The following is a 58,329-nucleotide window of genomic DNA, read 5'->3' as shown; positions in this document are numbered from 1 at the left end:
AGAAGTTGAAATAAATAAAAAAATTTCTCCTCTAGCTTTCTCTACTATCTTTGGTGTTTATTTGCTTTCTCTACTTAATCTCTCTCTATTCTTTCTATTATATACTTGCAACTCAATATTTTACAACAATTTTTTTTATTTTTCATAAAAAAAAATTACTTTTAAATATTTTTTTTTAAAAAAATTTTCATTTTATTTTCTCCGGCGAGCAATGGCAGCGAGAACAAAGTGAGAACCTTCTCACTTTGTTGGTCTTGTTTCTCAACAGTGATTTAGGAACAATGTTATGCATATACATGATGACTGTTCTCAAAAGTGATTTTGGAACAATAAGCTCTATATTTCTATTCATGATTGACATGGCAATAATGACTTTTCTATATTTCTATATTTCTATATTATTGCATTTACCTAGATTCACCCATACCAGAATGTTTACAAGATACTCCTTTATATATGTTTGCTACATGACGCTTGAGCAACCTCTTTAAAAGCTCATCAATAGATTCCTAGAAACATGAACAATCACGTTGTATATACATAACATCGGTATATGAACAAACTCTTGATAAACTCACTTAATTATGACTCTACAATAATGACTCTTAAAAGCATTTCTCGACAAGAAACCTAGAAGAGACCATGACGAGGCGACAACGCCGATGAGGAGGGAAATGATGGGGCCAAAGGTCCGGTAGAGGGTGAGGAGGGTCTGGTGGACGGGCCTCTTGAGGTGGTGGAGGTGGCCGATGATGGGGAGAGTGGGTGGGCTTGGAGGGAGGTTTCTGTTGGGCTTTCTTGTGATTAATGTTTGAGTGAAGAGGATGATTACAAGGGCTGTTAAGAACAAAAGTAGTACGTTTTGCTCCTCCATGTGCGCTTGATTCTGTCTAACATGAGTTGATTTATGAGGATGTGGGATCACAATGCGAAGAAAAAGGGCCTTCTCGACTAACATGAAAGACCTCCGGCTATGGAGGAGGGGCTGTTGAGTAATCAGAATTCGGATGATTAAGATATGACGTTGTTTACCCTTTTTTTTTTTTTAGGAACCAACTATGATGTTTGACTTTAGGGTTAATACCACGGAAAACCCCAAACTGGTACACTTGTGACAAATTTACCCCAAATTATTTTTTTGACCACATAAAACTATAAACTGGTATACATGTGACAAATTTATCCTAAACTGGTACACATGTGACAAATTTACCAGCCGTTAATTTTCGTTAAATTTAACTGTCAAACTGTTGATTTGGTGACACGTGACGGTTGACAGGTATACCGGTATTGAGTTTTGTCCATCTGCTTGTCACAGATTTATCAATTTGAGATTTTTTTTGATATTAAATCAATTTAATCGGGGTAAATTTGTCACGGGTATACCAGTTTAGGATATTTCGTGGTCAAAAGAATTAGTTTATGGTAAATTTGTCACGGATATACCAGTTTAGGATTTTTGGTAGTCAAAAAAATAGTTTGGGGTAAATTTGTCACATGTATACCAGTTTGGGGTTTTTCGTGGTCAAAAAAATAATTTAGGGTAAATTTGTCACGTATGTTCCAGTTTATGGTTTTTCATGGTATTAACCCTTGACTTTATTATGAATGTGAAACGTCAAGAATATTAAACAATTCCCACGCCAAGTGACAGTCCATTCTGATCTACGATTACGATATCAAATAAAATAAGAGATGAGCATCTCAAGACAAGGCACAGATTTCTACGAAACACTTCCATGTTATTCCGAAAATGAGTGAAAGTTAGTAAGTAACGAAATGGTATCTCTACAAAGAGAAAACAAGGATAACAATCAAGGGAAACGCATAAAATGTTCCAACCCCAAAATCAAGGGAAATTAAAAACCAATAACATACCTCCATTTCTATATAAAACTAGAACAATTGAAAAAAAATAATCAAAACTTTAGTTAAATAATTAGTTTAAAAAATACAGATTCTTAAGTTCGTAAAAGTTTAACAATTGAAAATTAAATATGTAAAAGGACCAAATATCCTAGAGCACCATGATAAAAGATATCTTGATAGAACCTATCAAGGAAATGTAATACATGTCTCCGTTCGAGAGACTATTGGCTTATGACCATGAAAACAGATATCTTGAGCTCCAAAGGGTCACAATATGCACTTAACTCAGACTAAGGGTATAAATGATAATCATTTTGTTTCTCTATTTCTCTGCCAAACTATTTCTGGAACATATTTAGAACAAAAACCCGTTTTGTAGCGCATTTTTATTTTTCTATTTCTGAAATAAATTTTTAGTCCTAAATAAGTTTGGAACAAAAATGAGAAGTTTTATTTCTCTAGTTATTTTTGTCTAGAAATTATTGCAGAACATACATGATGCCGAATGCCACCAACAACCGCAACCACCCCACCCACCCACCCACGCACCCCCAAAAAACCAAAATAATAATAATAATAATAATCAACAAAGAAACAGCCTGAATAGGAAGAGAGGCCATGGATCCATCTGGAGGTTCTCCTGAAAAGTAGTTGAAAGAGATGATCGGAGAGCAATAATAAAGAAACAGCTTATCTTCTTGAGATCTGAGTAATTGGAAAAAAAAAAAAGCTAATATTCTGAGTAATCAAAATTTCAACAGCTACTCCCGTCTTAAACATACTTGCCGAAAATAGAAAGAGAAAGAGCACTCGACACTCCGCGAGGGAAAATTATTTGAAACGTATTAAATTTATTTCACTTTTATTAATTCAATTCTAAATATTTCAATTTTGTCAATTAAGTTTTAAAAATTTTCACATTTTGTCAATTGAATTCGGACTCCAAAAACCTATGTTAATCATTTAATGGTGAAGTTGTAAATATTTTTTGTACTAGCAGTGAATGTGTGTGTTTTTAACAATAAATTGTAAAGTCTTTTCCTATCGATGAATCATCAAACTTATTGTAGGAAATTTAGATTTTAAATTTTAAAGGCAATCATCACCACAAATCTACTGCATATATTACTATCTAGTGCATAGACAATTATGTTACATATTTCAAAACCTTATTTATTCTTAATAAAAATCTTGTTATAGTTAAAGATTTCTGACTTAGGATCTTATAAAAGTCCTTTTAAAAGTTATCTTTAAGATTATATTTTTGAAACAGGGCACACTATAAACATTTATCTTTTCTTTAAAAAATTTTGTAATGATTGTTCTCACTTAAGAATTTATCTTATAACTAGTTTTAATATCTATAAAAAATTATTGTTTCAAATTATAATTTTAGATATGTGCAATCAGATAATATCTTGGGTGTCCCCCGGACATTTTGGATCCCACAAATGAATAGAAAGTTGGATATGCATTAGATCTCACTTGAATTACCCCATATTTTCTCCCGAGGAGAGGTTTTGTTTCAAACCCCGTTGAATTTCTTGTAATTATAAAAAATTCTCAGTTGAGAACTTCTTTTAGTCCTTAGCTCGCTCAACAACTATAAGGGATGTGATCCGATTAATTTAGTTTGACATGTGATGACTAATTGTATTAGGGAGCTGCTATTCTAACAGTCTGACAGTATTATCATTATTTCTGACCCCACGATTTTTCAATTAATGAGTGTTTTATGCAAAACACGGGGTGATAGTGTGTAGATTTAAGGTAAAACATAACTAATAGTATTTTCAGACTATCATGAAAGCATTTCCTATTGTATTAATATAGAGGGAGAGAAAGAGAGACTCATTTTGTTGCGATGAAGGCTAGGGTTGTGACGAGAGGCACAGCTACAGTTGCAGCGACAGAAGTTCAATAATGGTGGGGAGGCTCCCTGCAGCAACGGAACTCCACCAAAAACTGGGAAGCTGTATTGTAATATCATCTTGTAAACTGTTCTTCTCAAAAGCTTGCTGTCAAGAAACGGTTCACAACACACATAAAGGGAACAGTGCTCGCACAGTACTATCATATTCAGAACAAAGTTATCCCTGTGCACCGTCATCCCTTCACTCTCTCCCATGTCAACTTCCTCTTCGTCGATCCTCTTCCGCTCGAAGCACTGAATTAGTGAACCCAAAGTCAAGCGCATCATTTTATTAGCCAACATTGCATCAGGGCATGCTTTCCTCCCCAACCCAAAGGGCAATGTCAACCTGTTCATTTTATCATCACCACTTTCAAATCTTTCAGGCTTGAAGCTGGTCGGATCGGATCATTGCTCGGGGTCTCTTTGAATAGCCTATGCATTGATCAGTAAATTTGCTCCATGTTTCACGCTGAAGCTCCTATTATGCAATCATCTAATGAGTAATGAGGTAGGAGAAGTTGGACTGATGGATGTAATCAAAGTGTGTCGGGGATAATATTCTGAATGTAAGGCAGTCTCGAAAGATCTAATTCATCAATTAAACCCCAATTTGAGAATCAATATCTGCTTTTGCTTTTGACAGGATGCTAGGATGGCTGAGCAAATTGGCGAGTGCCCACTTGATCGTGGATGACGATGTGTTAGTTCTAGCAAGCAACTTAGCCTGCTCACTTAAAAGTATTATAGGTTAACGTCATGATATAAGCCTCACATATCAAGGCTGGTTAAAGGATTTATCAAGAACATGAATATGATAAAACTAGAGCGTAGATGTATCTGTTAACACTGGCCACCTTCTAAAATTCCCAACTTGGTGTGTCTGTTAAATTACTGGAATGTTGGTAAATTCATTATAGTGGTGGGTATACAATAAAACTCGATAATATTGACAAGCCAACTTAACTATCAATGTTTCTTACCAACAGTATTGACAACCAACATAGAAGTTTTCCAATTTTAGGCCTAAGGACGCTAGAATTTTGCCTGTTGTGCTTGTGGGGATTTGAAAAGGGGTTAGAACTTTCACTTTCAATTCGATTAATTTGTTTTGCCATGGGAATGTAGTCAGGGATAGATAAACATCTGTAATACATTACTCTTGCTTCTTTTATTTAGGAGATGAAGATTTCTCTGTGCGAAAAGAAAATGTAATTACGGAATACATTGTAACTGCAGCTTCAGGTCTTATGAGATGCAACCGTAGCTCACAGAGCTTTCATCCATTGAACAAAGTTGCTGAAGTTTTTGCGAGATTCACCGCCTTCATCGATGCCCTTTGCAAGTTTTTCCATAATGTCCGAAGCTCTTTTACCGAAGTTGGCATCATCAAGCAATTGATCCACCTTTCGCTTGATTTCTTCTCTCCTTATGATCCCGCTCTCATCTCGATTGAATCCCAAGCCGACCCTCCACAAGTCACATATGTAGTTCTCATTAAGGAACTGATCAGAAAAGTACGGCCAGCACAAGAAAGGGATGCCGTTGCTTGCTCCTTCCATGGTGGAGTTCCAACCGCAATGGCTCACGAAACAAGCGATGGCAGGATGAGCCAGGACCTTCTGCTGCGGAGCCCAACCAACCAATTTCCCTCGACCCGAAATCCTCTCTTTGAACCCTTTTGGGTATGCATCATCTCTCTCTTCGGTGGTGTCGGGACGAACGACCCATAGGAATGGCCTTTGGGAGAGTTCAAGCCCCAAGGCTAGTTCCTGGAATTGGGTTTGGTCAAAAACTGTGAAACTGCCAAAAGCAACATAAATGACGGACTTAGGGGCTTGTTGGTCCAGCCATATCAAACAATCCGAGTCTTCAGGCCAGAAATATCCAGCCGAGCTATCGAGGCGGTGGTTCGCCAGGAGTGGGCCGACGGGCAGGACCCTACGAGCAAAGGCGAGCGCTGCAGGCTCTAGGTCACGGGACGTGTTGCCTATAAACCAGTCGGCCAGTTCCGTGCCTTTGTTGATTCTGACCATGTGATTGAAAATGATTTTCTGTGTAGCTACGTCGCCAATGCAGGCCCAAGTAAGGTTCGCCGGGCTCATGTCAGGCATGCCGGGTGCCAATTGAAACTTCTGCTGTTTAATCACTATTCCTGAGAGCAGACAGAATGAAGAGCACCAAATTAAAAAAAAGTCAAGCTGACGAAGGATATAAGGATGGTGAAAATTCATGTCAATGTACTACCCTCTCAGTAAATTGCCAAAATATCCTTCGTACGAAGAAACTTTTGAATGACTAAAGCTTTAGATTCGATATCAAAGTTCAGCAGTACGGTATCCAATTTCCTTTTTGTTTTGTGTATCAGCTCCTAGAAGTGAGATAGTATTAAGCAAGTAAGCTCATTGACTTAATCACGCTATATGATTTCTCTAGCTATGCATTGCCCTGCAATGCATAGCAGAAATTTTTTCCTACCTTCATCATCGATGATTCCGTCACTGATCATCTTCGGAATGCCCAATCCCGATGCTAAGAGCGCAACGGATGCTGGCCAGAATGCAGCTTTAGGAATGTTCATCTTATGCGCAACTTCCAGAACCCACTCCATCAGCCCATCAGCAAGGACGCAGGTGATTTTCTCTCCTTCTTTTTCCTCGGTCTCTCGTATGAGCTCCGCTAGCTTCCCGGGCATGACCTGCAACATTGCTTCCACTAGTAGTCCTAGATCATTCCTATCTTCGCCGGGTCCCAACCCGTCAGGAATGGAAACCAAATGGATGTTATCTCCAAGAACATCCTTGTCCGGGAGTGCATCGATGACCCTTTTGTGAGTGAAATCCGTGTTCACAAACGTAACTCGAATCCCGCATTCGACAAGGAGTTTCGAGACCTCCAAAAGAGGAATCACATGACCTTGTGCGGGAAAAGGTATGGCCAGAACATGTGGGATGCTCATTGTTGTACTATCTTTCGATCTTTTACAATGCTCCAATTCCAGAATTGATGTTCATGTCCATTTATAACGTGCTCCAAAGTGGCCGACCTATGGGGGTCAGTGGTCCAATTTTCTTTTACATATTTAGGTGATATGGTGTTAAAGTGAAAGGTTTGTCCGCCCCCACTAACCTTGAACTCTCACTCCGCCGTCGGCTCCCAAGTAATGTTGTGGAGACCCAAAGCACTCGAGAATTATTTGTTTTGCTCTTGATGGGGGTACCTCAGATTTTTCCTCTTGTTCCTTCCCTTGAACCTTTTCATTATGTTTGTCCTTTTATTCTGGATTGCTTCTTCGCTTCCAATTGGATTTTGTCCTTTCATCTATGTCTAACAAGGGAAGCTTCAATTGCATCGGCCGCAGATGTATATTTGAATAAATGTGAAATGAATGCAACTGACATATTACTTTACCAGTTAAGTTTACAAGATGATGAGTTTATTTAACAATAATAATCATTGTCCGTTGTCTTGCCATGCTAGGAACTAATCATTTGTCGTGCCATAGTGGGAAATAATAATTTGTCTCTTCACAGGAAGTGGCCAGATAAGACAAGCACGGGGAAATTACCAGACAAAAAAAAATCACACACCTATTGCATTGTGTCATTCAATCGTAAATCTTTCAATTATACCAATTTAGTTCTAAATTTTTTCATGTGTTTTAAATTGAGGACATCGGCCAACTTTGGCTAGAAATCGCTAACGTGGATATTTTATGACATTTTAATAGCTTTTTTATTTTTTATAATTATTTTGATTTTTCTCTCTTTTTTATAGGTTGCCGATGATGCCGGGGCTAGCGAGGGTCGTCAGCCCTCAATCCAAAGAAAAAGTAAAGAAAATTAAGCAAAAAAATATAAAATATTATTCAAATATTATTAACAAATGTCCATGCCGGCGCCAATCCCGCCATATAAGACAGTAGGCATCCATGTTAGCAAGTTCAGTCAAAATTGGCAAGATAGACTCAATCGACAAAAAATAAAAAGGTTTAGGACTAAATTAATATAATAAAAATGTTTAAAATTGAATTGGCATTGATACATTAGATTTAAGACTTTTTTGGCAATTATCTCGACAAGCTTGTAATGAGATATTACTTGTGACTCCACTGCATTGACAATTTTAGAGTTGCACAATGCATAATGATCCGAACACTTTGTCGCATCTCTTCAGTATGGATACGATAACGATCGGTTCGCTAGTTCAGGCTCCACTCTTCGCTTTACGTTAGCGGACCTAAAGGTCGGGTCAGGACCCTACAAGCGAGCCTAGTGTTTTTACAAGAAATCTCTAGCTAGCCAAGGCCCACTGTCGGCAATGGAAGGAGGAAGCAGCAGCGAGAGGAGGAAGGAGGAGGAAGAAGGAGAAGAGAAAAAAAGAAAGGAAAAGAAAACATAAAATAGAAAATAAAATAAAATAAAGAAAAATAAAATATAAAATTTTTGAATTTATAAAAATAAATAATAAATGAAAAGAATGTAAAAATAATAATTATAAATAAAAGAAATGTGAAAGAGAGGAGGAAGAAGAGATGAGAAAAATGTTTTCCTTCTCAAAAAGAGGAAAATATTTTCCTCACTTTTGAACGGATTTTTTTATGGGTGGAAAATGTTTTCCAAAATAAAGTTATTTTCCGTGAACCTAACCCCAGAAAATCTAAAAAACATTTTCCTAAAAGTTGCTTTCCGCAAAACAAATGCATCAAGGTTTTTCCTATCTCTTCAAGTACTTTATTTCTCGCTTTGATTATTGAGTGTTAAATTACAGTCTACACAACTGCATGATCATCCATTGTATGTTAGTGGTTTAGAACTACAATCGACCAAGATTTCTAGTAATTTTGACAGAAAGAAAAAATAAGGGCTTTAGATCTATTTAGCGCAACCAAGTCCCTGTATCCCTGAAATCTCTATTTTCTATTATCGACCCGTAATATATTAGTGGTGACTCCAAAATAAATTGAATTGCATCTTTACATAAATAAATTCAAACTCCAAAAATTGCAATTTGTATGGGCTTGTGAAAGTCCGTGCTAAGCGTTAGCTGAGTAGTCCCTTGGCTTTATCTTGGTGGCTCATCTCTAGAAAGGTTGCAACAGAAACTGGTGCGTGAAGTTAAACACTAATAAATCTTAATCGAGATGAACAGAAATCAGAATCAAGACGCCTTGGATACGGTGTTTGACTTCTTATTGTCTAGGCTCATTTGTAGCGTGGCTGGATTTTTTTTAATCTTTTATTCTATTTTTCTTTGGTTGGTGATTGTGGGTGTTGATTAATTGGATTCAAGATGACTACTATAACGTTTTCCTTTGTATCATCTTCCAGCAATCTTGATCGCCGTGACTTTATGTACAGCACGCATATCACTGGCCATGTGACAATCCCTTCTGATCAGCTGTCAATTGTAAGATTAAATAAAATGAGGGATGAGCATCTCAAGACAAAATAAATCCATGTCAAATGTTTTTTTTTTAATTCCGAAGATGTAGGAAAATTAGTGACAATAAACTGCTATGTCTGAAAAAAAAAAAAAAAAAAAAACAAAGAATGACAACGATGAAGGAAAAGCATAAAATGTTTCATCCCAAGATCCAAGGAACTTGAAAAACCATAAACACAGCTCCTTCCTCTCTATATAAAAAACAATGCATGATGCCCATGATCTCCCCACAAAATACTCCCTGTTTGACGGAGAAAATTAAATTGACGGTGTATGAAGTGCATACTATGGGTGTCTTGGATTAGGAAAAAATTATGCAAAGAGTTCTAAATTTATTGTAATTATGTCAATTCAGTTCCAATTTTTTTTTACCAATTCAATCCTAAATCTTTTGTAATTGTGCCAATTCAGTCCATTTGGCCGGCCGGTGCTAACATGAAATTTTTTTCGATAATATTTTAGCATTTTTTGAAATATCTGTGTTAGCATCGAGCGTGCCACATAGGACGGTCAATGTCCACATCAGTAATTTCCAACCTAAATTGGCTAGATGGACTCAATTGGTACCAATATGTAAAGGTTTTGGACAAAATTGATCCACATAAAAGATTTAGGATTAAATTATTATTAATACAATAGGCAATAGATTTATGATTTTTTTGTTAATTTTCCCTAGGTAATTTATAGCGGATAGACAGCGCCGAAGAAGGCAAGAAATCCACTGAGAATAATGAAATTAATAAAGGAAATCAGAAAGCAATGCGACATACGGAAACATAGTTTTGATATTGGTTTTTAGTATGCTTAGTTTAGTTTGGTTTAAGTGGGCAAGCTTATTAATAACCTAAGCAGTCATTCAAGCATGGTTTTACTTTTGAAGTGAAGCATGGTTTCACTTCAAAACTTCCGGTTCCATACTCGAGAGTCGAGATCCTACAGGCAGACGATAATGGAATATTATGTAACAATACTTAACTAATATTTTGACATGTATAGTTTGGATTGGCTTTGCCATTTTGCTTTGAAGTTTTGTTATATTCGACAATTTTCTTAAATTCAGAATCAATGAGAGATAAAAATAAATTAGAGAAACAAAATCTACACATTATATTTTAAGAAAAATTTACAAAAAAAAAATCTTAAATCTATTGCAGTCGAGCTAATTTAGTCCTAAACTTCTTTGTTTTTCTTGCCAATTGAGTTCTAAACATTTTATTTTTGTGTCAATTCAATCCATCCGGTCAATTTTAGTCGGATGATGTTGACGTAGCGTCCCGGATGCTAACGTGATAATTATTAATAGTGTTTTAATACTCCTTTCTAATTATTTATTTATTTATCTCTTTATTTATTCCTTTTTTTCATTTTCTTTTTTCTTCTCTTTATTTCTCAAGCTAATCGCCTGGCGACGGGCTAGAGGTTGGGGTCAACCAGGATGACCTTACTGGCCACTAGCAAGGCTGAGCTTGCCCAGGGACAACAAGTCGATTCCCGATTCAGTTCAATCCCACATTGGAACCAAGAACTGGATCGCAATGAATTGGGAACCAGATCGGTCAGGTCGGGCTCCCGAGCGATCCAATCATTGGACTAGTCCCATTTTTTGTGATTTATTGTTAAATTTTTCTCGATAACAACATACTCACGAACTCCTCCTATTAATTATATTGCGTTGTCACTAAAAATGGAACTCATACTAAGCATCGTAGGTTTAGGTTTACGTTTGCATTTGCATTTAGGAATTTGTTAAAAAATATTATTCAATCCAATCCGAGCTATCTGGTTGGTCCAGTTCCCCCGAGGGCTTCGATTTGATTCCCGATTTCATAAAATTGAAACTGTTTATGATTGGTCCGGTTCCCCCTTGAATTGGGAACTAGACCGAACATAAACAGTTTCAATTTTATGAAACCGGGAATTGGATCGAAGACCCCAGGAGCCAGGCCAAACTGGCCGGTTAGATTCGGTCCGGGCAGCTCCTGGCTCAATCAATCGATTATGCTCAGCCCTATCTGTGATGGCAAGGTCGGCCTCACCCAGATTTGGCGGGGCGGATATCGCGCAGCAAGAGGAAGAAGGAGAAGGAAAAAAATAAAATAAAAATGAAATATTATAAATATTTGCCACGTTTGCATCGATCGGTCAAAGCTAGCCAGGTGAATTGAATTGACACAAATACAAAAGGTTTCGGACTGAATTTGTAAAAAAAAAAAATTAGGATTGAATTGACATAATTGCAATAGATTTAAGAATTTTTGAGTAATTGCCCCTACTAGGTGTTCATACGGTTTGAACTTGTTACGTGAATTTTAACTTATGTCCTTCGCTAAGAACTCTATGAGACGTACCTTTTTGGATACGCTTGAAGTGATTGCAATGAATGTGATTAAGACATTGCACAATCATTCAAACACTTTGTCGCATCTCTTCAATACGGATACAGTAGCGATCGGTTTGCCGGTTCGGGCTCAACTCCTCGCTTTACATTAGCGAACCTAGAGGTTGGGTCAAGACCCTACTAGCGGGGCTAGTGCTTTTACAAGAAATCTCTAGCCGGTCGTGGCCCACCATCGGCTGAGGAAGGAGGAAGCAGCAGCGGAAGGAGGAAGGAAGAGGAAGAAGGAGAAAAGAAAAGAAAAACAAAAAAGAAAAGAAAAGAAGAAAAGAAAAACACAAAAAAAATTAGAAACAAAATTTGTGAATTTATAAAAAAAATAAATGACAAATGAAAAGAATGTAAAAAAAATAATTATAAATAAAGAAAAAGTGAAAGAGAGGAGGAACGAAAGATGAGGAAAATGTTTTCCTCTTCAAAAAGAGGCAAACATTTTCTTCACTATTGAATGGATTTTTTTCATGGGTGTAAAATATTTTCTTAGAAAAATTTATTTACTATGAACCAATCATCGGAAAATCCGAAAAAAAATTTCCCGAAAGTTGTTTCCCACAAAACAAGTGCAACAAGGTTTTTCCAATCTCTTCAAGTACTTTATTTCTTGCTTTGATTATTGAGTGTTAAATTACTATCTGCACACATGCATGATCATCCATCGTATGTGAGTGGTTTAGAACTATAATCGACCAAGATTTCTAGCTAAGTAATTTTGACCGAAAGAAAATATGTACCAAAAGAGCATTGGATCTATTTAGCGTAACCGAGTCCCCGTATTCATGAAATCTCTGGTTTCCACTATCGACCTGTAATATATTAGTGGTGTCTCCAAAATAATTGAATTGCATCTTTATTCAACTAAATTCAAACCTGTGAAAGTCCGTGCTAAGTGTTTACTCAATAATCCGTTAGCTTTCTCTTGATGGTTCACCTATGGAAGGTTACAATAAAAACCGCAGTAGGATGTGAAAGACTGATAGTGGTTTGATGAACCTCAATCGAGATGAACAAAAATCAGAATCAAGACGCCTTGGATATGATGTTTGACTTCTTATTGTCGATATAATGATACAGGCTCATCTGTAGCGTAGCCGGATTTTTTTTTTATCTTTTATTCTATTTTTCATTGGTTGGTGGTTGTGGGTGTTGAACAATTGGGATCAAGATGAATACTATGACGTTTTACTTTGTATCATCTTCCGGCAATCTTGATGCTCGCGACTTTAAGAACAGTATACATATCACTGGCCATGTGACAATCCCTTCTGATCAGCTGACAATTGTAAGATTAAATAAAATGAGAGATGAGCATCTCAAGACAAAATAAATCCATGTCAATTTTTTTAAATTCCGAAGATGTAGGAAAATTAGTGACAATAAAATGCTATGTCTGAAAAAAAGCAAAGAATGACAACGATGAAGGAAAAGCATAAAATATTTCATCCCAAGATCCAAGGAAATTAAAAAACCAAAAACACAGCTCCTTCTTCTCTAAATAAAAAAACGATGCATGACGCACATGATCTCCCCACAAAATACTCCCTGTTTGACCGAGAAAATTAAATTGATGGTGTATGAGGTGCATACTATGGGTGTCTTGGATTAGGAAACAATTATGAAAAAAGTTCTAAATTTATTATAATTATGTCAATTCAATCTTAAATTTTTTTTTCCAATTCAGTCCTAAATCTTTTGCAATTGTGCCAATTCAATCCATTTGGCCAGTCGGCGCTAATATGAAAATTTATTCGATAATATTTTAGAATCTTTCGAAATATCCACGTCAGTACCGAACGCGCCACATAGGACTGTCAATGTCCACATCAGTAATTTTCAACCTAAATTGGCCGGATGGACTTAATTGGTACCAATGTGTAAAGGTTTTAGACAAAATTGATCCACATAAAAGATTTAGGACTAAATTGGTATTAATACAATAGGCAACAGATTTATGACTTTTTTGTTAATTTTCCCTAGGTAATTTATAGTGGCTAGACAGCGCCATAGAAGGCAAGAAATCCACTGAGAATAATGAAATTAATAAAGGAAATCAGATAGTAAAGCGACATACGGAAACGTAGTTTTGATATTGGTTTTTAGTATGCTTAGTTTAGTTTGGTTTAAGTGGGCAAGCTTATTAATAGCCTAAGCAGTCATTGAAGCATGGTTTTACTTTTACCCTGAAGCGAACGCCGAAGACCATGAAGATGTTCACTTCAAAACTTCCGGTTCCATGCTCGAGAGTCGAGATCCTACAGGCAGACGATAATGGAATATTATGTAACAATACCTACTTAACTAATATTTTGACATGTATAGTTTAGATTGGCTTTGCCAATTTGCTTTGAAGTTGTGTTATATTCGACAATTTTCTTAAACTCAGAATCAATGAGAGATAAAATAAATTAGAGAAACAAATTCTATACATTATATTATTAGAAAAATTTACCCAAAAGAATCTCAAATCTATTGCAATTGTGCTAATTCAATCCTAAACTCCTTCATTTTTCTTGTCAATTGAGTTCTAAACATTTTGTTTTTGTGTCAATTCAATCTATCCGGCCAATTTTAGTCGGATGATGCTGACATAGCGTCCCGGACGCTGGCGTGACAATTATTAATAGTGTTTTAATACTCCTTTCTAATTTTTTTATTTATTTATCTCTTTATTTATTCCTTTTTTCATTTTCTTTTTTCTTCTCTTTATTTCTCAAGTTGATTGCCTAACGACGGGCTAGAGGTTGGGGTCGACGAGGATGACCTTGCCGGCCACTAGCGAGGCCGAGCTCGCCCATGGACGAGGAGTCGATTCCCGATTCGGTTCGGTCCCACGTTGGAACCGGGAACTGGATCGCGAAGAATCGGGAACTAGTTCGATCAGGTGCGGCTCCCGAGCCATGCAATCATTGGACCAGTCCCATTTTTTGTGATTTATTGTTAAATTTTTCTCGATAATAACATATTCACCGAACTCCTCCTGTTAATTGTATTGCATGTCGCTAAAAATGGAACTCATACTGAGCATCATAGGTTTAGGTTTACGTTTGCATTTAGGAATTTGTTAAAAAAATACCATTCAATCCGGTTCGAACCGCCTTGTCGGTCCGGTTCCCCTAGGGGCTCTGATCCGATTCCCGATTTCATAAAATTGAAACTGTTTATGATTGGTTTGGTTCCCCCTTGAATTAGGAACCAGACCGATCATAAATAGTTTCAATTTTATGAAACTGGGAATTGGATCGAAGATCTCGGAGCCAGGCCAAACCGGCTCGATCGGTCGATTATGCTCAGACCTACCGGTGATGGCAAGGTCGACCTTGCCCGGATTTGGCGAGGTAGATATCGCGCAGCAAGAGGAAGAAGGAGAAGGAAAAAACTAAAATAAAAAATAAAATAAAAATGAAATATTATAATATTTGCCACGTCTTCATCGATCGGTCAAAGCTGGTCGGGTGAATTGAATTGGCACAAATACAAGAGGTTTCGGACTAAATTGTTAAAAAAAAATTTAGGATTGAATTGATATAATTGCAATAAATTTAAGAATTTTTGGGTAATTATCCCTACTAGAAGGTGTTCATACGGTTTGAACTTGTTACGTGAATTTTAACTTATGCCCTTCGCTAAGAACTCTATCAAACGTAACTTTTTGGATACACTTGAAGTGATTGCAATGAATATGATTAAGACATTGCACAATGATCCAAACACTTTGTCGCATCTCTTCAATACGGATATAATAGCGATCGGTTCGCCGGTTCAAGCTCAACTCCCGGCTTTATGTTAGCAGACCTAGAGGTTCGGCCGAGACCCTACAAGCGTGGTTATTGTTTTTACAAGAAATCTCTAGCCAGTCGTGGCCCACCATCGGTTGAGAAAGGAGGAAGGAAGAGGAAGAAGGAGAAAAGAAAAGAAAAGAAAAATAAAAAAGAAGAAAAGAAAAACACAAAACAAATTAAGAATAAAATTTGTGAAATTATAAAAAAATAAATGACAAATGAAAAGAATGTAAAAAAAATAATTATAAATAAAGAAAATGTGAAAGAGAGGAAGAACGAAAGATGAGGAAAATGTTTTCCTCTTCAAAAAGAGGAAAACATTTTGTTCACTATTAAAGGGATTTTTTTCATGGGTGGAAATATTTTCTTAGTCAAATTTATTTACTGTGAATCAAACACCGGAGAATCTGAAAAACTTTTCCTGAAAGTTGTGTTCCCCAAAACAAGTACAACAAGGTTTTGTCTATCTCTTCAAGTACTTTATTTCTCTCTTTGATTATTGAGTGTTAAATTAGTGTCTACACACCTGCATGATCATCCATAGTATGTGAGTGGTTTAGAACTATAATCGACCAAGATTTCTAGCTAAGTAATTTTGACAGAAAGAAAATATGTACCAAAAGAGCATTAGATCTATTTAGCGTAACTGAGTCCTCGTATCCATGAAATCTCTTGTTTCTATTATCGACCCGTAATATATTAGTGGTGACTCCAAAATAAATTGAATTGCATCTTTATATAACTAAATTCAAACCCCTAATTTGTATGGGCTTGTGAAAGTGTGCGCTAAGTATTTGCTCAGTGTGTTTGCTTTCTTTTGTTGGTTCACCTCTGGAAAGGTTGTATCAGAAACTGAAGTATGAAGTGAAAAACTGATAGTGGTTTAAGGAACCTTAATGGAGATGAACAAGAAAGAGAATAAACCATTCACGCTACAAATGAGCCAATATTATAGACATTGGATAGATAATAAAAAAAAAAAAATCGAACATCATATCCAAGGCGTCTTGATTCTGATTTGTTTATACCCAGCAAGAAAAAAGGAAAAAAAAAAATCCAGCCACGCTACAAATGAGCCAATATCATAGACATTGGATAGATGGATCCTTACTTCACAGCCCGAGTAAGTTCTTGTAAATGAAGAAGACCCTTTTCTTCGCATTTGAATCCCACATCCGCATAAACCAACTTACATTAAGCCAAATCAAGCAAGCATGGAGGAGTACAACGTGCTACTGTTATTCATGGTGTCTCTTGGAATAATCTTCTTCACTCAAAAGTCAATCACAAGAAAGCCCAACATAAACCACCCTCTAAGCCCACCCTTTCTCCCCATCATCGGCCACCTCCATCACCACAAGAAGCCCGTCCACCGAACTCTCCTCGTACTCTTCTGAACCTATGGCCCCGTCATATGCTTCCGCATCGGTGCCCGTCACTTCGTCGTCGTCTCTTCCAGGTCTCTCGCCGAGGAATGCTTCACTCCGAACCACTTCATCCTCGTTGTTGAGAAATTATATTTTAAAGGAAACAAAACTGCTATACTTTGCTGAGAAGACTTTGGGGATATACTACAAATATATATTTGCATCTATTACTTAATCACCTAAATGTTTACATTCTGACAGAAGCAGGTTTTGTGGATAGAGGCAAACTGATACAAGATACTTATGGCGAGAAATATTTCAATCATCTTGCAATGTTCATGGCTGTTATAATTTCATTCTTATGTGATTAAATATCCCTTACTAGCAGTCAATTATCTGGTTAGGATTTCATGCTCTGGCTTTCCGGGCATGACTCAGAAAATTGCTTCCAACAATATCTGGAAATCGTTCCTATTGTCAGTTGGCCCCAACCCGTCAGGGATGGAAACCAAATGGATTCTATCCCCAAGTAAATCCTTGCCCGCAAGCGAGTCGACGACCCTTTCGTGAATGAAGTCTGTGTTCATAAATTTAACTCTAAATCCATGTTCGACTAGTCATTTTGACACCTCGATGAGAGGCATAACATGGCCTTGTGCAGGGCAAGGTATGGCAAGAACATGTGGGATGCTTATTCTTGTTCAATCATTTTGGTCTTTTGCTCTATTCAAATTCTGCAATTTCAGATATAATTTCATCAGGTCTATTCATAGAGGAATCGGCGCAAAGCTCTTATAACGTGTCAGTCATATGCACCACATTGTTAGTTTTCTTCTTGAGAAGGGTATCTGGGATGCCGCCTCTTTTTCTTTCCCTTGTACTTTTCCACCATATTTGTCCTTCTCTTTCGGGATTGCTTCTTTCACCCTCCAATGCATTATGTCCTTTCACTGAGGTCTAACGAGGATAGCTCTAATTGCATCGATCACATTTTTTTCACGAAGTTAAGTTGATGGAATTCAATTCCATTATCTGCTGTCTTTCCATGTTGGGAAATAATCGTTTGTCTCTCCTCCGGAAGGGGTCATATAAGACAAGCATGTCACTGATTGGAATGTCAGTCCATGGACAACGGTGCAGGTCCTCGCCTGCGGCTGGGGGGTGGTTTGGTTTTGTTTTGTTTCGTCAGCTATTGCTGAGGCCTTAAAAAAAGGAAAGAAAAGAAAAGAAAAGAAAAAATCAAAAGTTTTATCAAAAGAATTATGAAGATTTTTATAAAAATAGAAAAAAAAAATTCACGTCAATGTCAATGGTGCCATGTAGAATGGCTGATGGCCACGTCGATGATTTCCAACAAAAATTAGCCGAAAAACCTACATTGACACGTCTTCAATTAAGACTACGTTGGTCAAATTGAAAAGTTTAAAACTGAATTAGCATACATACAGTAAGTTTAGGAATTTTTGGTAATTAGCTTAAATCAATGAACTGAATTCATAAGCCTATTGTAATTGTGTCAATTCAGCTCTAAACTCTCTTCTTCTTCTTTTTTGCCAATGGAATCCTAAATGCTTTGCATATGTGCTAATTTAGTCCATCTATCTAATTTTGGCTAGAAATTGCTTACGTAACGTAGCTGACGTTGACGTAGATAATTTTTTAATAATCTTATATAATTTTTATGTATTTTCTTTCTTTTTCTTTCTTTTTCTTTCTTTTTCTTTTTTTTTTTTCTCTTCTTTTTTTTTTCCTTCCTTCTCCTTCGAGCGGTTGCCGGACCTCAGCGACCGGCCGGAGGTAAGGGCCTGCGAGCAAGCTCTACCGGCCACTAACGTGGGTGAGCCTAACCATCATCGGGCGACGTCGGCCTTGCCCAACCATGGCGAGGCACAACCTTGCCCAGCGATGGCAAGGCTCACCCTCACATGCCCACACCTCTGGCCGGTCCGCTAGAGGAAGAAGGAAGGGAAGAAACGAAAAAAGAGAAAGAATAGGAAAAAAAAAAAGGAAAAATATAAAAATATATATTAAATAATTATTGATAAATTATCCACGTCGACATCGGCCGCGCCTTGTTCGACGATCGACGTCCAAGTCAATGATTTTCTCCCAAAATTGACTTAATAAACTGAATTGACACAAATGCAAAAGATCTAAGATTCAGTTGGTACAAAAAAAAAAGATTTAAATTGAATTGGCACAATTGTAATAGGCTTAGGAATTTTTAGTAATTTTCTCCCATGTTACACGTGCACCTCAACATCATCCTAGGAAGAGAGTTGACTTGGACTTAGGAGGCCCGAAGATTTGAAATAAAACCGGCATTGCTAGATGTATTTGATGCTTATTTGCCAAATATTGGTCCTCATGATATATCGTTGCGATTTTCTGCTCAATAGTAGAGACAAGATGATGTAAAATGGTGTTGGAATTCATGTCAAGGTTCAGAAGTAACTCTTCCTCTTATTCGGCTTGCTTTCTAGCTATTGTCTTCCAACATCAGTTTTCCTTTTTTTTTCTCTTGTCGTGGTCATGATTACATCTTATCAAAAATAGGCAGTTTGAGGAGCTTCAAGCTCAAATTTTGTGTACAGATTAGCGAGTAATCCTTTGTACAGCAGGACTCTTTCATACTTACAAGCACGGTTGTGGCGACGAGTGTAGGGTCCAGTCAAGGGAAATTTTGGAAAAAAATTCGTAGCGAGTAGATTTATGACGTCGTCAGCAAATTTTTTATATCAATGGCTAAACCAAGATCTTCCTTTTCGCTTCGGTTTTGGTGATTGTGATAAAGAAACCTTCCCCCTTGTCTTTCCTAAAAGTCTGGGTGTTAAACAACTCACTGATAAAAGAAATATGACTGATAACTTGTGTGAGGTAACCGGTTAACACTTAACAACACTATCTGGAATTTCCTAAATTTCAAATAAAATGGTAAATTACCAAGTCCTCTAAAGTTGTATAAACTGTCGTAAGTAAATTACCAATACTGTAGTAAATTTAGCAGGACTCTTTCATTCTATAATATACCAACTATAAGGAATCTATCAATATCTTAGTAAATTGGCAATTATCAACTTCTTTGAAATTTTTGTAAAGTATCATCCCCATAAAGAATTCACCAATATTTCTATTTAGTTCGTAAGTTACCAACTTTTTAAAGTTTAATAAGTATGGTGTAAGGCCCCAGCCCCTCATCTCACTGCTTTGATACCACCTTTCTGAGGGACCGTCCTCACTAATCGCACTCTGCTTTAATCTAATTGCTGTGCGGAACAAGCGATCGAATGATAAATAGACAAAATAAGAAAATAAATTGAACACCAGATGTACATGGTTCGATCATAGAGACCTACATCCACGAGGAGAGGAGTAACGAATTCCACTATAAATCAAGCGATACACGGAGATTACAAACCACACTCGAGTCACTCAAACACTCTTAGAGCCTCAATTACATCCAATAATGCATGCAGTATTTAGCGTTTAATTCCTTCGTGAAATAATCTCTCAATCTCACATAGTAATTATGCAAATCTAATAGCAAGATTTAATCGGCTAAAAACACTAAAAGAAATTGGCGTAATTCCACGAATGAAGAACTCACAGAGAAATCCCAAACAAGCACTCGCATATGGCGCTTCAAAGAATTCTTCATGCAAATAACTTCACAAAAACCACTCTGCCACTTTTTAATCAACCAACAGCTCAAGAAATCCAATAACAAATGTATTTAGACGTGCCTCCAAGAGTTAACCAAATCTAATCCAAATCCAAGTCCACATTGGACTTTACTGTTTTGTTGTTATCTTGCCAACTACACTACAGAAACCAATTTCCGTATATTTCAAACAAGTAGATCACGTATCCATTAGCAAAAGGAAAGATAATGTCGCATATTTCCTTTTCTCATAGTTGCTTGATTTCTTATGTATAACACCTAAGGGTTTGACTTGTACAATATTGTTCGCTTTGAGCTTTGCAACCCACACGATTTTGTTTCTCTGAGCACTCAACCCAAAAAAGGCCTCAAGCAAGTGAATAATCCCCCAATCCCTTATAAATTGGCCCAAGACTCCCTCTCTAGGCAATGTGGGACAAGGAATAACACCCTCTCCATGGGACGTTACATTATGTTCATTGAAATTTCAACTTTCGGATTTTATTTATTTATTTTCAAAATTCAGATTTTCGCTTCTAGTTCAAACTCGAAATATATTTTTTAACAATCTCCACATTAGCTCGACGTTGGAGCCATGTCACAAGTGCTGCACCGATAATCTGAACTTCATCTCTACTACTCTCCCACAGCCCCAATGGGCTCAACCGCTACAGACGTCTTCTAAGCCCAAGTCGCGCTTGAACTTCGCCATAACCGTGAACCTCATCAGAACACCAACTGTACATGCACCTTTAACCGCTCCACAAGAACTTTCTGACACAAGTTCCTCTACCATAGATAAAGCAAAACCATCGGTACATTAATATCTTTTAGAAGATTGAACACGTTACCTTGTCAATATCAGCAGTTATAGCAACTATTGGCTTTACGGGCTCCACCTCGCTACAAGCACTATCTGTGTCAAATACCTCGCTAGTATGCGCTACCTCGGGAGTTTACGGTTACAACTCCACCTCAAGCTGAACACCGTTCGGATCCGATGAATACTGCTATAATCACTCCTAACTAGAAGTATTGGAGACTTGTCAAAAGTAACTTTTCCGTTGATAATAGGTTAGTTTAATTCCGAACACCACAAGCGATAACTCCGCTTGCCTTGTGCATAGCCTAGGAACATGCACCTTTTGCCCTTTCATCGAGCTTACCATCACTAACGCAAACATAATATGAGTAACCAAATATTCTAAGAATACAATAATCAGCAACGTTACCTGACCACACTTCTTCGGGAATCCGACATCCAATTGCGATCGATGGAGATCTATTTATCATGTAACTCATTGTACTAAGCGCATCCGTTAGGAATCTCCTAGTCATACTAGCAGTAGATTTCTGCTCTTCAACTCTGTAACATGTTGTGGTTCATTGACACTAGTATAGTGTCTCACTATGCTTTCATTCATGCAAAATTCATTTAACAGCTCCAAAAAAAATTTCATGCTTTTGTCGGTCCGCACATGCTTGATCTTTTTATCGATCTCTTTTTTTATCAAAGCTCTCAACTACCCGATCCTAACAATAACATCAAACTTGTACCTAAGCACAAACACCCGGGTCCTCCTCGAGTAATCGTCAACAACTTTTAGCATAAATTTGGCACTCTTCCTCGAAGGAAACCATGACAATCTACGAACATCTAAGTGAAGTAATTCTGCAATTTCCATGGTTTATCCGATAGTCACACTAAACTGCATTTTTCGCCGCTGATGTAAATCACGGTACCTACATACATTCAGTTTGTCGGCAATATAACTACATAATAAATTCCTTTCACTTAGAACCTTCAGGCTTTTCTTGCTAATATGCCCCGGACACATATGCCACTATTCATACTCTCGAACGGATGCATCCGATGCCTCCGCGGCGAATTCCATTACCGTCTCACCTTGAAGCTCATATAAGCCGTTATGCTTGATTCATTTCACCATTACCAAGGCACCTTCAATAGCCTTCAAAATTTCACATTCTAAAAAATACCGACATCCGGCTGAATCCACAGCACTCAAGGAAATTAGATTTTTCTTTAACTCTAGAACATGCCTAACTCCAGTCAATGTTCTCACAATACCATTATGCATTCCGATTCTAACATCGCCAACATCTGCAATATCGCATTCAACGTTGTTCCCCAACTGCACTTTACTACTATTCATGCATTGATAAGTAGTAAACCAGGTCCTGTTTGATATAGCATGAAAAGAACAATCATAATCCATAATCCATCCATCAAATGACGAATCATTAGTATAGACAAGACAACATCCGCATTATCCGAATTACCGTCAGCTATAGCTGCAACAGCATCTGTAGATTCAACTCTAATTCCCTTTCCCTTCTCGTTTTTCAGCTTAAGGCAATCTCTTCTAAGATGCTTCCTCTTGCCATAGTTCCAACGGGCAATACCACTAGTCATAGACTGATTGCATATATTCGAGTTCATATTACTTTTGCTAACATAAGTATCAATTCTTCCTCTATTTTCACCTAATAAAGTAGTAGATACATATTCGCTAGATTCTCTTCTACGGATGTCCTCACTTAGAATTAAATCTCGAATCCCATTAAACGTCAAATTTGTTAACCCGGAGGAATTACTAACAGCAGTAATAGTAGTATTCCAACTATTAGGCAATGAGGATAGTAGAATCAAAACACGTACCTCATCTTCAAAGTCGATATCAACTGAACTCAATTAACCAACAATCACATTGTATTCATTGTTATGATTAACAACCGACACATCTTCGTTATCTTCAATTTAAATAGACGTTGCATCAAATAGACCTTGTTGATCGCAGAAGGCTTCTCATACATATCCGACAGGGCTTTCATCAAACTCGCAATGGTCTTCTCTTTAATGATATTAAAAGGAATATTATAAGCCAATGTCAGCCGAATAACACCCATCGCTCGTCTATCCAGCAATTCTCAATTAACTTACTTCATCATCTCTATTTTCTCCCTAGATAGGGGCAAGTGTAGTTTCATCTAATATAAATAGTCATCAATCTGCATCTTTTAGGAACCAAAGTACTTCCCTCAAATATGTCGATTTTCACTTTAACTTCTTCTATCGCCATCGATTCGCTTCAACTCCAAGCAAGCCAAGCTTTCATACCAATCGTTGCGCAGAACAAGCGATCGAACGATAAATAGACAAAATAAGAAAATAAACCGGACACGAGATGTACGTGGCTTGATAGTAAAGACCTACGTCTACGGGGAGAGCATCAACGAATTCCACTATAAATAAAGTGATACGGGCAGATTACAAACCACGTTCGAGTCACTCAAACACTCTCGGTGTTTTCCAACCTCAATTACATCTAATAACGCATACAGTATTTAGCCTTTAATTCCTTCGCAAAATAATCTATCAATCTCACAAAGTAATTACACAAATCTAATAGCAAAATTTAATCGGCTAAAAACACTAAAAGAAATTGGCGTAATTCCACGAATGAAGAACTCACAGATAACTTCATGAAAACCTCTCTGTCAATTTTTGATCAACCAACAGCCCAAGCAATCCAATAACAAATATATTTATACGTGCCCCCAAATGTTAACCAAATTTAGTCCAAATCCAAGTCCACATTGGACTTTATTGTTTTATTGTTATCTTGCCAACTACACTACGGAAACCAATTTCCGTATATTTCAAATAAGTAGATCACGTATCCATTAGCAAAAGAAAAGATAATGCCGCATATTTCATTTTCTCAAATTTGTTTGGTTTCTTATGTCCATCGAAATTTGAACTTTCGGATTTTATTTATTTATTTTCAAAATTTAGATTTTCGCTTCGGGCTCAAACTCGAGATATATTTTTAACACTAACAATGCATAATATAAGGGCACACGCGAAAGCAAAGACAAACATAAATGTGGTCACAATTCACACCACCAATCAATCCAAATGTGCGGGCGCCAAAAAAGGGTGTGGCCATTAAGGTTCATCTAACTTGTTCTTATTACCCACACATATTCACCCAACACGACATTACTAATGGATGCCACAACACTTAAGTTATATTTACATATAGTTGTCCAGCTCATAATCCGGATTACAAAGCACAAATATTTAGAAGGATAACTGATTACTCCTTGCAATTCAAGTCCCTTACTCCCTTTGTCCTCCGTTACTATCACCACCCTCCACGGCTACTACCATGCCGCATGGATGCCATTCAAAAGCATTTGCAATAGCTCCATCCTGCCACTAATTTGAAATTGTGGAAATCAACGAAGTGAGTATAAAACTCAGGAAGTAAAGTATCTAACAAACCGACTATACCGCACACCGATCACCTAATCAAACCAAAAATATAACAAGCCACAACCACAGGCAATCACTACACAAAGATCTTGTAATGCACGCTATATTTCACGTAACCACTCGTCGATAGTCTCGTCGCTACTACCAAATGGGACGAACCCATCTCTCCATAATGCTACCCCTTCCCATCACGAAAAATAGCCCACACCGTGGGCAAACTCGACATTCAATTCCAAATCCTCCAAAGCCAATCCGGCATCACACCTCACAATCTCCAATGAACACATAATCACTCTCCAATACGTGTCTTTGCGGTTCCTTCCAGCTCCCACGGACAATTGTCAGAACTCATTCGATATAACAACGTTGTCAAACACATTGAAGTAACATGACATTACCTAACATATTGAAGTAATGCATTGACACCAGACGCATCGAAGTGTTATTCCAATACTAGATACACTGAAGTGTCACTTCTGATACTGGGCACATTGAAGTATTGATTCGGCACTAGACACACCGAAATACCGTTTCCAATACCAAACACATTGAAGTACCGAGTTTTCATTCTTTATTACGACACACGTCAGGAACACAAACCTCATAGTTATTCGAGGGACACAGGCCTCGATTTTGGGTTTTAACTTAGCTTTTCATCCACGGGACACCGACCTTTGAATCATGAGGGACACGGCGTCATTCACTCACGAGAGACACAGGCCTCGATTTCCCCTACTCCGAGCCTCCATTTCAAACCATCGATCTCACAACGAGCACAATCAAACACTACAATCCAATTACCTCACACCATAGGACACCCAAAACCACATATTACAGTTACTCACATCGTGCCAATACCATTACGGAGATGAACTTCTCATGTCACGATTACAACTACTTAATAACTCACATCCCCAAACCAAGCCATGAAGCTCACATCTAGAGCGACTAAATACTACCAGTAACTCATTTAGAAACACGAGACACTCAGTAACCAATTAATATCATTCCGCAACACCCAATCAAGCCTTTCAGCCACTTCACCCACAATCACTTCAAATCCGCCATTCGGGTGACACACAAGACAATTAGCCCTTGCAATCCCCATACCCACTTCACTTGACATTATATTGTTGTGTGGAAAAGCTCTCTAACTAGATGAGATGAAAAAAGAAAAAAAAAAGAATAATCAAGAACACAGAGATTTACGTGGTTCGGCGAAAATCCATCTAACACTGGTATCAAAGCCTAAGTTACCAATAAGTCTACACCCAACAGTCACACGGGAGAGATACGGGTTGTCGCTACCTCCAACCCGGGGCTCGATATGTGAGGAAGAGATTGTTGGGGTTGTCTCATATCGGTTATAGAAGGGGTTGGTAGTTGGTTTATAAGTTTGAGGGAAAACCTCATCCTTTAAGCTAACTTTTGAGATGAGAAAGTTCCAAAGCCACCCAAAATATATAATCTATTAATTCCAATGTACATAGCAAGGGAATTGCACAATCATCATTTGATGCTCTTGGCCAAACCCCATTAGCAACTCCAACTCCAATTTAGGCCAATCCATCGATAATCCAAACTATTAGATCTGAATCCCTAGTTGCCCACGACTATAGGGCCTCATTTTAAACAACCAACTTAACATGCAATAGGGTTCACATTCGAATATCCATTTTCGTCTCAACTTCAAATCAGGCCAAACTAAAAACATGCCTAATAATCCGTCTAAGCATATTACTTTTCTAGCATCACCGACGTCGTACTAACCACCGAAATCATTGTACGAGATCACAGAGCCATTTCGTTCATCCTCAAGGCTCTTGACCAAGCTCTTCCCCTCCCTCCCCTCTTTACAGCCCAATTTCAATTCATGTACAATTGATGAAATTCAGAACGATTCGCCTCATAAATCCTAATACCCATGACTAATAAATACTAATGTGAACATCAGAATCGATATACTAAGCGAAGAATCCTTAATACACAAACCTACAAGGGGGGGCCGAATACCCACGCGCCCATCGACTTCAATTCGCGTCCAATCGACGCTATACCAAACGATCAGCTACCGTAAGCCAATTACCAAAGTCCCCTAGAACTCAATTCAAGCAACGGATTCGACATGCAAATTCATTTCCTAAGACATGCAAGATCATTTCTACCTCTTGATACCCAAAAACTAAATGGTGACATTACATCTGATCGAGCAAAAGGTAAACAGCATAGCTAATTGGTTAGAGACTCCATTTGCCTTAGGTCCTGTGCTCGAGAAAACTAAAACCGATTTGACTCGAAATGGAGCTCGGGTGCCTTCCTCCTTCTTTGACGTCACGCGCGACCAAGAAGGGTAAAGAGAGAGAGAAGCTGTTTGGGGGTCGACGGTGGGGCCAAACACAGCTAGAGAAGCTCCCGCCTTTGTCGCTCTTCAAGGTCGCCGACACAAAATGGCAGCAAGAGAGAGCCACAGGAGGGCGGTGCCGAGAGAAAATGAGGGAGATTTTTGTGGTGGGTTTCTTGTGGGCGTCTCTTAAAATGAGAGGAGAGAGAAATAAAAGCCTTTTATAGTGAAAGGGGGCAAAAGTCGGTAGAAGGCAGGGGGCTGAACTAGTGGACTTTCGGGACCGGGTTTCGTCCAAACCATTCGCACTTAATTCATAACTAAATACTAATCGTCCTCGATCCCTTTTTTATTCTAATCACATTGCGTCCTTTAGTTCATTAAGGTCCAATAATCCACCGCACTATCAACTAGTCCGTAAGAATATAATGCCCTTTATATTGCCAAGGTAACCGACTTCGCTTATGAAATAATTCTGGCAAAATTCGGGTCGCCAAATATGGTTAGTAAACTACCATCATATAGAGAACCAACATGTAAATGCATGAATTCTTGGAAAAAGAGGGGGCGAGCTTATATAAAAAATGGTTGAAAGCAAGCCAATTCACCAACTTCTTTCAAATTTTACAAATGTGGTCAGGTTTACACCAACCTTATAACCAATTACCAACATCCCAATAGATTAGAAAGTTATCAACTTCTTTTGCTTTTGTTGTGACCAACGGGAAAACTACAAATTAAAACTAAGAAGAATAAAAAGAACACACGGATTTACGTTAAAAAAGCCCTTGCAGGAAGAATTATGGGGAGAGGACAAGCAAATTCATTATGAAAAATCTAGGGATTACAAAAGTGGCGAAAAAAATCTTAAGACTCTTTCTGTCACTATTTAAAAACTAATAAATTGAGAAAAATAATACTGATACTGCTTCACGCCACGGGGCTCCCTTACCTCAGCCGAGGATTAATGTTGGGCTCGAGCGACTAACCCAATTCGTATGGAATACCCAAAACAGAATTCAACACATACTCAATAGCGTTTTGTGAACGTGATAGTAAACAACCAAACCCATAAGAAAGTTACCGACATTTCAATCCACTTGTAATTACCTTTTGTTGTAATCTTTCAAGTGTGGTTAGTAAAATATGATTCATATAAATGATTCACTAGGTGTAATGAACTGCTTTTTAATATGTAAATAGTTATATACTGACGTCCGTTGCTAATGTAACTTCTTAAAAGTTTCGTGAATGTACCAACTTATGCAATTAATTTCTTTGAAAATGTGCCGCTGTGGTTAATAAGTTACAAACATTATAATGTGTATCCTTAATTTAGGTGATTGTTGATGAATTGATTTTCAAATATAAATAGACATGAATCACTACGTATTTTAAGAATATATTATGTTGCAATAGTAATATTCTATAAGATGTAATTATGATGACATGAAATAACCAATATTATTTAATCCATAATATTTGAAACTATGGCGGTGTTCTATGAAAAGCAACCATAGCTCACAGAGCTTTCATCCATTGAACAAAGTTGCTGAAGTTTTTGTGAGATTCACCGCCTTCCACGATGCCCTTTGCAAGTTTTTCCTTGATGTCCGAAGCTCTTTTACCGAAGTTGGCATCATCGAGCAATTGATCCACCTTTCGCTTGATTTCTTCTCTCCTTATGATCCCGCTCTCGTCTCGATTGAATCCCAAGCCGACCCTCCACAAGTCACATATGTAGTTCTCATCAATGAACTGATCGGCAAAGTATGGCCAGCACAAGAAAGGGATGCCATTGCTCGCTCCTTCCATGGTGGAGTTCCAACCGCAGTGGCTCACGAAACAAGCGATGGCAGGATGAGCCAGGACCTTCTGCTGCGGAGCCCAACCAACCAATTTCCCTCGACCCGAAATCCTCTCTTTGAACCCTTTTGGGTATGCATCATCTCTCTCTTCGGTGGTGTCGGGACGAACAACCCATAGGAATGGCCTTTGGGAGAGTTCAAGCCCCAAGGCTAGTTCCTGGAATTGGGTTTGGTCAAAAACTGTGAAACTTCCAAAAGCAACGTAAATGACGGACTTAGGGGCTTGTTGGTCCAGCCATATCAAACAATCCGAGTCTTCGGGCCAGAAGTATCCGGCCGAGCTATCAAGGTGGTGGTTCGCCAGGAGTGGGCCGATGGGCAGGACCCTATGAGCAAAGGCGAGCGCTGCAGGCTCTAGGTCACAGGACGTGTTGCCTATAAACCAGTCGGCCAGTTCCATGCTTTTGATGACTCTGACCATGACATTGAAAATGATTTTCTGTGTAGCTACGTCGCCAATGCAGGCCCAAGTAAGGTTCGCCGGGCTCATGTCAGGCATGCCGGGTGCCAATTGAAACTTCTGATGTTTAATCGCTACTCCTGAGAGCAGGCAGAATGAGGAGAAGCAAATAGAAAAAAGTCAAAACGACGAAGGATATGAGGATGGTGAAAATTCATGTCAATGTACTATCCTCTCAGTAAAGTGCCAAAATATCCTTCGTACGAAGAAAGTTTTGAATGACTAAAGCTTTAGATTCGATGTCAAAGTTCAGCAGTAAGGTATCCAATTTCCCTTTTTTTTTTTTTTTTTTTTTGTATATCAGCTCCTAGAAGTGAGATAGTATTATGCAAGTAAGCTCATTGACTTAGTCACACTGTATGATTTCTCTACCGATGCATTGCCCTGCTATGCACAGCAGAAATTTTGTCCCACCTTCATCATTGATGATTCCGTCACTGATCATCTTGGGAATGCTCAATCCCGATGCGAAGAGCGCAACGGATGCCGGCCAGAATGCAGCTTTAGGAATGTTCATCTTATGCGCAACTTCCAGAGCCCACTCCATGCTCCCATCAGCAAGGACGCAGGTGATTTTCTCTCCTTCTTTTTCCTCGGTCTTTCGTATGAGCTCCGCTAGCTTCCCGGGCATTACCTGGAACATTGCTTCCGCTAGTAGTCCTAGATCATTCCTATCTTCCCCGGGTCCCAACCCATCAGGAATGGAAACCAAATGGATGCTATCTCCAAGAAAATCTTTGTCCGTGAGCGCATCGATGACCCTTTTGTGAACGAAGTCCGTGTTCACGAATGTAACTCGAATTCCGCGATCGACAAGGCGTTTCGAGACCTCCATAAGAGGAATCACATGACCTTGTGCAGGAAAAGGTATGGCCAGGACATGGGGGATGCTCATTGTTGAACTATCTTTCGATCTTTTACAATGCTACATTCTCGGAATTGATTTTCGTGCCAACTTTATAAGGTGCTCCAAAGCGGCAGACCTATGTGGGGCCAGTGTTCCAATTATTTTCTAACATATTTAGGTAAAACAACTCACATCTCTAACCTCGAATTCTCAGTCCGCCGTCGGCTTCCAGTTGGACATTGTCCTTTCATCTATGTCTAACAAGGGTACCTTCAATTGCATCGACCGCAGATATATAATTGAATAAACGTGAAATGAATGCGAGTGACATTTAAGTTTACAAATTGCTGAGTTTATTTAACGATTTTTTATCATTGTCTGTTGTCTTGCCATGCTGGGAACTAATCATTTGTCTTTCCATAGTGGGAAATAGTCATTTGTCTCTTCACAGGAAGTTGGCGGATAACACAAGTTCGGGGACATTACAAAAAGAAAAACTCATAGACCTATTGCATTTCTGTCATTCAATATAAATCTTTCAATTGTGTTATTTTAGTCCTAAACATTTTTCGCATTTTGTCAATTGAGTCCATCGGCCAATTTTGGCCAAAAATTGTTGACATAAACATTTTTTAATAATATTATAATCGCCTTTTTAAATTTTTATAATTTTCTTTTGTCCTTTTTTCTTTTTTTCTTTTTTTTTATTGACGATCGACGAAGGCCGTTGGCCCTTGGTCCAAAAAAAGTAAAGAAAATTAAAAAAAAAAAAACCAACAAAAATATGTGTTATTCATAATAAATGTCCATATCAGCACCAATCTTGTCACATGGGACAACCGACGTCTATGCCAACAAGTTCGATCAAAATTGGATGGATGGATTCAATTGGCAAAACATGAAAGATTTGGGACTAAATTGACACAATAAAAAAGTTTATAAATGAATTTTCAAAATTACATTAGATTTATGACTTTTTGGTAATTGTCCCGACAAGCATGTACTAAGATATTAGTTGCGAGTCACACTGATGGGTCGGGTCGGGTCGAGTATCCATATTGACTCATTTAACCCATTTTGACTCATTTTTATGGGGATATATTCACAAGAAGTATTAAAAATTGTCATAGAAGTGAAATTGAGTCCTAAAACTTGCAAAAAGTGTAATCGAGGTATAAAACTTGTCAAATTAGTGCATTCGAGTCCTTCTGTTAACTCCGTCCAATTTGGTTATTGAAAAATGTTGACATGGCTTTTTTAATATTTTCTCTCTCTTACGTGGCAATAACGTATCAAAAATGATGTCGTTGTCATCAAAATCTGATTTTAAATATATTTTTTAATTAATCTAAAAATAAGCTAAAAAAAGGGAAGAAGCAAAACAGCTGTGAGAGTTTCAGCCCTAGCCGCCACCGTAGCCCCACCACCGTCAGAAAGGGCTAACGATGGTGGGGAAGTGGTCGGGGGGGTCGCCAGCCCCTGTTCGGGCCTAGCGACCCGGTCACCGATGGAGGGTTGCTTGGGATTACGGGCGGTGAGCCCTCGGTGGCCCAAGAGTAACAACCATTGGTTTCCTCCTTCAGGTTTCGTCGGAGCAATCTGGGAAGAGGCGAAACATGGCTCGTCACGGCGTACAAATGGCAGACGACGTCATTGGTCGTTCGTTGAAGTAGAATAAATTTGCTCCCTAGTGGCCCTGGAAGTGGGACAGCATCACCGACGTGGGACTTTCATCTCGGATCGGTGAAGAGAGGGGGTCAGCAAGTGTAGCGGGTTTCAACCGCAACAAGGACACAACGGGACAACAGAATCCACCGGATTGTATCGAGTTGATGAAAAGCGGCGACGGCGTCGCAGACGGGGGTAACTCGCGATGGTGGCTTCTTGGAGCCGTCTTCACAAAGCAAAGGGCATCGAGATCTGGACAAGAGCCGGCCGGCCCTCGCCTACAGTTGGCGAAGGTCGCTGGGCCCCCCACCATCGCTAGCCCTTCCCATGGTGGTGGGGCCGTGGCGGTTGCTAGGGTTGAAGCCCTTCATACTGTTGTACTTCTACGTTTGCTCTTCTTCTATTTTTTATTTTTTGAATTTTACTTTATCTTTTAGATTAATTTAAATAAAATTATATTAAAAATCATATTTCAACCAAAACGACGTTATTTTGGACACGTCATCACCATATATGATAGAGAAAATATTAAAAAGAAGCCATGTCAGCATTCCAAATAGGATAGAGTTAACGGAAAGACTCGATTGTATCAATTTGACAAGTTTTAGGACTCCATTGCACTTTTTACAAATTTTAGAACTCAATTGCATTTTTTGCAAGTTTTATGACTCAATTGCACTTTCGTGATAAGTTTTATGACTTCTTAATGAATATATCACCATTTTTATATAGTACAAATCTAATGACCCATACCCAACTTGCCCCCCATTACTTAAATAGTTTTATACTCAATCAAATCATGAAATATTTATTTCTTATAATTGTTATAAAAAAAATGATATTGCTAAAACACTTTCAATGCAATACAAATCTAGTAAAAAAATTATTTTTTATTTTTAGGAAAGTATTTTTTTATTTTATTTCTATTTTTATTTTCTTCTCTCTTTTTCCCGACTGCCGCTGGCGTGCCACCGCTGGCCACCACTGCCCTGCGCTGAATCATCTTTTGAAGCAGCTCACACGAACCTTCCTCCATTTTCATATTAGGAACGCTGAATCATCTTTTGAAGCAGCTTCTGATGCGATTCAGCGTTCTTTCTTCCCAAATGGTGTGTTCAAAAGCCGAAAAGTGCTTAAAAAAGACAAAGAAAGGTGAAAAAAGGTCACACGAACCTGCGCTGAATCATCTTAGAATTATGTCCTTTCACCGAGGTCTAACGAGGATAGCTTTAATTGCATCGATCGCATATTATTTTACGAAGAAAAGTTGATGGAATTGATTCTAATAAGAAGTCATTATCTTCTGTCTTTCCATTTTGGGAATTAATCATTTGTCTCTCCACAGGAAGTAGTCATATAAGACAAGCATGTCACTGATTGGAATGTTTCTCCAATGACAATCTCAGAGTTGCAGAATGCATTACAACACTTGCTGAAACACGAAGAGCAACAGTGCTAACAATTTACGACTTTTTTCTTTTTTTTAGTCGGAACGAAAATTTTCATTTCACTTGAAAGAAAGATACATAATTTTCAAGATTAAAATGAAAATCAAACAAAACAAGTAAATTTTTTGCTCAAAATTGATTCCTTACACTTAGCCAAGGCTTCTAAAGTTGATTTTGTGATTTTTTACGGATTTTCTATTAATTTTCTAAAAAATAAAAATTATCAAAAATCCGATGTGAACAGTGACTCCGACTTAGATATTTTGCATATTAATGTGTAAATCTTAAGTTGCGATTTGGTATGGACTTCGGAGAGTCTGAGCTAGGTTTAACTATAAACTTAGTGATTCATTAGCCTAATTTTAGGTAGTGACACTATAACATTATTATTTGATTTCCTTTTTGAAATTGTTATCTGATTTCTTTCTTAATTTCATGTTTCTCTATAGATCCTCTTTCCTTTTTAGGTGATGTGTATCCACTATAAATTACCTCTCTTATATTGCCAAGCAACATTAACAAAGATCAACTCATACAAAGTGCAATGAGGGCCCTCCACATTTTCTTGGTCCTGGCATTGCTCAACGCTATTTTCATCGAAACTGACGCTCGACCCTTCGATGTACTGGAGAAGAAAGCTCCTGTTGGAGTGGATAGCGGAGGTTCTTTGATGTGTCATCACTTGGACCCATCAAGCAATACGGGTCAAGCCCGTGTGCTGCACACAATTACACAACGCCACTTCAAGGAGACTCATCGGTACCAAGTCCATCTGGTAAAGGGCACGGATCAACCCTGGGACAAGCAAGTGATGGCCGAGAAGCAGACTCATCGAGACTAAGTCTACCTGGTGAAGGGCACGGATCACCCCCACTATTGAGTCTACTACTCGGCCATCATTGGCTTGTCCGGGGTCATCCATGCCCTTCACCAGGTGGACTTGGTCCCGATGAGTCTACTACTCAGCCATCACTAGCTTGTCTCGGTTCGATCCATACCCTTCACCGGAGGGACTTGATCCCAACAAGTCTACTACTCAGCTAGTACTAGCTTGTCTCGAGGTTGATCCGTGTCCTTCACCAGGTGAACTTGGTCCTAATAAGTCTCCTCGAAGTGGCGTCGCATAATTGTGTGCAGCACACGGGCTGGCCAAGTAGTAGACTCATCGGGACCAATTCCACCTGGTGAAGGGCATGGATCGAACCGAGACAAGCCGGTGATGGCCGAGTCATAGACTCATTGAGGCCAAGTGCACCTGGTAAAGGGCATGGATCGACCCCGGACAAGCCGGTGATGGCCGAGTAGTAGACTCATCGGAACCTAGTCCACCTAGTGCTAGATAGACATGGATCACCCCCCGGACACGCCAATGATGACCAAGAAGTAGACTCATCGAGACTAAGTCCACCTAGTGAAGGGCACAGATCAACCCCGTGGGAAGCCAATGATGGCCGAGTAGTAGACTCATTAGGACTAAGTCCACCCAGTGAAAGGCACAGATCAACCCCGGGACAAGCCAGTGATGACTAAGTAGTAGACTCATTGGGACCATATCCACTTAGTGAAGGGCGGGGATCAACCCAGGGACAAGCCAATGATAGCCTAGTAGTAGACTCATCGGAACCAAGTCCACTTGGTAAAGGGCACGAATCAACCTTGGGAGAACCCAGTGATGGCCGAGTAGTAGATTCATCGGAACCAAATCCACCTGGTGAAAGGCATGGATCAGCCCCGGGACAAGCCGGTGATGATCGAGCAGTAGACTCATCGGGCCTAAGTCCACTTGGTGAAGGGCACGGACCAATCCGAGACAAGCCAGCAATGGCCGAGTAGTAGACTCATCGGGACCAAGTCCACCTGGTGAAGGGCATGGATCACCCCTTGGACAAGCCACTAATGGCCAATTTTCGTTGCTTAGCAACAATAGAGTTTAATTTGCAACAAAATGTCATTTTGTTGGCTAGCTTAAATTAACATTTCAAGACACCCTACCAGAACCACAACTCTTCGATTAGGCCTTAATTCGTATTTATCGTGCACTTTTCTTTAATTCAGTTAAAAAGGTTACGAAAAATTGAATCTTTTTCAATGCGCAATCAAATAGAGATATGGCATCATCATACATAACATGGCGGGCGTTGAAATGGATAATTTTTTACTATTTTTTTATTTTCTTTTCTTTTTATTTTGTTTCCATGTTTCTGTTTCTTCTTTTCTTGTTTTTGTTATTGTGCCCAGCAAGGGCAACCTTCACCCTTAGCGCCGATATTATTAAAAATTGACACGTCGGCACCGATCGTGCCATGTTAACTATTTTCTACCAAAATTGACTGGAAGGATTGAATTGGCACAAATGCAAAATGTTTAAAACTGAATTGGTAGGAAAAAAAGTTTATGACTAAATTGGCACGGTTGAAATAAGTTTAGGACTTTTTTCATAACCATCCCGTATCCAAAGAGATGTCATGTATGTAGTCAAGCGCTTTCAGTAGGATCCGACCATTACGACCCTAACAAAGAGGCGCTACATTGAAATTGTGCCGTGAGGATCACTTTCTTTGCCAGGCACCAGTTATGCTTAATCAACCATAGGTCGAATTTCATAGAATTCTGCCCATAATCAAGCATGATTTCCTCCATAATACACAAATTAACCACATCGATCCTGTCTCTCCCCCATCGGAACAAAAAGATCACATTGATCAGGCAGCTCATGTTTCTCCGGTGGACCTACACGATCTACACTAGGCTTAACAAAAGTACTTGTTCTGATTCTTGGTCACAACCACTACCAAGAATCGGATCAATAAGGAAGGACTACTGTTTTCTTGTTTGCTCTCATTCAGTCCTGCTCGTGTAAGGGATTTGTTTCCATTCGAGAAGGAGTGTTAAGAAGTATTCTAAAGACACGTTATTGGCACATTTTTGTCGACACCTAAATTTTGATTTTCCCTTAAATCATTTATTTTACTTAAAAATGAGAATTAGTTTTAGCTCTCGTCAAAAAATAATTAATTAGTTTTTTTTTTTTGGTAAGGATAATTAATTAGTTTTCATACGTAGCATATTTGATTTTCTTATTCATGCATTGCATTTGCATTATTTCGCACCAACGGTGAAAATTAAAGCTTAAATTGACAAGCATTGGACTCGGTATTGCATGAAAAACTTCAGCTAGGGCTAAGGAGTGTGCTGAAAATTTTATGAAGGCTCAGACTTATTTTTAGATTTAATTCAGCCCGTTTTTGCTCATTTAAATATTAAAGGCATTTAATTAATTATCCAATGAATTGATTAAAGCCCGATTTGAGCCCGAGAAAAGCATGTTATAGCCCGCGAGAAGTGAAAATTCAGCTAGCCCAATGAACTCTCCTTGTGGCCGAAAATATGGAGGAGTTTTAAGGGAATTGGACTCTTAAAGGCTTAATAAATTCTGAATTTTTTAGAGGAAACCTTTTCCAACTAGGATTAGGAAATTTGAATCCTAAGCTAGCTAGGTTTCTCTATAAATACTCCATTATAATCTTCATTGAAGCTCGAAAATTGTTGCTTGAATTGAATGGGATTGATTCATATTTTGGGCATACTTTTTTTTTTCAGAATTAAATCCCAATCCAATTTAGGGAAGTATCTTTTCTAAAGGCAATGTATTTTCTGAATCGGACAAGTCCTATCCGTGATTATTTGGATAGGATCCTCTGGTTTAGTGAAATACGGGAAATTAGTCGATCCAATCTATGATGACTTAGATTCAATCCGATAATTTCAATAAGCCGACTTGGATTTAGGGAGGCAATTTTCAAGAAAAAAAAAATAGAAGTTGATATTCATGGATTGTCTTGATTGATTGATTGCTTCTCAATGTTGAAAATTCTGATGATATTTGGTTGGATCCATATCTTGATTTGTTTTTCATGTAATTTAAAATTCCTAAAAGATTTAGTAAGATATCGTTTCTTATAAGCCTTATCTAATTAAATTTTAGGAAGATAGGGTTTCTTAGAAGCCTTATCTCATGGATTATTTGGAATAAAATAAAGAAATTTGAATCAATGGTAATCATCTTTAAATGCCGAAAATTCATGTGGAAAATACCCGAAAAAATCATTCGCATTGAATATCATATTTCATGTTGGCACATCATATTTTCGCACATTTGCATATCACATTTTCATGCTCGCATATTTGCATTTCATATTTTGCATATCTCATGTTGTATTATCATATAGGTTAGAATCAATGTCTTAAATTGTCATATATTTTTTGCACCGCATTATCCATCTATTTTGCCATGTCATTATTTGCACGCCATGCATGTTTTGACATGTCCTATTTGCCCGTCATTATGCCACGCCATTTGCATGTGTTTTGCATTCATAAGTTATTTCTAATGTTTAGTCATTATTTGCGTGTCATGTTAGTATAAATGCCATTAGTCATGTAGTTTAGTAAACACATCATAAATGTCATGTCATTCATATAGTTAGAATAAACGGTTTTGTATGCCACGCCATAATTGCATTAATATCTCATCAGTTTTGCATGTTTAGATTCTCATGTCATTTTGTATAATCTTCATGTCATTTAGTATCGTTTTCCATGTCATTATTGCATCCATGCGTATTCATTTAAATAAGCGAAAATCCAAAATAACTCAATCTCCTGAACTCTAAGTGATATTAATTCAATTTGAGTTGCCAAACTTAACATTTTTCACGAAAATTGAGGCATTGAAAGGGCATTAATTTGTAATTAATGTAATCAAGTCCCCGAACTTAAAATCTCTTGTTCGTAAAAATAAAGTATTCTCCCGATACTTTGTTTAAGTTCCTAATCAACCAAAAATGATCAGCGGCGCCTCCAAATCAAAAATCATTTGAACAACGAACCAAAGTTGTGATTTGGTAAAGCTTGGGAGAGTCTATATTAGGTTAATCGAATAATGAATCTAATAATCCATTGACCTAAGGATCTTGCCAATATTTTTAGGTCGCAACAATTTTTATTTAACTAAAACTTTTGTTGGAAAAACTGTTTATCTAACATTATCATTTTGTTTTGCCGATAACAATCGTTGTGATTCTTAACATCAGATCATTGAACTTTGTTGGAAAAATTGTACCTCCTAAACCTTTACGCTTTTGTCAATTCAGTCTCAAACATTTTCACATTTTGCCAATTCAGCCCTAATGTCTAAAAATCACTAACGTGGATACCGGCCATCCTATGTAGCACCACTCGCACTGACGTAGATAATTTTTATAATATCTTAATATTTTTGCGAATGTTTTTAATATGTTTTCCTTTTCTTTTTTTCCCTCGCTCACCTAGCCTCAACCTTCGCCAACCTCAAGCGAGGGCTAACCCCGCCGGCCCCGGCAGTGGTTTAGGCCAGGTGAGGGAGCGAAAAAGAAAAGGAAAATTGAAAAATAAAAACATAATAAGAAAAAAAATATTTAATGATATTAAAAATTATCCACGTCAATACTAGCGGTGCCACGTAAAGCGACGTACATCCACATCGGTGATTTCCGACTAATAGAACTAAATTGGTAAAAAATAAAAAGATTTAGAATTAAATCAACAAATTTATAAGGTTTAGGATTAAATTAATAAAAGTGTAAAAGATTTAGGACTTTTTTGATAATTTTCCCAAACTTCGTAGATTGTGGAGTTTCCACGACTTTTGCTCTCAAAGTCGAATTCAAGTCAACACTAATGACGACATTTGGGAGATTTGTCCGCTTGCGAAAATTCAAGCGATGGACCCAAAAAGTCTACGAAATACACCTTCATCCCCGTGGTCTTTGGTCTTCGGTTTGGGCGGAAAACCCACGTTTCTCCATGGCTGCTTAGACTATATAAGCTCGCCGGCTGAAAAACTGGGCTTAGAAATAACAGTCCAACTTCCGTCTCTCTTCTTCTAGACCTTCAAACTTGGTTTCTCTAGCGTCTACTTGGGTGATATAGAGTAATATAATGTGAATCCAGCCTTTTAGATGAGTACAGACATGCCTTAGTAAACGGTCAATCAGTCGTCGTGCTACATTCTTCCTTCTTCCCCAGCTTCTTCCGGTCATAACAGAAGCTCCCTCGTTGCTTCCTCAAGCTGCCTGCGTGCACAAATGCAATCCCCACGTTGCCTTTGAACGTGGAAAGACTAGCTATCGTATGAAGAAAAGGAGGAGGAGGAGGAGGAGGAGGAGGAGGAAATCGGGACCATCAAGAAGAGCCGGTCAAACGAAACTCTTCGTAGCTCGCACTATATATTGAGCACGCATTCGGCCGTAGAGTCCGCATCACAAGCTCGCTTCAAAACTAATCAAAAGGTTTGCTCTTTATCGCCTCTGTCAGTAATTTCATCGAACATGAGGAGCGCAACCAGGGCTCTCCGCGTTTTCTTGGTCCTGGCGTTGCTCAGCGCCGTTTTCGTTTCGAACGAAGCTCGACCCTTCAATGTGATGGAGACGAAAGCCCCGGCGGTAGTTGCCTGCGGGGGGTTCTTCGACGGGCTGTCGCTTGGGGCCATCAAGCAATCTGGGCCGAGCCCGGGTGAGGGACACAAGTTCACCAACTCGGAGACGCTCGGAGGGATTAAGGACTCGGGCCCGGCCCCCGGTGAAGGACACGGGCACGTCACGGGGAAGAACCAGTGATGACCGAACTTTGATTGCTAGCTCAAACTGAGAATATTTTATGGTTCCTTTCATTATTTGGTTGTTTGATTTTTATTCTTTGCAACATCAAAAGTTAATTTGTTGTCATTCCCTGGGGTTTGAGGTTGGGGTTCGGAATAAAAAGGGTTTTTGCTGGCCAGCAAGGCCAGTATTGTATTACTTTGCTTCATTGAATGTGTCCATGTCAAATCGGACCGACTTACATCAATCGGTCAGTCGAATTTTTCATCTGAAGTTCTATATTAGAGCTTGTGAATTTTAATTATCGGTGAGAGGAACAAAGATTGGACGTGTTACATCACATCCCATGCAATCATCATCTAGTTCTGGAACTATCTTGAACTTTTTAAGCCGGTTTGAGGATTTAAGTGAAAAGAAAGGAATTTATATACCGTAGAACTTCCTCCTCTTATAATGTTAATTTGACAAGCGATAATCTATCTTTTATGAGCCGTGCTAAAATAACCGCACTATTAGTTTTCGGGAATAGCGTTGCACGTGATCCAACTTAGTCACTGTTACAACATAATGCAATAAATCCAAAATTAATCTAACTACCCCAAAAGTGGTAAATTTAAATCACTGCAAAGTATTTGTCAATTTTTTTAATAGCCAGCCCAAAAGCTGTACATACAAGATTTGAATTCTCGCACCGAGAAAAAGATCATAGTCGTTGCACGTGACCTAATTAAACCGCAGCATGTACGAACAACAAAGACGACCATCCAACTATACCGGTTTAATGAAAAAAAACATCATCTACCTAAGTCGACCTAGGATAATCTGTTTAGGGGAGAGACTCTTCGAATGAAATTGGGTGAACATTTCTAATCATCTTGGTGGCATTGACCAAAAACTCAGTCTCAACTAGTTGGCATTTTCCGGTCGCGATCTTAAGGGAGAGATCTAAGTCGATCCATATTCAAAAAAAGTTAAGACACTTAGCCTCTATTTATTTCATACAAAATGAATGATTTGAAAAAAAATTTTCAAAAAAAAAAATACTTTTATCGTCCAAGAAAATATTTAGATACAAATTAATATCGATAATAAAAAAAATTATTAATTAATTATCTTAAACGATATAAGTAATTATTTTTAGAAAAATATTTTTCAAATCTCTATTTTTCACGAATCAAACAGAACCTTAGTGAAAAAAAAATTATAACAGAAACTCGACCACCAAAAGGAAAAAAAATCCGTACTCCTATTATGGCTTGAGTCCATATTCTTGTCATGTCATTTTTCGATTAATAGAGTGGAAGTTAAACTTATATGACCAAAGACAAGAACTCTATGTATGGCAGGCAAAGTAGGACTAATATTGATACGCTACATGCGATACGACATGCCGACACGTATTTTCTCAAAAAATAGAGAATTCCGTCAAGTTGGGACACATTATTTATTAAATGTATATTTTTATATAGGCATAATAAATTATCACGTATATATGAAAATATTAATAGTGAGTTTCTCCTTCTTCTGTTAGAGATTTACAATTAAATTTTTTTGGGGCTAGCTAAGTATATTAAATTTGGAGTAATCGAATATATGATTTAAGTATATTTATTTTTTATAGATTTATATTTTAACCTTTAATTTGTTAAAAATACTTAAAATCGATCTCGTATGCGTTAAGATGTAGGATTCGCTTGTAATTGGCGTGTCTAAGTACTGATCACGTATCAATCGCATTTTGGAGAGTGTAACTATTCAACATGCGTACGACACGATACGCAGGCCTCGAAGAATGTCGGAACTTCCTAAATGGCACGTTGATGATGATGTGGCAGAGCAAACAATGAGGACATGGTGTTGATAGTATCACCTCACTCCCCCTCCCCGTTTTGAACAAAACGAGCGAGGCCTGATTCCAACTGACGTGCCAACCTCCTCCTCCTCCTCCTCCTCCTCGTTCCACTTCAGTTCATGGCCTGAGCTCTGCTCGATACTTCACCAATGGAAGCCCTCCCTCGCGCCATCAATCTGTGCAGATTCCAATCCCCGACCTCTCGCACCGTCGTCACGCAACCGCGAGTCGACGCTTCCCGTCCGCTGTTTCGCGCTTCCGGCCACTCCAGCTTCCACGATTCATTGCTGCGAGTCCGTTTCTCGGGCTGTCCTCGCGATTTGCGATCTCGTCCCGTCGCCAAAGCTGGTGATCACGACCACGACCATCACCACCACCATGACGATGACGACCCCCACCGCGACCACCATCACCACAGCCACCACGACCACCACCACCACCACGGAGGAGACGCGAAGCTGACTGGACCGCAGAGAGCGTTGGGCGAGTTCGCGAGGGCAATTGGATGGGTGGACTTGGCGAATTTGTTGAGGGAGAATCTGCAGATGTGCTGTTGCTCGGCGGCTTTGTTTCTAGCTGCTGCTGCTTGCCCTTACTTGATTCCGAAGCCGGTGGTGAAGCCGTTTCAGAATTCTTTGATGCTCCTCGCATTTCCCCTCGTCGGAGTGAGAATTTTATCTGGCTTTTCATGTTACTTGTTGGTTCGCGACCTAAATGCGCTCGAATCTTTATTGATCGAAGATGGAGCCAGTGTTCCCGGATTTTGTCCATTTCTTTGTGCTTTCCAACATTGTATGGTCTGTCGTAAACAAATAAAGGGGGAAAGTTGAAGCATTATCTGATGAATTTAATCGGATTAGATTTTTTTCTGATTACAGAACAATCATTTCCTGTGGAAGGGTTATTGAGTTATGTCATTGAAGTTAAACAACGGATATTAGCCCCGTGGAGACATGTTTTAGGTAGATTATGCTTTCTGGCTACATTGGTTTCAAAGGGAGATTTATCAGAAATGGAAAGTATAGGCCCTGAATTAGGCCTCAGCTCTTGCTGTGCTTGTTGATACACAAAGTAATACCGAATCAACTGTACTGTTGGCTGAAATTGGGGCACACTGTCTACTTCTATTCGAGTGTGTTTCTGTATTTTTCCGAAATTTATTCAACGTGATAAAGATCCCCCGTGTTGTGGTTTATCTCAGGTATCAGCTTCCCTTGATGCACTCACTGATATTGCTGCTGGAAGAGTAAACATCCACGTGTTGATGGCTCTTGCAGCTTTTGCATCCACGTTCATGGGAAACCCCTTGGAAGGAGGCTTACTTCTGGCAATGTTTAATCTGGCTCATATTGGTGAGCAGAGCTAGCTATTCTGATTCTGATGCACCTAGTACGAGTTGGAAATGTCCCATCTAATTCATATAGTTTGCAGCTGAGGAGTACTTCACCAGCCAATCAATGATTGACGTAAGAGAGCTGAAGGAAAATTATCCTGATTTTGCGCTTGTCTTGGATGTGGATGATGAGGAATCACCTAAGTTCACTGATTTAGCATACAGAAGGGTTCCTGTGTATGATGTGGCAGTTGGCTCCTATATCTTGGTTGGAGCTGGAGAGGTCAGTAAAGGCCAATTGCCTTATTCATTTTTGAATCATCATGTTTCGTCAGAATTCTTGACAAATAAATCTTGGTTAAGAGAAGCTTGACCTTTTTTGTGTATTAGTTAGTCCGTTGATTATATTTATGATCCTGAGACTTTTTACACTTCCGGTGCTTCCTGCAGTTCTCTTTTTTCTTATTGAAAGTTCATGATTTTCCTTTTGCTTTTTTTCTTTATGACTTGAAAGTTCCTGACATCTGAGAATAACGCTGGTGTCTTGGTTAGTCTGTGCCTGTAGATTGTGAAGTTCTCCAGGGTAGTGCAACCATAACCATTGAGCACTTGACTGGAGAAGTCAAACCATTAGAGGCTAAATGTGGAGATAGGATTCCCAGCGGTGCAAGGAACTTGGATGGTAGAATAGTTGTAAAGGTATGTTCAGTGTCCTACCGATAGTTTCTAATCTTTTCTGAATATGAAGCTATCTTCTTGTTTATAGTGTTATCTGCTTTTCCCTTTGCCAATTTCGGCTCTGCTTGCTTTCAAAAATTTCTGTGAAATGTGGATTCGTTGTTTTATGACCTTAAGGTATAGTAAAGTGAAATGTCCTTACAAACTTGCACTTTTAAATTTGAATTCTTGGATGTTGGAGTACAAGCTGAATTGTATGACTGAGCTTTTGTTTTCATTAATTAACTCAATCTTTTATATTAGTGATTTAATCAATAACTATTGACCTTATAAATACCAGCAATTGCTATATGTACCTTACACATCTGATGACCTTTGAGTACTCCCTGGTACTTTTACAAAAGAATGTACCTACTATGATGCTGCCTATAAGGTGCTCACATGTTGTCTATGCTCTCTCTTCCTGAACAAATTTTCAACTTTCATTTAGGCAACAAAAACCTGGAAAGAATCAACACTGAGCAAAATTGTACAGTTGACAGAAGAAGCACAACTCAATAAGCCCAAGCTTCAAAGATGGCTTGATGAATTTGGGGAGCACTATAGCAAGGTGGTTGTAGTTCTATCTGTTGCAGTTGCCATCGTTGGCCCGCTCTTGTTCAAATGGCCATTTTTTAGCACCTCAGGTATGATGTCAGTGCAGAAGTATTTTTGTGAATAGTCTCCATCAAAGTCATTTTTATGCTTGTAAAGTAACCAGCTTTATTGGGTAGACGGTCATTGTTTTCATTCTGGTTGTTTATAAGTGAGGAAGTGTGGTTTTAACTAGATGAACGAGTGTAGGAAACCTCCATACAGCCTAACCATTGGTTGGCTCCTCCTTTTAGCAATTAACGAGTATTCTAGAAAGATTTTGACTATATAGGCTGACAAACTATTGTGCATGGATTTTTTCTGGTTCTGAAATTCTCCTGCACATGATTAATAGTTTACACTGAAAAGCAATCCCTTCTCTGTGAATAGCAAATTATCATGCTGGAAGAATAGAATGTTAAAGTAGATTATGCAAAATATTAGCTTAGGGAGATGCTGCTGTTGCATAGCTGTGCTTTATACAGCACATTTGGTGGACAAGCTATATATAGGAGTTTTGCCATTCTTGATAGTTAACATGTACGTCTTAACTACCTAAGAAGGCAGATACGGTCTTAACTACCTAAGAAGGCAGATACGCTCTCTCTCTCTCTCTCTCTCTCTCTCTCTCTCTCTCTCTCACACACACACACACCCCCGCACATGCGCGCGAGCATATCTCCTAATGCTGAGTACAACTTAGGTCACTCAATAGGAACAATTATTCTCTTTGGCTTCTCATTCTATAATTGCACGTGGAGCACTGAGTAAGGATGCACACACATATTGTCATTTCCTGAAATTGGGCCTTTCCAACCTGGGAATGATCAATTTGGGCTAATGAGTGTTCATCGTTGAAGAATGTATCCAATCGCTTGATTTAGTTGAAACTTATTCCACCTTAATTAACGGAACTGATCATTAAGACCACACTAAGTAAATCCAAGTATGAGAAAATATCTCTATAGAAACTTGGAATGTTCTGACTAAATTGAGGAGATCATTACAATTTTTATGAGGAGTATTAATCAGCTATAATCGATTATGGGTGGAATTAGAAAGGCCTTACTCTCGGGTCATGACTCTTGAGAGTCCTCAGATAACCTCTTTCTCTTACAGCAATGTTACAATTGCACTTTTAATTCTAGCCTCCAATTTCATGATCATTCAGATTGCCGAGGGTCAATATATAGAGCATTGGGCCTTATGGTAGCAGCATCGCCCTGTGCCTTAGCTGTAGCTCCGTTGGCCTATGCTACTGCGATTAGTTCCTGTGCAAGAAAGGTACTTGTCAACTAACTGCAATAGCATAATTTCCTTTCCTGATTAAATGTTGGCTCTTCGTTTCTGTTTAGTACAATTACTGGTAAATTCTGGACATTTAGAAATTTTTTATGACCATCATGACCTTATGCTTGGCATATTTGAATATGGTATTCTCATTATGTGTGAAGTCACTATCTTTTGGCCAAATATCTTAAATTAGGTGCAAAGCTCAACAGATCTTCAAACGTAGGTTTATATACCCTTTCATAAGATGCTTTGCACATGTTTGCATTAAACAATACAGCATTATATACAGTTCTGTGCCTTTACCTCTTTAAGAGTCTATTTTTATAACAGCCACTTCTCGTCACCTGTATAAGTGGGAGAAGTACGTAAGTTGCTCGTGATTTTGGTAATGTCTAATACCATCTCAATTTTACTAGGGGATATTGCTGAAAGGTGGGCACGTCTTGGATGCTCTAGCTTCTTGCCACACTGTAGCATTTGATAAAACTGGGACCTTGACAACTGGTGGGCTAATGTTCAAAGCAGTAGAACCAATTTATGGTCATGAAAAAAGAGAAGATGAATCAAAAATTGTTTCTTGTTGCAATCCAAGCTGTGAACAAGAAGCTCTTGCTGTAGCAGCTGCAATGGAGAAGGGTACTACACATCCTATTGGAAGGTACTTTGCTTGATTTTCGTGTTTTTGCCAGACTTCTGGCTATATGAAGCAGCTTTGTGTTGAATGTTGACATTCTTTCCTTACAGATATTCCTTCTCGGAAACGTACTGTGGAATAGCATTTGTAGTTGCTGTTCTTTAATGTGCTAATGCTAAGATATATGACAGAGGTCAGCAATATCTTAAAAGAGCATAATTTGGATAGCAAGGTTTTTTACAGTTAGTTGATCAAATATGAAGAGCCCAAAGTTCTAATTGATTAGGCATAAGGATGTGAATGATCGAGGTTGCAGGCTATGAATAGACGTTTGTTAACATTTATGGTGGGTTCATTGCTGGATCTTACAGATTGGTGACATATGGTTGTAATCTGTAGAAGCGGTTTAGAACTAGTGTATTGCGGATTTTTTAACATATGAGCAAGGTCATAAGTTTCTTTGCATTTCACCCCTAGATTACCAGCTGTGAAGTACCAATTGAGTCTTCAAGCAATAAAAAAGGGTACCAATTGAGTCTTCGAGCAATAAAAAAAGGTACCAATTGGGTCGAAAGAGCAAGATTCTTATAAGGTTTCAGGAGTGGCTTCAGCAGATTGAAGCACCTCCTTCATTGCAGAGTTTGAAAAGGTCAAAACCATAAAGAGGATATCTTTTGGACAGGATCTTAGGATACTGGTCAGGTAAAATGTGATGGATGGATCAACAGCCATTATTTTATTGCTAAAAAAAATCTCAGCGTCCTCATTCAATCATAAGAAAACAATTTCTAGAGTATTCCCTTACATGTTTCTCATCATGGCATTCATGTATAGGAGTCGTAGTAATCGAGTGCTACTAAGTGGACAATCCAGATCAATGAAGGAGGGTAGAAGATATATACTTCATTATCTAGTTTGATAGTCGAGGTCTGACTAAAATTCCATCTTCAGTGAATAATGTCCATCATGTACACGTATGAGCATCACCGACTTTATTTCTAGTTGGCTGTAACGGGAGGACGTCTGTAAATCTACCACTACTTTTATGTGCTCAATTGCAATTTTCTGACATTGTAAAATGCACTAGAGTGAAAAGATCCATTTGGTGCATCGGACATGTATATCAGTTCCCAATAATAAGATTGCTGCATTATTATGAGAGATGACAAAAAAATATTTTGCATAGCGATAACTAGAACACCAGCGACGTGATTAATACGGCCATGTTCCACTCCTGACACTGAGCAGAACCCTGATTGTCTTTTTCTCTATGCTCCTGTAAACTCTATGACGTTGGAGTTCCTTTGCTCTGGGAATAGTTTTCCTGAACATGTGTGTCCGAGAAAAATTACTTATTGTGCATGGGCTGCTGCTACACTTTGTTATAAAAATTATTTGTAATAAGTTTGTTGACATTCAATAAATAGCTTTCATTCTTTAAAGCCTCCAATTAGGCTGTTGAAGATGACTACACATCCTTGTTCAAGAGGAAAAAGTACTCTATTTTAGTGTTCTATACGGCTATAAACAGTGGTTCTATTGGTCTGAAATATGAAATTCCTTGTATTTTGATTGAAGTGGTGTGCTTATTGTCTCTGAATATTTATTTACACTTTTTGCTCTACTTAGAAAGAACTCGCCTTTCTCGTTTGTTGCAGAGCTGTCGTAGATCATTGTGTGGGGAAGGACCTTCCTTCCATTTCTGTAGAGAGATTCGAGTATTTTCCTGGTAGAGGTCTTATTGCCACTCTGAACAATACTGAGGTAGAATTTCCAGAGACACCGAATTTTTTTATTGCAAATTTTTGCTTCATAGTTTCATTGTTATTTTGTGCATTCTCATTCTATCCCCCCCTTAGATCTGTTAGAAGTGTTAATAGTGGCAGCCACATGGATTGAGTTTTCCTCTAAGTAAATGCCACATGGTTGAATTCTGTGGTATATTCAAGAGGATGTCTTAGCTATGAGTTTCTTCAATCACGGCAGTCCTACTTCCTGCTGGTTTGACACTAATTTGTCGTCAAGGGTAAGATTATAGTATATAACTGACAGGGACAGAAGTTTGAGAGGTCAAGCCTCTGTAGGATTAATTAATCCCAGAAGACCTCAGCTTCTCTGCAGATTCTAGGGTGCATCAATTCTAATGGACGAACTGTCGAATAAGAGGTCAAGCCTCTGTAGGATTAATTAATCCCAGAAGACCTCAGCTTCTCTGCAGATTCTAGGGTGCATCAATTCTAATGGACGAACTGTCGAATAAGAGGTTTTAAGTTGTCAACACCATGTTATTATGCTGCGTAATGTATGAGGTAAAATAGCCATATACTATTTGTATGGCTGTAGGACAATCCACTTCATATATGGAGATTGCACAGAAGAATTTGGTTTCCTTTGTTGAAGTCAGTACAAATAGTTTTGTTCAAGAGTTCCTTTTCCTAAGAATTGATTCGTTTTGCATAGGCATCTCCTAGTACACTCATAGACTCTCGAGGATAAGTACCAACTATTTAGGCATCTCCTTCAATATTCAAGTATCAAATACATCTCATTGTAATGCGCAAAATGCTCCTGGGTCAAGGAGCAGTTGCATCAAATAAATCTAAATGATTATATTTGGTGAAATCAGTTTATGTACGTTCTAGTACCATGGTTTCATCCTATAAATGTCCTATGAGGAATTCCCTGCAATTTTGATACTACTTGTCAACTGGATTAGTTCAGAACATGAGAACTGCCACTACTTCAGCATTTCTGAGTGGCTCTCACACAGCTTGAAGTGGCGCTGAACCAACAGCTTCGTGAGGGCTTGAAAGGTTAGAAATTGCGAAAGCAGTTAGGTTATAAGGAAATTAATGAATGATAATGGGAAGCAACAAAAGTTGACATTTTTTGAATGACTTATGAGCTAACCACTGATTAGACCACTCTGCAAGCTGTTGCGTAAGTATCTATTTACTGTTTAACATGACAACTGGTGCCAGCTGATGCATTGGTCGTGCTGGTCGTGCTATTTTTAGTCTAAGTACCCTGGAATTAAGCTATAGTCCATCTAGAATGAACTTGAACTCGTTAAACCTTACTGGTGGGTTGCATGAGCTTTGCTCCAAAATACTTCCATAATGCCCGTTGGCATATTTCTCTGCTTCCACAGGAATCTCTTCATACTACACTTCAAAGCTTCAGTATGTTTGTGCCCTTATCCCAAAAAGAATTTCACGAGCACAAGTTGAGGGTCATATTTCATACTAAAGAACAAACTTTGAATCCTAAGAAAGTTTAGCTAGTCAAATGCTTGGCTTTATGAGGTCTAGAGCTTTCTAATTGTCTTACTTATAACTGTGTTCATTTGATCCTAAAAGAACTTCACAAAGTTTGGAGTATAAGTTGAGGGCCATAGATCATTTTAACGGAGAAACTTCCAATCTTAAGAAAGTTTGCTCTAATTGGATCAGATGCTTGATCTTGTGAGGTTTAGAGCTTTCAAGTTGTCTAACTTACTTACAATTGTTTCATTTCGATTGTAGAAGAACATCACAAAGCTTGAATCTCGTGTTTATTTACCATTCTGATGTTTTCTTCAATAGATCTAGTCTGATGGAAAGTCCAAGCAAAGTTATCCTTGGAAATCTATTTTCGATCTTTATGCTCATTTTTATCAATTGTGTTGGCAGAAGAGCACAAAGGATGGTGAAAATTTGAGCAGGCCATCCTCACTTTGTTATGATTTTCAATCATCTTCCTAAACATTCATTAACAAGCCAAACAACAGCCATAGATGATTTCGACCTAGACTTGGAAAAGCCTACGATTGTGTCAGCTCGAACCTTTCTGGTTTTGGCCGTTAGTTTATTGGGAGGAAAGAGTTTCCCTCTCTAGTTCTCACTTCTGAGCTTGATCATAATTACAGTATTATATGTTTCTCAATCAATTATTTTCTGGTGACTATTGCCTATTATATATGTTGATGGGCTAAGTGTGGGGTTCTTAACATTCACATTGTGCTTGATTCAAGCATTTGTTTTTTGAGAGCCAAACTATTTTGGTTGGCTTAGTCAAACTGAAAGTTTTCGTCTGCAAAATATGGTGATCCAGGACACTGATCTGCAGATTTGCAGCTGGTAAACATTTATTATGAATACAAGCTTTCTCCCAAATGTTATCAGCTCTAAAGAACCTCTACTTAATGGATATTTTCTCGGCAACTTTGTTCATCTCAAATTTTCGCTAGCATAATCAAATGAGATGCGGTTTATTGTCCTAGATGCCTGCTTGAGCAATGTACAATGGCGTGAGTCCCATAACACTGCCATTTTCTTCCATTGCAACATGATCATTTTGTTCATTGAACATAATGTAAATTCTATTCGTCTGCCTTTATATGTTTCATGTCAGTTTTCATCACATGGCTGATACAATGAACCCTAGATTGAGAGTGAGTTGTCTTTATCCCTTAACTTGCTTTTCACTGATATCAGATTGTGTTTCTCTTTGTTTCACTATAGGCAGGAAGTGGACGTGGCAAAAATTTGAAGGCGTCACTTGGTTCCATCGACTTTATAACTTCATTTGTTAAAGCTGAAGATGAATCAAGGAGGATAAAGGAGGCTGTTAGCGCATCTTCCTATGGAAGGGATTTAGTTCATGCTGCTCTTTCTGTTAATAAAAAGGTAATGCTCAAGTGATGCTGGTAGTCCTCTTTGTGCAAGTAAAATGTGTTTACTTTCAACCTAGTTTTCCAGCTAACGTTGGGTACACTGGTGGGTCTACATATATACCATAAATTGGAAATGGATGTCTAAGATGCTGGGATACATGTTGGCACCTGCCACCCATTCTTTGAATCTGACTAATGTAGCTTGTAGAGATACATATGGATTGAAACTACGCGTTTGATAGCCCTAGTTTTGGCAAAATTGAAGTACTATACTGATCTTGCTAATAATTCATGTAGATAACACTTATTCATCTCGAGGATAGACCTCGGCAAGGGGTTGCAGAAGTGGTTGCGGCATTGAAGAATGAAGCCAATCTGCGTGTAATAATGTTGACTGGTGACCATGAGTCAAGTGCATGGAGAGTAGCAAATTCTGTAGGTATTGGTGAAGTTTATTGCGGTCTGAAGCCTGAGGATAAGCTTAGTTATGTGAAAAGCATCCCAAGAGATACAGGTGATCTTCCAACCTGAAATCACTCTTCATGGATGATGAATATTGTGGTTTTGCGTTAGGTTTGTTTTTGTGCTTATGGATATGTAGTTTGTTTTTCTGAGTAGCAAATGCTTTTTCTGTATTTTTCATCTCAATCTGCTAGTTATTACATTTATTCACCGGGATTCTTGAAAGATTGATATTTGTTTGTCTTGTTTTAGCTCAGATGAAACTCAACAGGAATATATAACATGCAACATCTATTGTGTGGCATTGTTAGCGTGTCTTTCTCTCCCTGAATTTTTAAGTTTATATTTCTTGGGTGAGTGCAATGTCATCCTTGGGATCCATGAGTTGGCTTTTAACTGATTATTAAGAGACATGGACTATCCAAGTCCAAAATGGACGCACATTTGGTGTTTTCTTGACACTTCAAACTGGAAAGTTTGATACATGATGTCTTGTGTTGGTTGTTTCCACTCTACTGCGAAGCATTTTTTGATGCACACTCAATTTTTCAACTGTTGGCTAAGCTCATGGAAACCATCAGATGTATATTGACCCCAAAATCAACATACTTATTTGATGATTCTTCTGTATCCACACTACGAAACGAATTAGTAGTTGCAAGTTCCTCTTCTTTATGCTTTTTCTCCGTTCGACCTATTACTCATTCTAATTGCTTGACTCAAGATACTTGCTTTCCAAAATGGAGTTGGTCCACCGGTTTCACTCCTATTGCTCGATAGGCTTTCATTGTGCTTATTGGAATACCTGGTTTAGTTTCTCCATTCCTTTTGCCTCTCGATTTGTTCTCGGGGATAAATTTTGATTCTTCGTTCATGATGTGTTTGCCCAGCATGTCACTGTTAGATAAAGTATTTTAGAATTTGTTTACAGGGGGAGGCCTTATTATGGTTGGTGAGGGTATTAATGATGCACCTGCTCTTGCTGCTGCTACTGTGGGCATCGTGCTTGCTCAACGTGCTAGTGCAACTGCTGTTGCTGTTGCTGATGTGCTGTTGCTGCGAGATAACATATCGGGTGTTCCATTCTCTATTGCCAAGTCACGGCATACGACATCCCTGGTACTTTGATGGATTATCGTTTATTCTTGTCTATGTTTTCTAAGAATGTTCGTCCCTTGTACCTGTTTGGACATCATGTCATGGATTCTTACAGTATCTATTTGCAGGTTAAGCAGAATGTGGCTCTTGCTTTATCTTGCATATTTTTGGCCTCCTTACCATCTGTATTTGGTTTGCTTCCCTTGTGGTTGACGGTATGATTCGTTCTGATCATTTAGTTTGAGCCATCTCTATGGTTCTCAATCTATCATGTGAGTTGATAATGACTGTAATGTTTGATAACAGAAAACTTCAATATGTTCTTCACCAAATTTCCTCGTATTGGTGATGGACCGGTCCATTTTGTTTATTTGTTGGGCTTCTATTGACCCTAACCGCTGCAGCTTGGGGGCATGGCGCAATTCTCTCATATTGTCAGCCCATCACAATAGGGTGCATGGTGCAATTTACACCTGCACATGGAATTGTCATTCAATTATTTCCTTGATTCTCATATGATTATTAGTTGCAGCTGGGACGGCAATGTTTCTCTTAGTTCACTATGGGCATCATAGATTTACTAACTTACTAGTACTATGTATATTTTCAATGACCATAATGCATGAGAAGAATACTTTGTGTACTTTCTTACACTGCCTCCTTAAAGTCTTCACATTGACCCAATTCACATTCCATTTGCATCTCTTGCATCTGTCCTGGGGTACCTATAACCCTGTTTCGATTAAAATGCAGGTCCTTTTGCATGAAGGTGGTACCCTTCTTGTCTGTCTTAATTCCATTCGTGCCCTTAATGACCCTACTTGGTCGTGGAGGCAGGATTTGTCGCACCTGCTTGGTGAACTGAAAGGAAGATTTGAGACCTGGTTGAAATCAAACCTCGACTCCACCATAATCCAGGCTACGCATTTGTGAAGTTCCTTTAACTAGTTGTTGTTTCATTGCTCATCATCTACTTGTGGATTCGAACATGAAGGAGCACTTGCAACATCAAAGTGTACATCCTATAAAATTAGGTGATCAGCAAAATTAGCAGCTACTAGAGCTAGTGAGCTAGTATCTTCTTTTTTTCTCCCTTTATTAATTTTATTCTTTTTTCTGTATTTTCATTGTATAGTATGAACTGTTTGCGACTAAAAGTGAAAAGATTCCCTTTTCTGTCTACGTGCTTGCACGTTATTAAACTTTTTTCAAGGAATTGAAAGAGTTGTGCAGGTCTGTAGATAAAGAAATTCAAAGAGAAGCGTATTCATGTGTAGTGTTATTCAAGCCCATGGAGGAGCAAAGGTAAGTGACAATGTTCTCTCTTTTGTCTCTTCTGTTTCTTTTTCTTTTTTGTTTGTTTGGCTTTTGCCCTTTTTTCTGGTCATAAGAAAGGAAAGCTTAACTTACAAACATCTACTTTACATATTGATGCCATGTTACATGTTATGAGGCTCATTCGAGTCACGGCTAACTTGGGTACCTACACGCACATTACCAGTTCCAAAAATTTGGAACGAGGATTGGACCTGTTTCAACTGGAATCGAGTACTGGACCTGTTTCTACGGCGGTTTGGTTTGGTCTGATTTCCAGATAAGACCAAACCGATTGCACAGCCCTAATTGGAGCAGCCAATGGAACCCTTTTAGTAGTTGCGCTACCTAACTTTAAAATTTGCAGACATAAAATACACATACCCATAATAAAGAAATCTTGCATCTGCTAAGTACAGGTACTTCGCCTATAGACGCCTGTTTGGTTTGATGCGTTTATATCTATAACTTCGTGAATCTGATCGAGGTGAGCTTGTCCCCTCATTACCTTACCCAACATGATGCTCTGTCTCTGAGAACCCAACCGCCATTTGTTTTCTCCCTCTGCTTTTGCACTTCTCTCAACTTCTACCACTCCCTGTCCTCTTTCCTATTTTCTGATATTTGATCCCGTCCTCTTAGAGCTATGGATACCGACCATGTGGCTGGACCGAGTGAATTCCTGGCGGTTGCTTCCTCTTTTTATATCCTTAGAAAAAGTGTTCGAAGCATTATTAACCACACGGTAGAGTGACGTGGTCGATCGATCATGTCGTTCGCATGATATGCATCCCAATTAAATTTTTTACGTTTGGATTAAGCATTCCGAATATATCATTACCACCTGATGCGACCCTCGTGTAAAGCATTCTCGGTAGGCGTGGAGTCTTCAAACAGACTCGTTCATACCATTCAGGTTAATCTTATTGGGTCGGTCTCCAAAGACCGAAATCCGTAAACCTGTTTTAGTTGGGATTCAACTCCATCCCAGTACTTCTCGAGATGAAATTCCATATTGGCAGAGAGAGTTTGAGAGCCAAAGAGGCATACGTTGTTACACCGCACCAAACCAAACAAGAGAATTTAAGGAGCGTCAGGACGGCCTTTTTCGTATGGTCTTAAGCCATTCAATAAAAGGTCAAATTTTAAAGTCACAACTCGAATGTCAAAAAAATCTCAATGAAAGCCATACTCATCTTCTTCTTCCTTCCTTCCAATGTTTCAACGGTCGTATGTATCTGTCCAATTAGTTTGTCACAACCAAAGCTACCGTCAGAAAAACATTTTCTCCAAAACACGCACGCCCGTCAACCAACCAGCAGACGAATAAAAGAATTAAAACTCGACTTCCATCGTACTTTCTTTTGCAACACATTTTACTCAAATACCCTTCTATCTACTTCTGTAACATAATAATAAGTTTAATAACATGACAAAAAATACAATTAGACACCATCTCCCGAAGCAATCTTATCTTGTCCATGAAAGAAGAAAGAGAAATGCGCACGAGGGAGAGAGAGAGAGTACAAGTTGTAAGAGTACGACGGACGGACGGATGCATACGGCCTGGGGGGTGATGGGCGCGAATCATGGGATGCGCGATCCACATCCACCACGCAATGTGCACCCACCCACATGCTGTCCTTTTTTCTGATTTCCCCCCAATAATATTTCTTATTTTATTTCTTTTTTTAATCTTAAAGCAAAAAACAATAATAATAATAATAATAATCGATCAAACTAAGGCTCTACAGAATAACCCTTTTCGTTATAATGAAAGATAATGATATTCGTCACACAAAAAAAAAAATTTTGATAAACCCGATGCATGTGCAAGTGCCTTGTAGCTGGCAACAAAAAATAAAGTAGAACTGCCCTTCCGCTTTATCCATCAGTTTGACGCTTCAAAAGCCGACAGCAACGTTTTCATTCATTAATCAACAATCAATCCCACCGCAACCAAAAAAAAAAGGGAGAAAGAATTTTTTTGATTAACTAAATGTTTTGTTTACAGCCTTTTCCTTCCTTGATACAAAAGGTTTAGGCACGTAACGATCCCATTCACCTATCGATACGTCTCAGAGTGAGTTACGTTATCGAAATTCTTCTTCTTTTTTATGTTTAATATCATTCGACAAATCAAATGATGCCTCGTGATATATTTTACCTAAATTAATCTTGATTTAAAAATAAAAAAAATCACAAACCGTACGTCGAACCCACCAAAAAAAAATTAATACCACAACAAACTCCAAATTAATTCTTTCATCACAAAAAAAAAAATCATACTAATATACTTACGACAAATGTATCTTAAACTTGATCATCAAAAATCCAAACAACTACTCATACGATAAATTTATCCTTTATTAACTTTCGTTAAATTGGGTTAATACAATGAAAAATCTCAAACTAAGGGTTAAAAAACCTCAAACTAGTACATCCGTTAACTGTTACGTGTCATCTATCTCGGTAATTTAAGGGTCAAATTCAACGAAAAATAACGAATGGTAAACTTATTGTTAGTGAATCGGTTTGAGACTTTTCGTGGTATTAACTTTAAAGATTTCACAAACCGTACGACAGACCCAAAAATAATCCCAAACTGGTAATAGATGTGTGTTAGGGGAACAGGTTTGAAATTTCTCGCGAGACGAAAATTCGTCCGGGGCAAATGTGTTGGGATCTATTTTGATTTGTCAAATAATTATATGCATAGTTTTTTTTAGCCAAAATATTAAAGATGTCCTAATATAAAGTAGGTCCCGTTGAGGACAAGGGTTATTGTAAAAATACCCAGAAACATAATAATCTTTGATCTAAGCTAAGGTTTTCAAAAGGGAACAATATAATTTCATGATGGGTCTAATTATACCCATTCATTTTTTTTTTCTTTCCTATTTCAATCATCATCACCTCTACAAAAAAAAAAACAATTCATCATCACAGACCAAAAAAAATGAAACTACATCATCGCCTTGGAAATCGAACCAATTTCTATTAACCGTATATTTTAAGTGCCTTTTAACGAATTTTTAATAAAGAATTGTTTTTTTCTTTTATTCCACGCGGGTCGAGGGGTAATTTTTTTTTTTTTTTTGGTCGAAGGGTCGAGGGGTAATTGGCCGGTGGGTTTGGGGGGTGCTCGGTCCGCCACGTCGGCTCACAAAACGACAAAACACGAGACAGCGGTGGGCCCTGCAGCTCCAACGACGTCGCGACGTGGCGCCAATCGAGGGGGCCGAACGTGACTAGGCTCATTAGGGGGAGGGGGGGAACGCGGCTGGCGTCTGGGGATGGGACGAAACTCGCCGACGTGGCAGCTACCGGAATTGACCGCGTGTGCCGTGTCGTTTTTGTTTTTTTTTTTGGGTTGCTGCGTTGGGAAGAGGAAAAGCTCTCTCTTCCAAATTACAACTGTCGAGGTTGTCGTGTTGGAAGGCACGAGTTGCAAATTAGCGCACGTTTTCCGCGTGCGACGGGGACTGCGTGGGGTAGACTAATAATGCAGGAGAGAGATGATGGGGCTCTCTTTCGCCCTTTTGATTTGGACCGCGTGGTCCTCGAACTAGCGTTTTGTGGTAATTTTAAGGACGGAAATTTCGCGCGACAGAGGTCGTTTTAATTTTTCAAATTAATTCACTTTTAGTGAAATAAATTAGTGATGATCAATTTCAGGTCCAGTCAAATCTCACTCGAGAGTCAAGAGCCGGATCTGACGGACCGCTTTCCAATTTTTGGGATGGAAAATCAATCCAGCCCGGGTCTAGTTCTCGAGCGATCTAATGAAACCGATGAATTATTAATATGGAAGACCAACGCGACCTTTTAATTTTAATGTTGATTAAGATTAGGTTTACATTGAGGATTAAAAAATAAATAAATAACAATAATCGGTATGGTCCAGGCAGTGCGGTTAGCCCACTGGAATCAAAAATCAGATCGACGACCTCGGGAACCGTGCCGAACTAGTGTGGACCGCGTCGAGAATAATAACACAAGAGAGAGATGATGGGTTTTTCTCTCTTTGGTTCGACCGCGTGGTCCTCAAATGCGTTTTGTGGTAATTTTAAGGATGGAAATTTCATATGATATAAACGGACGGAGCATTTATTTTTCAAATCATTCGTTTTTTTTTTATAAAACTAAGGATGATCAATTCTTGAATCGATCCGGTCTCGTCCAGAAATAGGGAATCAGACCGGTTCTCAAATTTCGTTCCCAAGCGATCCAATGAAATCGATAAATTATTAGTATGGGTAAACAACACAAACTCTATTTTTAGTATTAATTAAAGTTAGGTTTTTGTTTGTTGGAATTAAAATAAGGTTTACATAGTGGATTATCCGGTTTACATTTAAGAAATAAAAAATAATCGATCTA

General features: G+C 38.5%; 3 protein-coding genes across 3 annotated transcripts; 1 reads left to right on the top strand and 2 right to left on the bottom strand.

Annotated features, from left to right (window-relative positions):
• Nucleotides 1–5,022: 5,022 nt before the first annotated feature.
• On the bottom strand, nt 5,023–6,740 carry LOC115747055 (UDP-glycosyltransferase 83A1-like). Its single transcript, XM_030683086.2, has 2 exons — nt 6,260–6,740; nt 5,023–5,936 (listed from the first exon to the last, which is right to left on the bottom strand). The coding sequence occupies exons 1-2, from the start codon at nt 6,738–6,740 to the stop codon at nt 5,050–5,052; spliced, it is 1,368 nt and encodes a 455-aa protein (XP_030538946.2). The 3' UTR covers nt 5,023–5,049.
• Nucleotides 6,741–28,587: 21,847 nt separating this feature from the next.
• On the bottom strand, nt 28,588–30,301 carry LOC115747056 (UDP-glycosyltransferase 83A1-like). Its single transcript, XM_030683087.2, has 2 exons — nt 29,809–30,301; nt 28,588–29,474 (listed from the first exon to the last, which is right to left on the bottom strand). The coding sequence occupies exons 1-2, from the start codon at nt 30,287–30,289 to the stop codon at nt 28,588–28,590; spliced, it is 1,368 nt and encodes a 455-aa protein (XP_030538947.1). The 5' UTR covers nt 30,290–30,301.
• An 11,575-nt stretch (nt 30,302–41,876) lies between these two features.
• On the top strand, nt 41,877–53,808 carry LOC115747064 (probable cadmium/zinc-transporting ATPase HMA1, chloroplastic). The gene is made up of 13 exons (XM_030683095.2): nt 41,877–42,512; nt 43,049–43,199; nt 43,279–43,463; nt 43,733–43,879; nt 44,349–44,544; nt 45,663–45,775; nt 46,201–46,442; nt 48,077–48,182; nt 50,921–51,085; nt 51,370–51,586; nt 52,466–52,653; nt 52,761–52,847; nt 53,386–53,808. Exons 1-13 carry the CDS (start codon nt 41,997–41,999, stop codon nt 53,563–53,565), a joined length of 2,493 nt encoding a protein of 830 aa, XP_030538955.1. The 5' UTR covers nt 41,877–41,996; the 3' UTR covers nt 53,566–53,808.
• The last annotated feature ends 4,521 nt before the right edge of the window (nt 53,809–58,329 follow it).

Source organism: Rhodamnia argentea, chromosome 1 (genome assembly GCF_020921035.1).
Source record: "Rhodamnia argentea isolate NSW1041297 chromosome 1, ASM2092103v1, whole genome shotgun sequence".
Lineage (NCBI taxonomy): Eukaryota > Viridiplantae > Streptophyta > Magnoliopsida > Myrtales > Myrtaceae > Rhodamnia > Rhodamnia argentea.
The sequence above is the reverse complement of the archived record's forward strand: the minus strand, read 5'-3'. Positions and strand labels throughout refer to the sequence as shown.

Excerpts from the sequence above, each read along its gene's own strand:
- LOC115747055 (XM_030683086.2), bottom strand. The coding sequence starts at position 6,740 with ATGAGCATCCCACATGTTCTGGCCATACCTTTTCCCGCACAAGGTCAT. Across the intron at positions 5,937-6,259 it reads CGGAATCATCGATGATGAAG|GAATAGTGATTAAACAGCAG; the intron begins GTAGGAAAAAAT and ends GTCTGCTCTCAG.
- LOC115747056 (XM_030683087.2), bottom strand. The coding sequence starts at position 30,289 with ATGAGCATCCCCCATGTCCTGGCCATACCTTTTCCTGCACAAGGTCAT. Across the intron at positions 29,475-29,808 it reads CGGAATCATCAATGATGAAG|GAGTAGCGATTAAACATCAG; the intron begins GTGGGACAAAAT and ends GCCTGCTCTCAG.
- LOC115747064 (XM_030683095.2), top strand. The coding sequence starts at position 41,997 with ATGGAAGCCCTCCCTCGCGCCATCAATCTGTGCAGATTCCAATCCCCG. Across the intron at positions 43,200-43,278 it reads GTTTAATCTGGCTCATATTG|CTGAGGAGTACTTCACCAGC; the intron begins GTGAGCAGAGCT and ends TATAGTTTGCAG. Across the intron at positions 45,776-46,200 it reads TTAGTTCCTGTGCAAGAAAG|GGGATATTGCTGAAAGGTGG; the intron begins GTACTTGTCAAC and ends CAATTTTACTAG.